General features: G+C 42.7%; 2 protein-coding genes across 2 annotated transcripts; one reads left to right on the top strand and one right to left on the bottom strand.

Annotated features, from left to right (window-relative positions):
- Positions 1-10,671: 10,671 nt before the first annotated feature.
- cxcf1b (chemokine CXCF1b) lies at positions 10,672-11,835 on the bottom strand. Its single transcript, NM_001281352.1, is given in 4 exon segments — positions 10,672-10,726; positions 11,068-11,151; positions 11,313-11,430; positions 11,763-11,835. Coding segments are annotated over 4 exon segments (330 nt in total).
- Positions 11,836-37,641: 25,806 nt separating this feature from the next.
- Positions 37,642-44,152, top strand: LOC110493549 (neuronal vesicle trafficking-associated protein 1). The gene is made up of 5 exons (XM_021567895.2): positions 37,642-37,821; positions 40,011-40,158; positions 40,611-40,730; positions 40,851-40,964; positions 42,693-44,152. The coding sequence occupies exons 2-5, from the start codon at positions 40,030-40,032 to the stop codon at positions 42,939-42,941; spliced, it is 612 nt and encodes a 203-aa protein (XP_021423570.1). The 5' UTR covers positions 37,642-37,821; positions 40,011-40,029; the 3' UTR covers positions 42,942-44,152.
- Positions 44,153-72,089: the final 27,937 nt, after the last annotated feature.

Consider the following 72,089-nt stretch of genomic DNA (forward strand, 5'->3'; position numbering starts at 1 on the left):
AGATGTCATTTATAACAATCGTTGCAGATTCATACTTGGGTGCCATTATAAGACACTAAATTGGATGTCACTCCCAAACTCCCAAATTAGTTGTATTAGTAGTTGTAGCAGTAGTTTGTGTTTTTATGCTGTTTATGTATGTTTTTTAGTATTTGTTTTACTGTTATTATTATTTCATTGTTATTATTATTAGACAGTAGTATTATTCTTGTTACTGTTAAGGTTTTCTTCCGGTGAAAGAGAGGAGGGCCAAAATGCAGCGTGGTTATTTGTAAACATCTTTAATAAAGACGAAAACACGAACAGTATACAAAAACAATAAACGGGAAAAACCGAAACAGCCCTATCTGGTGCAAACAAACACAGAGACAGGAACAAGACATCCAACATAGAATGCCCACTCAGATCACACCCGAATTAAACAAAACATAGAACATACAAAGCAAACTATGGTCAGGGTGTGACAGTTATGCATTCTTTTTAACACTTGAAAACGAGATCTCAAGAGATTTCATCCTGCAAAATGTCAAATAAATAAATACCATCATTGCACATCATACATTTGGTCAGAACATCACTGTAATCACTATGAGGTGTTCTGTCTTTAATTCTAGATTTACAGCAAGGCCTTTAAAAAAATATCCCTCACTGGAGCCATACAGCAGAGAGACAGAGACAGAGAGCAATTCATTGTGTTGATTAGATTACCAAACGTGGAACAGATAAAGTGTCTGATCGCTGATTGAGAGAAAACAGAACGTGGGCCGAGCCACTCCATCACATTACATTAATTGTGCTTTAGGTCCGCTAGCCCACGGCGCTACTAACACTCCTCTCTCCCCAGCATGCAATTTGTGTGTGATGTCTGAATGTCTGCTCACTGCTGCCTCACACACACACTCACACAGATGGAGACATACAGGGCACAACCACACACACACTCAGGCATACACACTCACTCACTCACTCCCTCTCACACACACACACACACACACACACACACACACACACACACACACACACACACACACACACACACACACACACACACACCATTACTACCATCACACTGCTGGTGGTGATTAGGGACTGGTATAGCTAGCGGCTTCAGAATGGGTGTTTCACAGCCCTCGTCTGCCGCAGTACTCGAGTCCAGAGGCCATAGCATTAATCAAATTCTCATTGCTGATAGCCATCTTGTAAAAGTCTGTTATATTGTAATTGCACGGCACAGTGGTAATGCTTGCCTACGTCCCAAATGGTACCCTATTTGTTATGTAGTGCCCTATTTTTGACCAGAGCCCTTTGTGCCCTGGTCAAAAGTAGTTCACTATGAAATGAATATGGTGCCATTTGGGACACATCCCTTGTTGCAGTTGTAAAGGAGTCAGGCCTCTTGTTCAGCTTCGCCAGCCTCCTGTTAACAACTTTGTTTGTGTTGAAGATATACTGCACTGTTTGTTCACCTGGCTCTGAATGCTTCTTATATTCACAGATGCTCTAAGCACAGAATCCTATTATAGGATACTGTACAGTAAATCAAATAATGCATTGATGTCAATAGGAGCTTGGAGTGAAATGGGGTTACACACACATATCTGAAGTTCGGCCACAAGCTATTGTATAGCACTCAGTTCATTCATTCAACTTCATCAAGCAGGCCACTATCCAAGCTCTGGCTTGTTTTTGTTCTAGAAGTTACTTACAGAGTCTTAAGTACTATAGTACAATACAAATAAGTTGTTTAGAAGACAGATGGTACGTGTATCTCTCCAACAATGCTTGGTACTTGTCCTGATACTACAGTCTGTACCAGTAGCTATAGGCAGCTCAGGGAGCCGCAGGTGGTAAATTGGGCACAGAGGGGCTCCAAACCAATTATGGGTTTGGTTTACTTGTCAGTCAACAAGTGTTGCTATATTTAGTCTGTCTGTTGCTTACCAGCAACTCAGTGAGATTCATTTAGAGGGCAGGGCTGCAATGCTGTCAGGTAGCCAATCGATATTTTCCCTTTGAGATTGGCTTTGATTGTTTTTTGAAGTCTCTTTTGTGAAGTAAATGTGTAAACTCTCTAAGTTAAGATCTAACAGTTGAGTATAATAATAGAATATAGCTATCTGGTTGACTGTCTGCCCTACATGAGCTACAGTAGTCCCTGAATTCCAACCAAAAGTTTCACTTTAAAAGGGACAGTTTCTATTCTGGTGCTTCCTAGAGTCTTCTCCTTCTTGATCTCTCACTCCTCTCCTCCTCCTCGCTCATTAAATGCTTTTCTCTCTCGCAGGTTCCTACCTATTAACTCTGGAGCTGGCCTCTAACTTCAGTTCATCTCTCTCTTCTACTCTGTTCTCATTCCCTTAGCACTCCATTTCTGATCTCTCTCTTCCTACTCTCTTCTCTATGTCCCTCATTCACCAGAGGTTCCTCTCCTTCTCCGCTCTGGTTGAAATCAGTGGATGCTTCTCAGAGGAGGAAGAGGAGGACCATCTTCTTCAGTGAATTTCAATCAAATAAAAATAGTGAAACATAAAAATAAAAAAATAGATACTATACTAAATATATTCACATGCTACCAAATAATTGATTAAAACACACTGTTTTGCAATTAATTAATTAATTCCAAATTAGGAGAAGAGAGAGAGCTAGCTATATTTCGTAGTATGTATATTTTCACTTTCACTTTCTTAGCTAGCATCGAATGCAGCTAGCTAGTTTAGCCTACTCAAACAGAGAGGGATGCTATGTTAGCTAGCAGGCTATGGCTATCCAACACTGGAACTCTTCCAAGTCAAGGTAAGCTTTTGGTTTTATTAATTTATTGCCACCAGGGCCTGCCGGTGTATCTGCTAAACTGCTTGCTGCTGACTGTACACTGCACTGCAGGATTGTAGAGAGTTTACTAACGTGTTAGTTCTCATATCTATATTGACTATGACTTGACAATGATGTAGGCTGTGTGTAGCGGTTAGCAGTCATGATATGAAGGTTTGGCTTGGAAAGGTTTTTTTGCCTAGTCACAGACAGCTGGTGTGTTGTGCAGTTAAGTCCACAAGCGAAGGGGAAAGGTGAGAGGAGGAGAGCCTGTAGATAGATGTGAGAAGGAATTATATATACAACGAGCTGTTTGTATGTGACTGCTATGAAAGTGAACTGTGTTGGCTAGTGATCAGGGGTGTATTCATTGCGCCGATTCTGCTGAAAACAACTTCTTAAACGGAAGAAAACAGAATGAAACAGGGATAAACATACCTGATTTTGTCCAATAGAAACTGTTGTTCGCAAATGTTGGACTAATGATTACACTCTAGATCAGCTAGATGCAGGCAAAAGTGTGCAATGCAGTATTGAATGTGTCACTGTCTGTCACCTTGATTACTCAAAATTATCTCGACCTGTGCACCTATGTTGTACATTTTTATTCATAGGCTAGGTTGTAGCAACCTCATGATGGATACAGGGAAAATGTTAGCACCATGTAGTACCCTAAACCTATTGATGTTACATTGAGCTGGATGAATGGAATATGAGTGACAGTCATCCAATGTGCTGTAATAGAAATAAGGCCATGTTCATGAAAAAACTATCATCCTCCCTCATCTTAAACGGCTCCAACCACCACTGGTTGAAATGCCTGGGGTCATATTGACTCGGTTACCACAGTTCACCATTGAAACTGAACATAGTTGGCTTTTTTGGCTCTTGCAATGTAATAGTTGTGCCACTGTCCTCTTCCTTGCTCATCAGAGCGCCGAGCTCTACAAGTGTTTAGATGTCCCTCAGGCAATCTAAGTGGTCTGCCTTGTGCTGTTGCACATCACATTTGGCATGTGGAACTGGAAGATTTCAGCGTTATCTTGAAAATGTTGATCAGATATTGTATAAATTATCGTCTCCTGCCTTGCTGTTCTGCCAAAATCAGACGTCAATATCTGAACTTTCACAGCGTTATCGGTGCTCGTTATTGGTAGCCAAAAAAAGTTAAAGCCTCCCTGCTTTAACTTTTGGAAACCTTTAATTTACAATTCACATAATATTTGATTTTCTATGAATATTCCATTGTTGGATTAAGTGATCTCTAGCTCCATCTATCTTTCCCTTAGTAGGCAAAGAGTGGGGAACCACCTTCAATATGATACTCTGAGATTTTTAACATACAGTATGAAGCTGTCAGTGATGACGGAATAGGACATACAATCTAATGATCTCATACAAATAGAATGTTCTTCAAAGACTTCATGCCGCATCAGGAATGAGCAACATCCTGTTGTTTAGAAGTCATGCTCAAAGTGATCCGGCCAACAGCAATTGCCCAAACCGATTGAGATGAACCAAGTGTTGAAGAAGTTTGCTTCTAGGAGACACAAAAGACTCCGAGCCTCTTACTCCTTATGATGCCACGCTACACTGACTAACCTGACACAGACGCTAGCTGAACACACCCTCTCAACTCCAGCACCCCATCAGACGGTCTCCAGTGAGACAATTACCAAGTTTTCGGTCAAATTTGTCTCTTGTCCAAAAGTAGCACGTCAAGCGCAGGTAAAGGGGACGGTAATGGGCGACGTAGTCGCGCCTATTATCGCACGGTGAGTTGCTAAATAACTAACCACCTGATGCAAGATGACACTTTTCGGATAAGTAACAAATAGGGGCAAGCCCCCTCTTCAGAGCCTCTTCTTCCATCCATGACCCTTTCAATAAACTGTTTAAAGTGCCGAGGGGGTTATTTCCAACAATTGCGGTCCTGCTCCCATTTTGGACCAGAGTGGAGAAAAGGTTAATGAATTCAATACTGCTGTAAGCCCTGTATCCTCCTTAACAGTGGGCACAACAGGAGTCAGTGGGTACAGGAGATTGTTCCAGAATGCTGATAAGGAGGACTAGTAGAGCAGAGTGTATATGCTGCCACCTGTAGGTTTAGATTTGTAACTACAACCGTCTACTTTATTTCCAAGAAACAAGCAAAACAACTAAGCAACGTCTGTGTTCGGTTTAATGTATTGGTTTAGGTTCGACCCACTAGCTGATTGCTTGTTCCCTTGTTGCGACGTGGGAATTAAACTTCCTGATTGATTCTAACTACTGCGCCACATGGAAATGTGGATGTACCTACTGCAACTACCGTTGGGGCTATGGGGCTGAATACATTTCAATATGATGTTTGGCTCATTCCTTGCGATGTGTCTCTCAGCCGAATGTTCCAGTGACTTTGTGATAATTGAATGGCACAGTGCAATCCCAGCTCTATGGCCATATGAAGAGGATTAGCATACAAGCAAAGTGTGAATATACTACAGTGTTGTGTGGTGAGATCACATCACACTCCATTCTCAGCCTCCTGTAATCTTGTCAGTGAGCAGCATATGCAGATTTGCAACCAGCCTTATCCTCTGTGAGAGAGAAAGTGTGTGTGCATGTGTGTGTCAGTGTGTGTGTGTCCATGTTTGTGTGTCTATAAGCTCCTGACACTGCAACTCAACACTTGACAGACATATACGTTCAGTAGTCAAAGACCTGAACCGGTGTCCAGAAACGATCCCCTAGACAGGCTTTTGTATTTCTGTTTTCCGTGTGCTTGTCTCTCACTCTCTCCTGCAAATGACAACCCTACCATTCACTCTGGATGTCAATGTTAGCTACATCAGGTGGAAGGAAATCCCATTTGTGTGATATCTGAATCAAAGATCCATCACCACGATGAATAAAACGATAATTCAAATACATTTCTGTCCAAACCAGTTAGAGTAAAGTCCTGTTTTGACGTATTTTCCTCAAATCAACTATTCAAGCCTAACAAAGGTGAAGTATCAGGGGACATTTCATATCATGCCATGTTCACATCATTCACCTCGATTCATCTACATTTCACATAGAGTTCAGTGTTGGGATTGATGGGGCAACAGCTTGATTTATTTAAGATGGAGTTTCCCTGTGGTGTGTGCTGCCTTCCACGTTACCTCCTGGTGGGTCTTCTGTTCTGTCTATGCAAGTCACTCTGTGATGTGTTCTCTCTCCCTGCCTGTATAGTAACCTCTCTCTGCACTGAAAATGACATCTGCATCTCTGCATCTGGGGAGCGGTGGGCCTTGGGCAGGCAGGCAGGCCCACTAGACAATGAGAGAGAGTAGCTGGGTGCGTGTGTCATTCTTTATTTATGGGTTGAGGCTGGGTGATTGACAAGACGGGACATGAGAGGCTTTCCTCCTAACCCCAAAGCCTCAGTCATATACCCATAGCGACACATAAAACACGGAGATGCATAAAACACACGGACACGCACACACACACACACACACACACACACACACACACACACACACACACACACACACACACACACACACACACACACACACACACACACACACACACACAGACAGACAGACAGACAGACAGACAGACAGACAGACAGACAGACATACGCACTCTTTGAAGAGAACCCATAGCCAACATAGTCAAAGCAGGGCTTCTCTAGAGTCGCTTGGCACAGTTGTTTATTTGTTTGTGTGTCGTTCCGTTCTTCACAGCGTTCTCTCTTGACTATTTTCATATAATTGATGCCCACTCTCTTCACGGCCTGTAGAGCAACAAAGAGAACTCATGAAAGCCATGTTATAGCAGTAGCCGTATGAATATTGCATGGGGATAACGTGTTAGGAGCAATTTACCCTCTTCCCTTTGTCTGACAGCTACATCAACAAGCGATTGGGCATGCTCCACATGTATAAATAAAATATTGGGTTGCCATTTATTTAAAAAAAAATATTATTACTTTTAAAAACATTGTTTTTTTTAACAGTATGGGTTTGTTGGATTCCAACAGAAGCCGGGCAGTGGCAGCTCTCACTCAACTTTTATTCTAACAGCCACCGCTGTTCTCCTGTACGGGAGAGTATTACACTGTGGGAGACAGCCCAGTCCTTTTTTAAAAGCTATATATAAGCTTTAAAGCAGGCGGGAACAACACATATCATAGAAATAAAATATTTCTCTCAGGATTTGTGCCTTTGCCGCAGAATGTAAAAAAAATGAAACACACCCATCAGTGGGAGGCTTCTGCAAAAGTGCCAGACAAATTATTAGTAGCAATTTTTCTGAACCATGAAACGCCACCCATTGAAAATCCTACTGCTTTGTTGACAACATGCAGATGATAAATTGATGATGTATTTGTTGATCTAGTTTCTTAAGGAAAGGTTCTCTTATTCGGAGGTTCTGCTGTTCTGACAGCTAGAGTGAGGAACATCAGGCAACAAATGAAACAGCATGCAACCAGATTTGATGTCTTTCTAACATCAAGGAGAGTGTTTTCCACTTACCTAACCATATTGAACCTTCGTCTACTGAACCTCAGGTGGAGATGATCAATGATCTATCAATGATCATTTTAGTAAACATCCATTTCCATCTTGTGTTCCAAATAGTATGCTGACAGCAGTTCATAAAGGTCGGATCCCAAATGGCATCCTATTCCCTACATAGTGCTTACCTTTGACCAGAGCCCAATGGGCCCTGGTCAAAACTAGCTCACTAAATAGGAAATAGGGTGCCATTTGGGATCCAGCAATGCAACATTAGCCTCGTCTTCTCCCAACAACCTTACTGAGATATTGTCCATATCTGTCTTAACAGATGATTTAATTCCAGGAGATACTGTATATACTGCAGGGTATGCCACAGGCAGATATGACTAAGCACCCCTTCATCTGCTATGTTTCTAGGCTTTGTTTTTGGTTTATGATCTCATGCGGCAGGTTTTATTATAGGGTGTGTGTGTGTGTGTGTGTGTGTGTGTGTGTGTGTGTGTGTGTGTGTGTGTGTGTGTGTGTGTGTGTGTGTGTGTGTGTGTGTGTGTGTGCTCACAGCCTCAGGACTCTGGTCTGGGAATAAGAAGGTTTATGGAGGATCTATTCTCTCCCACACTCCTTGGCTCTCGCTGACCACCACCAGCCCTTTGATTTCCCCAGAGTGTGAAGGCCAGTTCTGATATCCTCCAGCAAAGTTTATCTCCACAGCAAAGTAATGGTCAAAACGCAGGACGTGCTGCCTTGGAGCTCATCACGCTGGAGAAACATCGTACGTCCCAAATGGCACCCTATTCCTTTTTATAATGCACTACCTTTGACGAGAGTCCTGGTCAAAAGAAGTGCACCATATAGTGAATAGGGTGCCATTTAGGACGCATCCATGGTGGTTCTAAAAGGGAAGAAACTAGGCCGCTGCAGCAAATCAGTATAGCAGTAAGTGTTTCAGAAACATTTCTATATTCAAGACCTCCTAGAGCCTTTTGTTGTTTTCAATGACACATTTAGAAAGCGACATTATCTTGATTTATTGATAAAGCTACATTATCTTGATTTATTTAGAAAGCTACATTATCTTGATTTATTTAGAAGGTAAATATTGGCATCAATCATTTTCTAGTATTATCATTGACTACTTGGTAACACTTGACATTAAGTTGCTCTTATACCTGTGTAGTTGACTATTAGGTAACACTTTACATTAAGTTTATTAAGTTGATCTTATACGTTTACATTAAGTTGATCTTATACGTTTACATTCAGTTGATCTTATACGTTTATATTAAGTTGATTTTATACCTTTACATTCAGTTGATCTTATACGTTTATATTAAGTTGATTTTATACCTTTACATTCAGTTGATCTTATACGTTTATATTAAGTTGATTTTATACCTTTACATTCAGTTGATCTTATACGTTTATATTAAGTTGATCTTATACCTTTACATTCAGTTGATCTTATACGTTTATATTAAGTTGATTTTATACCTTTACATTCAGTTGATCTTATACGTTTATATTAAGTTGATTTTATACCTTTACATTCAGTTGATCTTATACGTTTATATTAAGTTGATTTTATACCTTTACATTGTTGATCTTATACGTTTATATTAAGTTGATTTTATACCTTTACATTCAGTTGATCTTATACGTTTATATTAAGTTGATTTTATACCTTTACATTCAGTTGATCTTATACGTTTATATTAAGTTGATTTTATACCTTTACATTCAGTTGATCTTATACGTTTATATTAAGTTGATTTTATACCTTTACATTCAGTTGATCTTATACGTTTATATTAAGTTGATTTTATACCTTTACATTCAGTTGATCTTATACGTTTATATTAAGTTGATTTTATACCTTTACATTCAGTTGATCTTATACGTTTATATTAAGTTGATTTTATACCTTTACATTCAGTTGATCTTATACGTTTATATTAAGTTGATTTTATACCTTTACATTCAGTTGATCTTATACGTTTATATTAAGTTGATTTTATACCTTTACATTCAGTTGATCTTATACGTTTATATTAAGTTGATTTTATACCTTTACATTCAGTTGATCTTATACGTTTATATTAAGTTGATTTTATACCTTTACATTCAGTTGATCTTATACGTTTATATTAAGTTGATTTTATACCTTTACATTCAGTTGATCTTATACGTTTATATTAAGTTGATTTTATACCTTTACATTCAGTTGATCTTATACGTTTATATTAAGTTGATTTTATACCTTTACATTCAGTTGATCTTATACGTTTATATTAAGTTGATTTTATACCTTTACATTCAGTTGATCTTATACGTTTATATTAAGTTGATCTTATACTTTTATATTAAGTTGATTTTATACCTTTATATTACGTTGCTTTATGTTTGTGTAGTAACGCTGTAATTACAGAAGTCAATGATTATCTGGGTTTAGGTACTAAGGTCCTCCAGTAGATGGTGCACATTGACAGTATTGTAATAGCTGGAAATCAACATTTTTATGATCATGAACATTTATTTTGACGTTTATTTCACATTTCTTTTGCGTCAATAAATCCAGATTATGTAGGATTATTACAAGTGACTGTAATATGTCTAACCCTAGAGTGATCAGTTCATGTATTCCAGTAGTTTAGAAACGTCACGTGTGTCGAGGTTCACCCCAGGTCGCTATGGCATCAGTACATTTTTCTCCTGACCTGGAAGTCCAGCCTTTGTTTCTCAGCCAACCCCTGCAGCTGTTGAGACCAGCTGTGTTTAAAATCATGATCACGGGTCTTATTGCAGTGTTGCCATACATGGGACCCTCTCTCTCTCTCCAGAGTGTATCATACTCTGTAACCAAAATGTTAAAAGAGCTGTTCCCATGGCTCTCTCTATAGACCATGAGTATTGGGTCCTATGCATTAATTGTGACAGTAATAATGTTTGTGTTACCCCATATTGCATTATAGGACTTGGTATAAGCGTTCATAACAAATGGAGTGTTATGATTAAGAGAACGTTGAATCTTTAGGTTGTATCAAAAACATTTTTATTTCAGTTGTATCAAAATCATATTCATCAGTTCATTAATATACACATATTTAAATAACAAATAGAAAAATAAATAAAGAGTTTTAACTTATGATATCATCAAATGTCTCACAATTAGTGTTGTATACTTGTATACAGTGCTGTACCACAAAATCACGAAGGAAATAGAAAATCCCCCTCTCTCTCCCGCTCTCTCTCTTTCTCTAAAGTGCAGTGTCAGCCCTCAACATTCTTCTTGTGTGTGTTTGGTCACATGACTTCAGGGAAAATCCAGCCGTTGGGTTTTCCATGCCCCTTCTCCCCTCCTCCGTTACGTTCACTCTGCTTTTCTCTTAAGACACCTCTTCTTTTGCTTGTCGTCCTTGTTTATTCTATTTGGAAGGAGGGAGAAGAGTGTTATTCTCAGAAAGGACTAATGTTACATGGATTATATTAAGTCAAGTGCTATAGGATGTTTCTAAAGTATGTGCTAAGGTCTTTTGCTTTTGCACGCTTTAGCCTCATGTCTGCTACTTAGTGGTGTGATAAAACTATAATTACAGTAAAGTTTATAATTACAGTAACTTAGCTTCTTTTTTTTACCATTAGATCTATATGTCATTAGATTGTGATAAATGTTGATCTATAAGTTATTACATTGTCATAACTGCAGTATAGTTCTGCCAAGGATTTAGTATGGTGGTGAGGAGTCTGATGATTTGATCTATCTTACCTGTTCCAGCAGTTGACGAAAAACATGGCCTTTCTTCCAACGGGGTTCAGGCACCGTCTGGCTCCATCTTCCGCCAGTGTAACACTGAAAACAACAAACCACACATACACACAATTAATGCTTGTGTCACACAACTGATACAAGGCTGATGGAGGCGATTGTCATGTCATAAGTAAATGTCAGAAAGAAACAAGCAAAAAAAGAGAGAGAAACCACTTTCTGCTTAAATTAATGCAGTTACTTACATGATTTCAGTAGTGTCGCAGTAATGGGTCTTTTCAATGATTTCAAAGTCATCAATGATTTCCTGAGTGTGCATAATGGTTCCTGGGCATTTGCATCTGGCACCTGGAACGTGTTGAGCTGTAATGAGAGTTATAAACATCAATTAACATGGTCAAACATTTTAATGGAAAAGTTGTTTTATGACAAATATGTCTTCAAATTGGATTTTGGATAAGAATTCACATGAATGCATTTTTTGCACAATGCTTGTTCTGAGAAGAAACTGTACATAACTGCAATTTCTATAGTATTCTACACTCATGTTATGCTATACGACAGCCACTATATGTATAGTAGCCTAGTCACTGCAAAATCCCTAGTCAGTCAGGTAACTAGTAAAAGCATGCACACTGCACTGTACATTCCATATATTGTAGCTGACATTGCTAGAAATGACTTTGAAATCTTACCTCCGTTGAGCTGTATACAAACTCCCAGCAAAACCACCAGGAAAAGACTGCAGGCTTTTGGTGTGAAGGCCATCGTGAATATAAGTAGCGAGAGATGGAGAGGTGAGGAGTCAAGAGGCAGTAAGATCCACTTGAAGTGAAAGTGAAAAGTGAAGAACTATTGGGATCCATTGTCCTTTTTATAAACTGCCGGCAAAGGGTTTTCCCAAATCCCATGTTCTTTCCCGGCAAACGTTCAAGAAACAGCTCTCACTGGAATTTCCCAGCTCACTAGGGTAGAAATGAAGGAATGTTGGACTACAGAGTGGAGGGTGGAAGGGGCGGAGGGAAGCTAGGAGTCTGCCGATAAAAAGTTGGCCGCGAGAATCTTAACTCCTAACTTCCTAACTGTGACTGTGGGAAAGTGAACGCCAGGGTGAGTCAGCGTTGCAAGTCACGGTGATTCATGTTTAAGTGGCCTGTCTGCAAACCTGTTATTTTAAATAATGTAGATTAAGCCGTCTCGGATTCATTAGTTGGACAGATCCGAAGTCTCCTTCCAATTACCTTCTCCTTCTGAAAACTGCTCTTTATGACATCACAGATCTGGGGGTCAAACGAGAGATGGTGCTTCAGAAGAGGGTCTCGTATTAAGACAAACTTCACCCCAAACTTTCTTGGATAGAAATAACAAAAGCTAATAGGAAAAGTGAAAACAAAAGTGTATAAACTGCGAAGAATGTTGATGGTTCTTCTCCTTCTCCACCAGCATGCCCAGGTCAGATATGCTGTCTGGGGCAATTAGCAACAGCAACAGCTGCAGGAACATCATGATGACACGATAGCCAGTCATCTCTATTCTGTGAACCCCCAACCTAAATCTACCATGTCATACTGATCATGCTAGTCAACACTAGAACATGTCTATAGACCGACACCTGTTTTACCAGAAGTTAATGATTATCATGGTGATGAATGATGACTGGGCCTAACACCCAGGATGTGTCTGGTGTTTTCAGTCATGTGTGTTGTGTCTTGTCAGAGGTTCGTTTTCGGGCTTATGTCCCCAATGTCTTTTATTTTTCATTTGTTTATTTGACCTTTATTTAACTAGGCAAGTCAGTTAAGAACAAATTCTTATTTACAATGACGGCCTACCAAAAGGCAAAAGGCCTCCTGCGGGGACGGGGGTTGGGATGAAAAATAAATATATAAATAAATGAAATATATGACAAAACGCACATCACGACAAGAGAGACAACACGACTAAGACAACAACATAGCAAGACAGCAACACATGACAACAAAGCATGGTAGCAACACAACATGACCACAACATGGTAGCAACACAACATGGTAGCAGCACAAAACATGGTATAAACATTATTGGGTACAGACGACAGCACAAAGGGCAAGAAGGTAGAGACAACAATACATCGCGCAAAGAAGCCACAACTGAAAAAATGGAAGCCGGTTGAGATACTAAATGTCTCCTATTCTGTGGCGTGATATGTCAGGTTTTAATTGATGCTAAAACATGTTTTTTTCATGATAAATAACTAGGTAGATACACCTATGTTTTTAAATGTAATTACACTACATATGATTACATCTGCAAATGTTTTAAAAGCTGGTTTATGCATTATGTAGTTGTATGCAGTGGAGGCTGCTAAAGGGAGTTCGGCTCATAATAATGGCTGGAACAGAGCGAATAGAATGGCATCAAACACATGGAAACCATGTGTTTGATGTATTTGATACCATTCTACTTATTTCGCTCAAGCCATTACCAAGAGCCCGTCCTCATTAAGGTGCCACCAACATCCTGTGGTTGTATGATATTTGACCAATTCTGCTCAAATGAATTAACACAGTGGGACTATGCTCAACAAGTTGAGAGGTAATGACCTGATTTGACTTTTTGGTTCATACACAATTTATTATATGACCAATACTGTACTCTGACTACCACTTCCAATTATGTGAGCCACTGCTAATGAGCCATGTCCAAGATAACCCAAGATCATGACTAACACACATTTGGGGGGTTATCGCAAATACTGTTGCTCTTTCTCATAAAGTGTCATTTCATGGTAATGTCCACTGAAAACATTGTTACTTAACGTCTTAAAATGAGTGTGGTATTTCTTCGGAACAGGACCTAATGACGTTTCAGTAGAATATGTACTGTATAATTCATCTATATTCTGGGTATTGGAAACATTAACATTGATTTACATTTCAGTGAAAATGTATCACCGGAAAGAGCAGGCCTCCCTGTTCCCTCCCTTCATCTTGTTATGATAGAGGGATGGACCTAGGCCAAGGCAACGTTATTGCTAATGCGCTGTAGCGCCAGCTGTCTTGGCTCACCACACGCTTGCGACATTTAGAAGAAACAGAAACTTAAGGAGCCTAACGGACCAGAACCAGAGCACACAGGAGTGCTTAACAAAGAAAATAGATACCATAAAGAAGAGAGAAATGTCTGTTCTTGAAGACAGAGAGAAAATAATTGCCTTGATTGTGAGTGACAGAGTCAATGGCGGTGAAAACAATGTTTTTGAATACCATGTTGTTTTAATTGTGTCGGTCACACAAAGATATTTACAGACAATCATGTACAGTATGTACAGCTTCTATTTACAAAGAGTTCCTTACAAAAAGATTATCATTGCGAGGGTATCCAGAGATATAAAGCAGCTAAAGTGTAAATTCATTGGGCTGCCCCCTCCTTTGTAAGGTGTCTTCTTCTACGGTGTCCATATTAGGACACCCTTCAACTCTGGTCATGCCTGGAGGGACTCAGTCCATACAGTAGATCACATTGGAGAGTTAAGACAACATTCACAAATCATTCCTGACTACCTCGACCTCCAATCCCACGCTGGGTTAATCCAGTAATGTAATCCAGACTATGCTTCCTGTTCACCAAAGAGTTCCGCAAAGCGGAACTTTTCCGCAGCACCGTCACAAACAGAAGCCTAGGACTTTCTTAGTCACGTCAACCCCGGAAAACTGGGCCTGCGCAAACAACCAATCCAGGGGGTCTCGGCCTGAACATACCTGGGTTACACAGTCCAAAGGATGGGCGACCATCAGTGACACATCCAATAGACCACTGGGGATCCAAGGAGCATATGCCATGGATTTGTTATAGGGCGCCAATGGGGCTACAGTGGAAGCATCTTCTGACGGGATGGGTGGCCAAGCAGGTCATCCATTGTCTGTGCTCCCGGAGTGGGCCGTGGAGGGGGTATGGAGCAGTCTGGGAGAGTTTCTTGATGGAGTCCACATACTTCTCCATAGTGGGGTACTCGTCTTCCCCATCCTCCAGAACTCCTTCCTGCAGCTCAGTGATGGTGGGCAGCAGCTCGACGGAGGAAAGCAGCCATCTGGGCTTCATCCTGTAAAAACAGCCTGGAAATACATTGACATTTTTTAAATATTTTTGATATATAAACTAAGGAGATGTGTTTCCTGTTGATACAGTGCCTTGCGAAAGTATTCACCCCCTTGGCATTTTTCCTATTTTGTTGCCTTATAACCTGGAATTAAAATAGATTATTTTTTTGTCATACCAAAATCTTTAAATCATACCCCAGACTCTCAATTGGATTGAGGTCTGGGCTTTGACTAGGCCATTCCAAGACATTTAAATGTTTCCCCTTAAACCACTCGAGTGTTGCTTTAGCAGTATGCTTAGGGTCATTATCCTGCTGGAAGGTGAACCTCCGTCCCAGTCTCAAATCTCTGGAAGACTGAAACAGGTTTCCCTCAAGAATGTCCCTGTATTTAGCGCCATTTATCATTACTTAAATTCTGAATAGTTTCCCAGTCCCTGTCGATGAAAAACATCCCCACAGCATGATGCTGCCACCATCATGCTTCACTGTGGGGATGGTGTTCTCGGGGTGATGAGAAAAGTTGGGTTTGTGCCAGACATAGCGTTTACCTTGATGGCCAAAAAGCACAATTTTAGCCTCATTTGACCAGAGTACCTTCTTCTATGTGTTTGGGGAGTCTCCCATATGCCTTTTGGTGAACACCAAACGTGTTTGCTTATTTTTTTCTTTAAGCAATGGCTTTTTTCTGGCCACTCTTCTGTAAAGCCCAACTCTGTGGAGTGTACAGCTTAAAGTGGTTCTATGGACAGATACTCGAATCTCCGCTGTGGAGCTTTGCAGCTGCTTCAGGGTTATCTTTAGTCTCTTTGTTGCCTCTCTGATTAATGCCCTCCTTGCCTGGTCTGTGAGTTTTGGTGGCCGGCCTTTTCTTGGCAGGTTTGTTGTGGTGCCATATTCTTTCAATTTTTTAAAATAATGGATTTAATGGTGCTCCGTGGGATGATGAAAGTTTCAGATATTTTTTTATAACCCAACCCTGATCTGTACTTCTCCACAACTTTGTCCCTGACCTGTTTGGAGAGCTCCTTGGTCTTCATGGTGCACCTTGTTTGGTGGTGCCCCTTGCTTAGTGATGTAGCAGACTCTTTTGCCTTTCAGAACATGTGTATATATACTGAGATCATGTGACAGATCATGTGACACTTAGATTGCACACAGGTGGACTTCATTTAATTAATTATGTGACTTCTGAAGGTAATTGGTTGCACCAGATCTTATTTAGGGGCTTCATAGCAAAGGAGGCAAATACATATACATGCACCACTTTTCCGTTCTATATTTTTTTGAATTTTTTAAAACAAGTTCTCTTTTCCTTTCACTTCACCAATTTGTACTATTTTGTGTATGTCCATTACATGAAATCGAAATAAAAATCCATTTAAATTATAGGTTGTAATGCAACAAAATAGGGAAAACGCCAAAGGGGGTGAATACTTTTGGAATGCACTGCACATTAGCTATGATTTGATTTCTATGCTCTATTTGAATAGACACTGTATAGTACAAATCCACTGTAAGAATATTGCTCATTATCTTATGGATCATGTAGAAAATACCTTATCCTTTAGAATAGCATTACATCATAAAATAGCAAACAATCATACAGGGTTGAAAGATAATGTGAAATATATATTTTTTAAAGATACTTTTATCCTTACAATGAGTTTTAACCCTCAGCCTGCCACCACCATCACCACCCCCACACTATATTAGAATTGTCTTACCTCGATTGTCTAGACTGTATCCCTCTCTTGTTGGTATTCCACGGTGTGTCGCAATCTCTCTCTCTCTGTGTCCTGTATGCCACAGTCTCTCAGTGATATGGCTAACAGAGTGGTAACTGACAGGTCTGAGGTCTGTAGTGCTATACTGGGATCAGGGAATCAGGTGGGGCTTTTATATCTCATTATCCCAGGCTAGACCATTGGGAATAAGTATAGCACTGGGCATGGAAGTGCTATCGTTTACTCTAACTTGGCTCAGAGTGTGTCTGTGTGTGTAAAGAGGTGAATGACAGGTGGGTCTTTGGCTAGGTGTTATATTGATATGTGAGGGTATAACACATGGGGCATAACCATACATTACTTTATTGTAGAAAAACTATACTTTATGTAGTTGACATAATTTAATGCCATAGTTCCTACAACAAATATATAACATACAGTTTCTCTGTTACATTTGAGTTCACCTGTTAGTATTTTCTCTCAACCTGGCCAGCATCCCGGAGTCGCCTCTTCACTGTTGACGTTGAGACTGGTGTTTTGTGGGTACTATGTAATGAAGCTGCCAGTTGAGGACTTGTGAGGTGTCTGTTTCTCAAACTGGACACTCTAATGTACTTGTCCTCTTGCTCAGTTGTGCACCGGAGCCTCCCACTTCTCTTTCTATTCTGGTTAGGGCCAGTTTGTGCTGATCTGTGAAGGGAGCGTTGTACGAGATCTTCAGTTACTTGGCAATTACTCGCATGAAATAGCCTTCATTTCACAGAACAAGAATAGACTGACGAGTTTCAGAAGAAAGTTTTTTGTTTCTGGCCATTTTGAGCCTGTAATCAAACCCACAAATGCTGATGCTCCAGATACTCAACTAGTCTAAAGGCCAGCTTTATTGCTTCTTTAATCAGCTGGGCTAACATAATTGCAAAAGGGTTTTCTAATGATCAATTAGCCTTTTAAAATGATTAACTTGGATTAGCTAACACAACGTGCCATTGGAACACAGGAGTGATGGTTGATGATAATAAGCCTCTGTACGCCCATGTAGATATTCCACAAAAAAATCTGCCATGTCCAGCTACAATAGTCATTTCCAACATTAACGTCTACACTGTATTTCTGATAAATTTGATGTTAATTTAATGGACACATTTTTTTTGCTTTTTTTTCAAAAACAAGGACATTTCTAAGTAACCCCAAACTTTTAAACAGTAGTGTACGTCACAAACAATTGACATATGAAGGAAAACTTCCCTTATGACTTCTCGTAAACAGCAAACTACTGCTGATTCTGTATGTATAAAATACTTTAAGGGCAACATTTGGGGTGAAAAGTTTGGGTCTGCCAAACTGCACTTTGAATGGTGTCTCTTGAGAAGACAAAGCATGAAAACATGACATACTCCATGTTAAGATGAAGTCAGGGTGACATCATTCATCATTTCATTAATAATTGTTCTAATCATTTTAGCTTCCTTTGCTGTAGAGTGAGTCCAGACACAATATCTAAGTTAATCAGCGGCCAGATGAAAGAAGAAGCAATCGCTGAAATCATCGTTGACACCAGTCTCTACCTTTAATGTTGAAGCAAATGGAGTTTAATTGGTTCACTGCATTCCTTTTAACCTCCAAAGAGGCAGCTACACACAATTACACACACACACACACACACACACACACACACACACACACACACACACACACACACACACACACAGCTCTCAATACTAACCTTTCTTTGGTAGTGTTGAACTACTCCACTCGCCCCATATTGAGCTGAGTAGACCCGGTGATGATGGTGAGTTGAAATATGCAGAGAGTGCTGCGGTCACACTACAATGGAAGGCCAGGCTCCTGCTTTTCCAACAAACCTTGACTCAGGCAACTGTCTGACTTCAAGTAACACTTTCAGATCCAACTGTTCAAAACTGGCTCAGAAGGTGGTGAATAGCATACTTGTTTTAGGGTGGAATTACAGTATTTCAATGTTGTTTTACTGTATATTGCTCAAATCCTCCTCGGGTGAGTTGGTCACTGTTACTTGATAACAGATTTATCCATTTTAGGAGACTTTGTGATAGAGGAGCCAATGTGCGATTCGATGAAGTTTTAACGATGTATCACTTTTTCAATTTTTTTCAGGCTTAGGTTTTGTTAATAGACAGTAGAAACAGACCCAGGAGTGAAGGCTCTGTTTCTCATCCTGCCTGATCAGCGTGTATTGTATTATCCCATCTCCTAGTGCTCTATTTATAGCCTTCAAGGTCAAAGGGCAGCTTTACTGAGTATACTGCAGTAGGTCCCCATGTGAAAATAACCTATCTGCAATATGTGCTGTTTGGTAACATTTCACACTTTAGTAACACTTTGCTATAATCGGTGTAGTAACACTGTAATTACTCTTGTAACGTTTACATTTTAGTTACTTAGCAGACGCTCTTATCCAGAGCGACTTACAATTAGTGCATTCATTATAAGATAGCTGGGTGAGACAATCCCATATCACAGTCGTAGCAAGTTCATGTTCCCTCAATAAGTACGGAATTCATTTAAGATACTCTTTGAAAGAGGTAGGATTTCTAACATTTTCGGAAGATGGGTAGGAACTTTGCTGTCCTATCTACAAGGGGAAGCTGATTCCACCATTGGGGTGCCAGGACAGAGAAAATATTTGACTGGGCTGATTGAGAGCTGACGGGGTGGAATGACCAAGAGACCAGATGGGGCAGAACGGAGTGCTCAGGTTGGGGTGTAGGGTTTAACACATAACACATTGTAATAACATTATAACGTTATTGTAATAACGTAATAACAGTTTCTACATGCATCCAATCCGGACCTCAGAAATCTCCCTGCTACCATATGACCCCAGGGAGATATCTGGGGTGAGATCCCTTAAACCCACTTACATATTTGTATAATATTTTAACTCCGTAAAAGTGAGAGCTCAGTGGCTTTCAACATGGCACCGTCATAGGATGCCGCATATTCAACAAGTCAGATCGTCAAAGTTCTGTCCTGCTAGAGCTGCCCCGGACAACTGTTAGTGATGTTATTTTGAAGTGGAAACATCTAGGAGCAACAACAGATCAGCAGTGAAGTGGTAGGCCACATAACCTCTCAGAACGGGTCCGCCGAGTGCTGAAGAGCGTAGCGCTTAAGAGCATTAGTGAGGTCGGGCACTGACTTTGGGGCGATCAGGCCTGGCTCGCAGATGCCGTTCCAATTCATCCCAAAGGTGTTCGATGGAGTTGAGGTCAGGGCTCTGTGCAGGCCAGTCAAGTTCTTCCACACCGATCTAGACAAACCATTACCGTATGGATCTCGCTTTGTGCACAGGGGCATTGTCATGCTTAAACAGGAAAGGGCCTTCCCCAAACTGTTGCCACAAAGTTGGAAGCACAGAATTGTCTAGAATACCATGTAGCGTTAAGATTTCCCTTCACTGGAACTAAGGAGCCCAACCATGAAAAACAGCCCCAGACCATTATTCCTCCTCCACCAAACTTTACAGTTGGCACTATGCATTCGGGCAGATAGAGTTCTTCTAGCATACACCGAACCCAATTTTCCACTGCTCCAGAGTCCAATGGCGGCGAGATTTACACCACTCCAGCCGACGCTTGGCATTGCGCATACTGATCTTAGGCTTGTGTGCTGCTCGGCCATAGAAACCCATTTCATGAAGCTCCCGACGAACAGTTATTGTGCTGACGTTGCTTCCAGAGGCAGTTTGGAACTCGGTAGTGAGTGTTGCAACCAAGGACAGACAATTTCAGCACTTGGCGGTCTCGTTTTGTGAGCTTGTGTGGCCTACCGCTTCACAGCTGTTGCTCCTAGACCTTTCCACTTCACAATAACAGCACTTACAGTTGACCGGGGAAGATCTAGCAGGACAGAAATTTGACAAACTGACTTGAACGGAAAATCACTGAGCTCTTCAATAAGACCAATCTCCTGCCAATGGTTGTCTATGGAGTTTGCATGGTTGTGTGTTCAATTTTATACATCTGTCAGCAACGGGTGTGGCTGAAATAGCCGAATCCACTAATTTGGAATGGTGTCCACATACTTTTGTATATATAGTGTATCTGAGCATACATTTACACCATATTCAGTAGTGGGTTACAAGGCACTGAAAAGCAAACGTTGTCATATTTAATCCAAAGCATTTCTCTGTTATTTCTGTTTAAAAAATGCAGCATAGCAATTCCAGAGCTCCAATCACACCTGTTTTCTGTAAAGATGCAAATATAAAACAATCTTTGCAACAAAAAAAAAAGGTTTTTACAGAAAATAAAAGTTACACACCCTCTATCCCCCTGCCAGCCCTGTTTATCATGGACAATGGATGCGATGGTTGGGTCAGCAGCGGCACCGGTCCCTCGCAATCCATACCCAACGTGGTGGTAGTGTTGGTCTCTGGTCCACTTCAAACTGTAAATGCATTAATCAAAATTGTGTCGATATTGCAAGAACATATTGTCATTTCACATAACTATACACAAGGAAATGGAGCTACTCTACCTGCTTCATTCATGATGAGAAAACTAACTGGGAAAAGCTAGCTAAGTTAGTTAGCTAACTATCTTATAGTAATACAAAATACGCCCAAAAGTTTCAAAACGTTAGCTGTCAGCTTGAGGCTTGATAGAGGGTAAAACAAACTGAAAGGGAGGAAAATTTGTATTCCTTAGCTAGCTAGGTTACCAGTTAGCTTTCACCCCCTATAGCTTGCTGGCTAGCCCTAATGGCTGCTGGCCAAATTAGCTAACGTTCTTGATTCTAGGTAACGTTACTAAGATAAATAAAAGATCTCAAATTAGCTACTCACTTTAGCATTGACTTCTTTGAAGTAACAATATTTTCTACACAGCTTCTCACTTCTTTGTTTCTCCAGTTGTCAGTTTGACCACATACCGTTTACAAACTCATTTGTGGCGCCCAAATGTCAAAAATGACCGTTGGAACTCCACAGCAGAAAATAAGTGATTTTTGGTGCTAGGCTACCAATTACAGGGCTTTTAGCTTGCAGTTTGCAAGTGCCCATGCAGATGGAATACAAAAAAGTTATCTAGTGTCTGAAACAATTATATGGATTTAATATTTGTCCAATTATTGACAATGTCCTAAAAACTCAAATAAGCATCAGAAATTGCTGTTATTTAGCATATCAAAAAGCATCAGTCAAGAGCATATGCATTGTATGTTCTGAGAAAGTATACTGTGTAGACCTACTGTCAGTACTTGCCATCATATAGAGAAAATAAGATGTCCACATAGGCCTATCTCAGGATATCTAATGAGTCAATATCAGGCCATCCCATGTACAGTATGATATCTGGAGGGAATCCCAAAATGATTTGTGCATGAAAGAAGAATAAGGATTTCATATTTGACAAATTATTGCGCATGTGCTGAAATCTCAAAAATCTTCCTTATTTTCAGCATATCGAAAAGCAGATCAAGATCCAGATATTGACCTAGCATATCTGGAATCAATACAGATTATTATCTTGAATATGCTAAGAAAACACAGAAACGCGATGTGTATATTGTCAGTATTTGTACAACATGAAGAGAGAAAATAGGATGTCACATATCTCCGGATATTGAATGTGTCCATACTCGGCCATAGGAAATGTCCATGTGGGATGTTCAGAGTAATCCCAATATGATATATGTCTAAAAGACACATCTGGGTTCAGTATTTGTCAGGATATGGTGCAAATCCACAAAACTCTAAATATATATGCATTGGAAATGGTCTGTATTCTCTAGAATATGAACAACGTGTCATGGAAAGATATTCCTTCATTTGGACCCTTTTCGCCCAGTGCCCGTCTTGCTCCCTGTCTACCTCCTGTTTACTTCCCTGGTTTGAAGCTGTTACGGGAACAAGAGCAGTATGATTCAGCATTGCTTGACTTTGCACAATCAAGGGACCAGACTGATTCCTGCTAGCACATAACATTCTGATAACCATATGTTTCCTAGAGCGTGGTGAGAGCATTGTTATCACATGGTTATTCTACATACAACCTTCACACAACTTTCTGGGAACGGTGCAGGATGGTTGCTTGGCTTTGGAACATTTCCAGCACATTTAAGGAACTTGACAACAACAACACATTTTTTGGGGGGTATTTCATTACTTTAACAGGACGTTTTCTAAAAGTTCAAACATGGTCACATTTTATTTACATTTTGATCATGTTCTAGGTATGTGCTGGTTGTTAAAATACGTGTATCTTTGGAAGAGATGTTTGAAAAGGGTATTTGGTTTTTAAATGATATTGTAAATTGGAATGATATAGTTATGTATTTCATGGAGTTATGAGAATTGCATGGGAAGGTCTGCTCAATCCAAGATCCAAGAAAAATGGAGGAGGCAGGTGGCAGCGGGAGGAGGTAGGGAACTAGTCTGTCTGCCCAATATAAAGGATCATAACTGGCAGAGGAATAAAAATAGCATGAATAGGAAAGTATACCAGTTTCATTTGAGGACCAGGATGTTGACAGCTGTGCCATTCAGATCGAAAAAAATTGGGAAGAGATTTTTGATGTACCGATTCCATGGTACAGGGTGTATGAGTTTATATATAAAACAACACAAGATTCGTGCTTTTCAGCTAAAAGGATTGTACAGAATTCTTGCCACCAACAAAATGTTGAATGTTTGGGGCATACAATCATCGCAGCTCTGCAGATTATGTTGTGAGCATACAGAATAAATTAAACTCTAATCAAATCAAATGTATTTATATCGCCCTTCGTACATCAGCTGATATCTCAAAGTGCTGTACAGAAACCCAGCCTAAAACCCCAAACAGCAAGCAATGCAGGTGTAGAAGCGCAGTGGCTAGGAAAACCTCCCTAGAAAGGCCAAAACCTAGGAAGAAACCTAGAGAGGAACCAGGCTATGAGGGGTGGCCAGTCCTCTTCTGGCTGTGCAGGGTGGAGATTATAACAGAACATGGCCAAGATGTTCAAATGTTCATAAATGACCAGCATGGTCAAATAATAATAATCACAGGCAGAACAGTTGAAACTGGAGCAGCAGCACGGCCAGGTGGACTGGGGACAGCAAATCATGCCAGGTAGTCCTGAAGCATGGTCCTAGGGTTCAGGTCCTCCGAGAGAGAGAAAAAAAGAGAGAAAGAGAGAATTAGAGAGAGCATACTTAAATTCACACAGGACACCGGATAAGACAGGAGAAGTACTCCAGATAATACAAACTGACCCTAGCCCCCCGACACATAAACTACTGCAGCATAAATACTGTAGGCTGAGACAGGAGGGGTCAGGTGACACTGTGGCCCCATCCGATGATACCCCCGGACAGGGCCAAACAGGAAGGATATAGCCCCACACACTTTGCCAAAGCACAGCCCCCACACCACTAGAGTGATATCTTCAACCACCAACTTACCATCCTGAGACAAGGCCGAGAATAGCCCACAAAGATCTCCGCCACGGCACAACCCAAGGGGGGGGGGGCCAACCCAGACAGGAAGATCACATCAGTGACTCAACCCACTCAAGTGACGCACCCCTCCTAGGGATGGCATGAAAGAGCACCAGTAAGCCAGTGACTCGGCACCTGTAATAGGGTTAGAGGCAGAGAATCCCTGTGGAAAGAGGGGAACCGGCCAGGCAGAGACAGCAAGGGCGGGTCGTTGCTCCAGAGCCTTTCCGTTTACCTTCACACTCCTGGGCCAGACTACACTCAGTCATATGACCCACTGAAGAGATGAGTCTTCAGTAAAGACTTAAAGGTTGAGACCGAGTTTGCGTCTCTCACATGGGTAGGCAGACCATTCCATAAAAATTGAGCCCTATAGGAGAAAGCCCTGCCTCCAGCTGTTTGCTTAGAAATTCTAGGGACAATTAGGAGGCCTGCGTCTTGTGACCATAGCGTACATGTAGGTATGTACGGCAGGACCAAATCAGAGAGATAGGTAGGAGCAAGCCCATGTAATGTTTTGTAGGTTAGCAGTAAAACCTTGAAAATCAGCCCTTGCCTTGACAGGAAGCCAGTGTAGGGAGGCTAGCACTGGAGTAATATGGTCTTTTTTTTGGTTCTAGTCAGGATTCTAGCACCCATATTTAGCACTAACTGAAGTTTATTTAGTGCTTTATCCGGGTAGCCAGAAAGTAGAGCATTGCAGTAGTCTAACCTAGAAGTAACAAAAGCATGGATTCATTTTTCTGCATCATTTTTGGACAGAAAGTTTCTGATTTTTGCAATGTTACGTAGATGGAAAAAAGCTGTCCTTGAAACAGTCTTGATATGTTCGCCAAAAGAGAGATCAGGGTCCAAAGTAACGCCGAGGTCCTTCACAGTTTTATTTGAGACGACTGTACAACCATTAAGATTAATTGTCAGATTCAACAGAAGATATCTTTGTTTCTCAAGACCTAGAACAAGCATCTCTGTTTTGTCTGAGTTTAAAAGTAGAAAGTTTGCAGCCATCCACTTCCTTATGTCTGAAACACAAGCTTCTAGCGAGGGCAATTTTGGGGCTTCACCATGTTTCATTGAAATGTACAGCTGTGTGTCAACCGCATAGCAGTGAAAGTTAACATTATGTTTTCGAATGACATCCCCAAGAGGTAAAATATATAGTGAAAACAATAGTGGTCCTAAAACAGAACCTTGAGGAACACTGAAATTTACAGTTGATTTGTCAGAGCACAAACCATTCACAGAGACAAACTGATATCTTTCCGACAGATAAGATCTAAACCAGGCCAGAACTTGTCCATGTAGACCAATTTGGGTTTCCAATCTCTCCAAAAGAATGTGGTGATCGATGGTATCAAAAGCAGCACTAAGGTCTAGGAGCACGAAGACAGATGCAAAGCCTCGGTCTGATGCCATTAAAAGGTAATTTACCACCTTCACAAGTGCAGTCTTAGCGCTACGATTGGGTCTAAAAACAGACTGAAACATTTTGTATACATTGTAGAATTCCGAAGAGGGTGGCCAGCAGAGATAGGTGGGATGGGCTGGGGGAAGCTGAGGGTTGGAATGTGGAATTGGAGACAAGTGCGAGTGGAGTTGCTAGGAGGGGGATATGACGGTCCAAGATAAAAGTAAAAAAATAAGGTCTAAATTAAACAAAAAGTAAGCTTGAATGACACAGGGGAAATGTTGTTACAGATATGTTTTATGTTTATTTCACCTTTTGTCACGTTCTGACCTTAGTTCTTTTGTTATATCTTTGTTTTAGTATGGTCAGGGTGTGAGTTGGGTGGGTTGTCTATGTTCGTTTTTCTATGTTGTGTTTTGCGTTTGGCCTGGTATGGTTCTCAATCAGAGGCAGGTGTCGTTAGTTGTCTCTGATTGAGAATCATACTTAGATAGCCTTTTCCCACCTGTGTTTCGTGGGTGATTATTTTCTGCTTTGTGTATGTCACCTTTCAGAACTGTTTTGTTTCTTTTCTCCTTTGTTATTTTGTTTAGTGTTCTCGGTTTAATAAATATATGATGAACACTTACCACGCTGCGCTTTGGTCCTCACCTCATTCCAACGACGAACGTCACACCTTTATTTAACCAGGTAGGCCAGTTGTGAACAAGTCCTCATTTACAACTTGCGAACTGGTCAAGATAAGGCAAAGCAGTGCGACACAAACAACACAGAGTTACACATGGGATAAACAAATGTACAGTCAATAACACAATAGAAAAGTCTATATACAGTGTGTACAATTGTAGTAAGATTAGGGAGGTAAGGCAATAAATAGGCCATAGTGGCAAAATAATGACTATTTAGCAAATAAACACTGGAGTAATAGATGTGCAGAAGATGAATGTGCAAGTAGAGATACTGGGGTGCAAAGGAGCAAAAAAGAAAAAACAATATGGGGATGAGGTAGTTGGGTGGGCTATTTACAGATGGGCTCTTAAACGCCAAATGCTCTTAAACGCTAGTAAAACTAAATGCATGCTCTTCAACCGCTCTGACATCTGATGCTTAAAGTTAGTGAGGGAGATATTAGACTCCAGCTTCAGTGATTTTTGCAGCAGAGAACTGGAAGGAAAGGCGGCCGAAGGAGGAGTTGGCATTGGGGATGACCAGTGAAATATACCTGCTGGAGTGCGTGCTACGGGTGGGTGCAGCTCTGGTGACCAGTGAGCTGAGATAAGGTGGGGCTTTACCTAGCAAGGACTTATAGATGACCTGGGTCCAGTGGGTTTGGCAACGAATATGAAGCGAGCGCCAGCCTACAAGAGCATACAGGTCGCAGTGGTGGGTAGTATATGGGGCTTTGGTGACAAAAACGGATGGCACTGTGATAGACTGCATCCAATTTGCTGAGTAGAGTGTTGGAGGTTATTTTGTAAATTACATCGCCGAAGTCAAGGATCGGTAGGATAGTCAGTTTTACGAGGGTATGTTTAGCAGCATGAGTGAAGGATGCTTTGTTGCGAGATAGGATGCCGATTCTAGACTTAATTTTGGATTAGAGATGCTTAATGTGAGTCTGGAAGGAGAGTTTACAGTCTTCCCAGACATCTAGGTATGTGTGGTTGTCCACTTATTCTAAGTCAGAACCGTCCAGAGTAGTGATGCTAGACGGCCGGGCGGGTGCGGGCAGCTAATCCTGTTTGCCTGAGGCTGATGCCACCCAGGTGTTTGTACACATGCATATACACACAATTTCATTCAAACACACACACATGGGCACATACACAGACACACACACACATACACACATGTACATAGTGCCATACATGCACTCAAGCATATGTTCATTTGACCTTGTTGTTATGATTTTTGTTGTCCTTGATGTCTTTTGTTTTTTTGCTTTGTAGATTCCTGTTTTCCTTTGTCTTTCTCTTTTGTTCATTTTGTTGGTTGTTGGTGCATTATTGGGGGATGGGGCACGGGGGCTTGGGGGGTGACAATCTTGGGGGTGGGGAATGGAATTATTTTATTGCATTTTTTTCAAACAGTCCAGAGAACATTAAGAAACAACGTTCTTCTGTGGGAATTTCAGTAATTCAGCATAAAGTTTCCTACAGGTTTCAAGTCATGTTATCAAATTGTTCCGAGAACATTAAGAAAACTTTCCATAAAAACCACATGAAAACATTGGTAAGAATGTTATTTAAAAACATATACATTCCGTTCTCAGCATCAACAAAACTCGCATCAACAAAATTGGCCACACCTGATGTTACGGTGCGTGAATGAGGACCCAAAAGCGAATTAACTTAAACAGAGCTTCTTTAATTACCAAACATAGGTAGGCTCAGACGGACCGGCAGATTCCGACAGGACAAGACAAGGTTACAGCAAACATGACGACAGTCTGGTTCAGGCATGAAACACAACAAACAAGAATCCGACAAGGACAGGAGCAGAAACAGAGAGAGATATAGGGACCTAATCAGAGGGAAAAAGGGAACAGGTGGGAAAAGGGGTGACGAGGTGGTTGGGAGGAGACAAGGCACAGCTGGGGGAAAGAGGGGGAGAAAAGGTAACCTAACAACGACCAGCAGAGGGAGACAGGGTGAAGGGAAAGGACAGAGACAAGACACAACATGACAGTACATGACAGTACCCCCCCACTCACCGAGCGCCTCCTGGCGCACTCGAGGAGGAAACCTGGCGGCAACGGAGGAAATCCTCGATCAGCGCACGGTCCAGCACGTCCCGAGAGGGAACCCAACTCCTCTCCTCAGGACCGTACCCCTCCCAATCTACGAGGTACTGGTGACCACGGCCCCGAGGACGCATGTCCAAAATTCTACGGACCCTGTAGATGGGTGCGCCCTCGACAAGGATGGGGGAGGGGGGGGAAGACGAGCGGGGGCGCGAAGGACGGGCTTGATGCAGGAGACATGGAAGACCGGGTGGACGCGACGAAGGTATCGCGGAAGAAGAAGTCGAACTGCGACAGGATTAATGACCCGAGAAATACGGAACGGACCAATGAACCGCGGGGTCAACTTGCGAGAAGCCGTCTTAAGGGGAAGGTTCTGAGTGGAGAGCCAAACTCTCTGACCGCGACAATATCTAGGACTCTTAGTTCTACGCTTATTAGCAGCCCTCACAGTCTGCGTCCTATAACGGCAAAGTGCAGACCTGACCCTCTTCCAGGTGCGCTCGCAACGTTGGACAAAAGCCTGAGCGGAGGGGACGCTGGACTCGGCGAACTGAGATGAGAACAGCGGAGGCTGGTACCCGAGGCTACTCTGAAAAGGAGATAGCCCGGTCGCAGACGAAGGAAGCGAGTTGTGGGCGTATTCTGCCCAGGGGAGCTGTTCTGACCAAGACGCAGGGTTGCGAAAAGAAAGACTGCGTAAGATGCGACCAATAGTCTGATTGGCCCGTTCTGCTTGACCGTTAGACTGGGGGTGAAAGCCGGAAGAGAGACTGACGGAAGCCCCAATCAAACGGCAAAACTCCCTCCAAAATTGAGACGTGAATTGCGGACCTCTGTCCGAAACGACGTCTGACGGAAGGCCATGAATTCTGAAAACATTCTCGATGATGATTTGTGCCGTCTCTTTAGCAGAAGGAAGCTTAGCAAGGGGAATGAAATGAGCCGCCTTAGAGAACCTATCGACAACCGTAAGAATAACAGTCTTCCCCGCTGACGAAGGCAGTCCGGTGACAAAATCTAAGGCGATGTGAGACCACGGTCGAGAGGGAATAGGAAGCGGCCTGAGACGGCCGGCAGGAGGAGAGTTACCGGACTTAGTCTGCGCGCAGACCGAACAAGCAGCCACGAAACGACGCGTGTCATGCTCCCGGGTGGGCCACCAAAAACGCTGGCGAATGGAAGCAAGCGTACCCCGAACGCCAGGGTGGCCGGCTAACTTGGCAGAGTGAGCCCACTGAAGAACGGCCAGACGAGTAGGAACGGGAACGAAAAGAAGGTTCCTAGGACAAGCGCGCGGCGACGGAGTGTGAGTGAGCGCTTGCTTTACCTGCCTCTCAATTCCCCAGACAGTCAACCCGACAACACGCCCCTCAGGGAGAATCCCCTCGGGGTCAGTGGAGGCTACTGAAGAACTGAAGAGACGAGACAAAGCATCAGGCTTGGTGTTCTTAGAGCCCGGACGATAAGAAATCACGAACTCGAAACGAGCGAAAAACAGCGCCCAACGCGCCTGACGCGCATTAAGTCGTTTGGCAGAACGGATGTACTCAAGGTTCCTATGGTCAGTCCAAACGACAAAAGGAACGGTCGCCCCCTCCAACCACTGTCGCCATTCGCCTAGGGCTAACCGGATGGCGAGCAGTTCGCGGTTACCCACATCATAGTTACGTTCCGACGGCGACAGGCGATGAGAAAAATACGCGCATGGGTGGACCTTGTCGTCAGAGAGGGAGCGCTGAGAAAGAATGGCTCCCACGCCCACCTCTGACGCGTCAACCTCGACAACGAACTGTCTAGAGACGTCAGGTGTAACAAGGATAGGAGCGGATGTAAAACGATTCTTGAGGAGATCAAAAGCTCCCTGGGCGGAAACGGACCACTTAAAGCACGTCTTGACAGAAGTAAGGGCTGTGAGAGGAGCTGCCACCTGACCGAAATTACGGATGAAACGACGATAGAAGTTCGCGAAGCCGAGAAAGCGCTGCAGCTCGACGCGTGACTTAGGGACGGGCCAATCAATGACAGCTTGGACCTTAGCGGGATCCATCTTAATGCCTTCAGCGGAAATAACAGAACCGAGAAATGTGACGGAGGAGGCATGAAAAGTGCACTTCTCAGCCTTCACAAAAAGACAATTCTCTAAAAGGCGCTGGAGGACACGTCGAACGTGCTGAACATGAACATGAACATGAATCTGGAGTGACGGTGAAAAAAATCAGGATATCGTCAAGGTAAACGAAAACAAAGATGTTCAGCATGTCTCTCAGGACATCATTGACTAATGCCTGAAAGACAGCTGGAGCGTTAGCGAGGCCGAAAGGAAGAACCCGGTATTCAAAGTGCCCTAACGGAGTGTTAAACGCCGTCTTCCACTCGTCCCCCTCCCTGATGCGCACGAGATGGTAAGCGTTACGAAGGTCCAACTTAGTGAAAAACCTGGCTCCCTGCAGGATCTCGAAGGCTGAAGACATAAGAGGAAGCGGATAACGATGTCATTCAGCCCTCGATAATCTATGCAGGGGCGCAGAGACCCGTCCTTCTTCTTGACAAAAAAAAACCCCGCTCCGGCGGGAGAGGAGGAGGGGACTATGGTACCGGCGTCAAGAGCTACAGACAAATAATCTTCGAGAGCCTTACGTTCGGGAGCCGACAGAGAGTATAGTCTACCCCGGGGGGGGGTGGTTCCCGGAAGGAGATCAATACTACAATCATACGACCGGTGTGGAGGAAGAGAGGTGGCCCTGGACCGACTGAACACCGTGCGCAGATCGTGATATTCCTCCGGCACCCCTGTCAAATCACCAGGCTCCTCCTGTGAAGAAGAGACAGAGGAAACAGGAGGGATAGCAGACATTAAACATTTCACATGACAAGAGACGTTCCAGGAGAGGATAGAATTACTAGACCAATTAATGGAAGGATTATGACAAACTAGCCAGGGATGGCCCAAAACAACAGGTGTAAAAGGTGAACGAAAAATTAAAAAAGAAATGGTTTCACTATGATTACCAGAAACAGTGAGGGTTAAAGGTAGCGTCTCACGCTGAATCCTGGGGAGAGGACTACCATCCAGGGCGAACAAGGCCGTGGGCTCCTTTAACTGTCTGAGAGGAATGTCATGTTCCCGAGCCCAGGTCTCGTCCATAAAACAGCCCTCCGCCCCAGAGTCTATTAAGGCACTGCAGGAAGCTGACGAACCGGTCCAGCGTAGATGGACCGACAAGGTAGTGCAGGATCTTGAAGGAGAGACAGGAGTAGTAGCGCTCACCAGTAGCCCTCCGCTTACTGATGAGCTCTGGCCTTTTACTGGACATGAAGTGACAAAATGACCAGCGGAACCGCAATAGAGACAGAGGCGGTTGGTGATTCTCCGTTCCCTCTCCTTAGTCGAGATGCGGATACCTCCCAGCTGCATGGGCTCAGCACCCGAGCCGGCAGAGGAAGATGGTAGTGATGCGGAGAGGGGGGCAACGGAGAACGCGAGCTCCTTTCCACGAGCTCGGTGACGAAGATCAACCCGTCGCTCAATGTGAATAGCGAGTTCAATCAAGGAATCCACGCTGGAAGGAACCTCCCGGGAGAGAATCTCATCCTTTACCTCTGCGCGGAGACCCTCCAGAAAACGAGCGAGCAAAGCCGGCTCGTTCCAGCCACTGGAGGCAGCAAGAGTGCGAAACTCAATAGAGTAGTCTGTTATGGATCGATTACCTTGACATAGGGAAGACAGGGCCCTGGAAGCCTCCTCCCCAAAAACAGATCGATCAAAAACCCGTATCATCTCCTCCTTAAAGTCCTGATACTGGTTAGTACACTCAGCCCTTGCCTCCCAGATTGCCGTGCCCCACTCACGAGCCCGTCCAATAAGGAGAGATATGACGTAGGCGACACGAGCAGTGCTCCTGGAGAAAGTGTAGGGCTGGAGAGAAAACACAATATCACACTGGGTGAGGAACGAGCGGCATTCAGTGGGCTCCCCAGAGTAACACGGCGGGTTATTGATTCTGGGCTCCGGAGATTCGAAAGCCCTGGAAGTGGCCGGTGGATCGAGGCGGAGATGGTGAACCTGTTCTGTGAGGTTGGAGACTTGGGTGGCCAGGGTCTCAACGGCATGTCGAGCAGCAGACAATTCCTGCTCGTGTCTGCCTAGCATCGCTCCCTGGATCCCGACGGCTGAGTGGAGAGGATCCGAAGTCGCTGGGTCCATTCTTGGTCGGATTCTTCTGTTACGGTGCGTGAATGAGGACCCAAAAGCGAATTAACTTAAACAGAGCTTCTTTAATTACCAAACATAGGTAGGCTCAGACGGACCGGCAGATTCCGACAGGACAAGACAAGGTTACAGCAAACATGACGACAGTCTGGTTCAGGCATGAAACACAACAAACAAGAATCCGACAAGGACAGGAGCAGAAACAGAGAGAGATATAGGGACCTAATCAGAGGGAAAAAGGGAACAGGTGGGAAAAGGGGTGACGAGGTGGTTAGGAGGAGACAAGGCACAGCTGGGGGAAAGAGGGGGAGAAAAGGTAACCTAACAACGACCAGCAGAGGGAGACAGGGTGAAGGGAAAGGACAGAGACAAGACACAACATGACAGTACATGACACCTGATCTTAATGAATTCTGCTTCCCTTTGAAATGGGGTCTATTTGAATATACTAAAATGCTTCGTATAAGTTTTAAAAAAACATGGCATGCTAGCTCCATCCTGGAAGATACTGTAATAGGTTAGAATTTCACTGATGCTGTGCCACAATAAATTGCATGATTAATGCCTAAGCAAATTCATTTCCATGTGTCAAATATGTGCTTAGAGTTCAAAACAGTTAACCTAAGCTAGCAGTCTTATTGAAACATGTTCTCAGAACGTTAATAAAACCTCCCATGAAAACTTTCAGGGAACTGTAGTAAAACGTTCTCAGAACCTCCCTACAACTTAAAAATGAATGTTCCCAGAATAGGCTAAATGTTCACTTCTGTTCTCAAAACATTTAAAAAAACATTTCGTTTTCCCTGGTCAGGTCATGTGGTCATTTAGTCAATATAAACAGAGCATTCGGAAAGTATTCAGACCTTTTGACTTGTTCCACAATTTATTGCTTTACAGCCTTATTCGAAAATGCATTAAATTGATTTTTCTCCTTATCAATCAACACACAATACCCCATGATGACAAAACTAAAATAGGTTTTTAGACATTTTTGCAAATGTATGTAAAAAAAACGGAAATATCACATTTATATAAGTATTCACACACTTTACTCAGTACTTTGTTGAAGCACCTTTGGCAGCGATTACATCCTTGAGTCTTCTTGGGTATGACGCTGCAAGCTTGGCACCCCTGTATTTTGAGCGTTTCTCCCATTCTTGTCTGCAATGTTACAGTTCACCCTTCAATTGACCTTTAATTGCAAATCCTTCAACACCTCCATTGTAACAGCTTATGACAGATCCCTCACTGACTAACAGTGCTGATGGGCTCCTGGTGATCTAGACAGATTAATGAATTAAAATACAGGCTGTGGCCTTAATCTAAATTCATCAAAATGACTCTGTCCCATTGAACACACTCTTAATCTAACCTCAGAGATCAATTGTAACATGCTGCACTGAAGTCAAGGACCACAGGTGTTTTTATTAATCATATAATGTGCTATCCTCTCGAATCAAAAGTATTTTAAACGCAAAAATGAATTAATAAACCAGTCTAGCAAAATGCAATAATTTCAGGTACGTGACAGATGCTAAATGACCATGCTACTTATTCTTGTTTACAGTAGCCTAGCTAGTTACATTAGATGTCCTGTTTATGTTATCCAATCAATCTCCTTGCGGCATAGGGTGACGGTGACACGTTGGTAACCGCTCTCTAAGCAAGGTTATACTTAACATGTGTACCAGCAATAGCATCCTATTTTAAAGGCCCATTTCCTCATCACCAGGTCAGGAAGAGTGACTCCTGATGGCTTATAATAGGATAACAGGCTAGGTGTTGGTCACACGGGTAATAGCCAGGCAGGATAACACAGTCTAAAGTGAAATGATCTAATAGCCCAGAGGGAGGAGGGAGGGTGGTGCTCAGAGTTCCTCCTGACTTCCGCTTGTAGTCGAGAGAAACAGTCGCCGGTAAGAAGCCTAATCCTATAAACCTGGTCCCTGTACTAGACAGTATGTACTGATGCCAGCCAAGTCATCATGCTGTGTCCGTGATTAAACCGAGTCATGTTGAAGGCCTATCTATAGTCAGGTGGCAGGTGAATAGGACACACACAGATCTGAGACCAGTTCGGCTTCCTAATAAACCGGCTCATACAGGGCATAACATTTGTTTGACCTTATCATCATGATCTATTGAATAGTTCATCACCATGTTATGCCTTATTTCTAACCAAGTTGGTGAACATACAGAACTGAGCTGAAGCGTGGCTCTATTGACTGTCACTGTGCTGCCATCTGTTGGTAACCAGGATAATACTGTGAATTGTGCGTAGAGAGTCCGTAGATAAGTTCGAGAGTTAGTCATGTTTCATGGTCATTTCAATGCAGTCAAATCGGGAGATGAATTGAGATTCCAGTGCAAGATTAGAAAGGGGCTTTTTAATTGCCATTTTTGCATTGTAATTTCTATTTCCATGCTGAAGCGAAGTGAATATACATGAAAATACAGCAACAGTGTTTCCAAGACTTGGTTGGTAAATAACAAACATCAGGGAAGCTCTTAGAGTTCATAAAACAGACCGCATTCACATAAGTGCATTCTTACCTAGCATGTTCAAATTGCTTAGTGAGCTATACACCTTGTAATAATGGTACGCTATACTAGGAACAGTAACTGGTGCAGTTCTGTAATAGTATTAAAGGGATTTGAACGGATTCGTCACTAGGTGGCAGTGTTGTTATTAATTTCGCATTAAACAGTGATTTCGGGCCATTCAGTTACCACAACCAAGAAGAAAGCCAGGCTGGTCGGTCACCCGTGATACAAGTCAGTACTCAACACCTATCCATCAGAAAGCATGACTTGATTCAAAATAAACACTGCATGTCTAAGAATGCTAAATACGTTACACAAATAAAATCCTTTTGACATCATTATGTGACGTGACCGTTGAATAATCACTAACACTAATCACTTAACAGGTAACACTAATCCGGGTTACATTTTTGAATGTATTATAAAAACGATATAACCGGATATACACAAGCTTACGGAGTCCTCGGCCATCTTATGCTGTATCACTTTTGTAAAGACTCCATTAATGCATATGTTATTCTAATAGATGAATCTCTTACATTTGTCATGTTTCTTATTGCAATGCTAAAGACATTATGTATTCTATTGATACAATGTAAACCTCCATAGAATGTATAGAATTCACCACTCCACTTCGATGCTATATTTTCCCACCAGTACTTCACTGGTGACACTCTCCGCCTGTGCTTCATGTGTAGTTCTTAACGCAGAACACCCTTCTATACACACACACAAACTGAATCTCATTCACTCTCGCGTTCTCTCTCACACAAACACACACACGCACTCTCCCCTCTCCCTTCTAACTCTAAAGACCATAACCTAATTGATTCTCATTTTCATTATGTTCTCCCAGGGTCTCTCTCTCTCTCTCCATCTCCCAGCGAACAACAAAACCAGAGGAGACAGAACAGAACAGTCTGCCTCTCACACTGTGAGGATGACACGACCCTCCCCCTAAAGAGGAAGAAATAGAGGGTCTGCTTTGAAGTCCCACCCCCGCAAAGCAAAGGTCAAAATAATAAATGTAGGTCCAATTGAAGGGTATGCGGGGGGGGGGGACAAAAGGCTCCAAAAGGGGGGCGAATGGTATATTTTGGTCGGGCAGTCCCTCACAGTGTACTAAAGGCATGATGAATTCATAGAATCAGGCATAACCAAAGACGGAGTAGCAGGGGTCCTCGGGGAGAGAATAGGATTTTTTTAACCGGGCAGACAGGCCTGGCTCCTGCATCCTACTCTTTTTGTAGGCCATCAGTCTTTCTTTCGTCCCCTCTTTCTTTCTTTCTTTCTCTCGCTCTCTGTCTGTTTCTCCTTTGCTCGCTTAACCTCTCAGAGACACACTCTCTCTCTCACACACACACACATTCTCTCTCACACACACATAAAACTCACACTATTTCTGATACACACACTCATTCTCCCTCACTCTCTCTCTTACACACAAACACAACAGACACTCTCTCTCTCTCACACACACACACGCACTCTGATACACACATATTCTCTCTCACTCTATCTTACAAACACACACGCAGCAGATACTCTCTCTCACATGCACAAACACACAACAGACACTCTTTCACACACACACACACACACACACATATTCTCTCTCTAATACACACACATTCTCGCTCACTCTCTCTCTTACACACACACACGCGCGCACACACACACACAGCGTGTTTTCACTTTTTCACTTGTTTGGCTTCTGCATCACCTCTTCACCTCTATTGAAAGGCATAATTAGAGGCACTGATGAATCACAGAGCCATCCCATAGACAGGCCCCATCAGCTGCAGCAGCTGCTGCATGTCACATTGTGGCCATTGTGGTTCACAACAAGTCACTTTCATTTATGTCAGTCTTTGAGGAACTAGGGACTATGTCATTTAAATATGAGCAACTTTTGTGCAGGTAGTGTTTGGTTGGATTAAAAAAGCATATTCATTTTCATTTTCATTAAAACAATTTTGCCAATGGTTGAACTGTTGAATGATACAGATGAATGGTTTTATTTAATCTGTAGGCCTAGTAATTGGTTTTCAACAAATATTGCATGACAAATCTATATGAATATCACAAACTGATTTCGGGTATATCACACCAATTCGGTCTCAAAGTCAATATATACAATCATTTGTAGTTATTAAATGTACACAGAACATTTTGTGGAATTCAATATAGTAGGCTAATACATTTTTTTCCCAGGTGAGAAGTAAATAAACTTCGCCAACATGTGTAAAACTGTTGATCTGACTGTGTGTGGCATACAGTAGGCATATAGACAAGGCTATGTGGGGACACTACTGCCTGACCTTTACAGTAACATATCAGAGTTCACGTGTAAAATATTCATTCCCATTGCTTTGTTATTCCCAACATCTCCAAGACACATTTAATATGAGGCGCATCATCGAGGCTCCAATTTCCTCTGGAGGATGCAACCAGTACCGAATTACATGCGCAATCCTGCCGTGAATCAGACATCACCACGGTAACCGAACGGTATTCACCATTCTCTGCTTTACCCGTAAACATCCGCGACGCAACCCTACCGATCGTCATCCTCGTACGCAGTAAGTCATTTTTCTCCCTTTGTTATAGCCTATGTGGAATGTATTGTCATCGTTTGTGTGGGCAATTTTATTGATAAGGCTTTATGTCTGCTTGCACTTACGTGAATAAACCCGTAGCCTACGGTATCCTATAGTCTACATTGCAAATGACATGATTCGATTGTCACAAACAACAACAACAAAAAATTGCCTGATGTGAAAACAGCATTGGTTGCTTATGTCTTTGTGTCTATTTGAGTATTAATAATGGCTGTATATTTCAAGCATATTGATACGGTTGAGAGCCCCCTCGATATTAATCCAATGCGCGAAAGGAGCAAGCTAAAATTCACAACGGTCTAAACAATTTCAAAGATGACATTGTCATTTCCGACAATTATATCGGTGTTCAAATTAGCTTTCATAACGAGTTCTTGAATGCCAATTTCTTCTTGAATTCTTGAATGTCAATCCATTGCCCTTGTAGCCTATGCAAAGAGCATCTCGAGCAGTCTGTGCCATGACATGAGGTTATAGGTTATGTATGGTTCTTACCGAAACGTATGTTACCACATGACGTGTGATGTGACATGAGTTTCAGCCGTCATGGTCATGCCATTTCTCTGTCTTGTTTGTTTTCGGGATGTTTGCTAACTGGCCGTTAGCTGTGCTGATCAGTAGAATCTCTGTTGCAGCAAACACGCTCTTTTCAATGCAGCAAGTTGAGATCAGATGCCTGATTAGTGAACCATGAAGAAAAAAGTTAACAGGCCTAGATACTAATAGTTTATAGAATCATTCATTTTTTATTATTTGTAAGACTATGTTTTATCTTGTGTTATGTGGTTCTAGCATTTATAAAGCATTAATACACATCACCTCCTTATTGTACTTCCCAATCAAAATATTCAGAGAATATTGACCAAAAATATGAATCGAAAAGATTAAGGAAACTATACTGTTTTTATGGTTATAATGCCATCCACATTCATCCAAACCTTGTTTCATTCCTTCGCTGATGGAAGAACAGATTTGACAGCTGGCTCTCAGCTCTTTCTGCATTGATATAGCATCAATCAGTCATCTGAATCACCATGGCACCCACACCTCCCTCCTACAGTAGCCTGCAATCTACAGTCTGAAGATGGTGGGCTGTAGTTTTGTACAGACAACCACATTAGCCATTATAGCCACCCACTCACTCCACAGTGCAACAATAGCTAGGCTAATGGAGCCTGGAGGAAGTGTTTGTGTGTGTGTGTGTGTGTGTGTGTGTGTGTGTGTGTGTGTGTGTGTGTGTTCGTGCGTGTGTGCGTGAGACAGAGAGAGATAGCTAGAGAGAGAGAGAGAGAGAGAGAGAGTTTGTGTGTAAGTTTTCGTGCTCGTCTGTGTTCCTGCCTATACCTGTCTGTATGATTGAACCTGCGAGGAACTGATCTTTGCCCCCTTGTTAGTATCATCATTATGAGTCATTCTCACAGCGGTACAGGATGGCGAGCTACGGAGAAGGTGGTGCCGCATTTCACACGGCGTCAACGAGCTCAGTGGCTTCTCACCTTGTGTTCCACATTCAGATGGTGCTCTGATCGAGGAGGCACAGTTAGACCAACACACACATAGGAAGGATATGAAGCAAACACACAGCGTGTGTTCCTGTGTGTAGCCCACGCAACATCTTTACATGACTCACCTTGGAATTACAGCCAGTACGAACATAATAAACTAATAAACATAATAAACGAATGAAAGAGATACTGTAGGCCTACTTGTGGGAATAGACATAATGACGATGACACCTAGTTTGACACAAACCTCCTAGATAGTGCAGGGCAAAGACAGTCAGAGGCATATCATGGCATCCATTTAAATAAAGCTCTCGCCATCATCATCACCACCACCATCATTTTAACATCATCATCAATTTCAGCCACACAAGGAAACAGGGAGCAACGAAGTGGAATAAAATCAAGTTGCATTACCAAGTACCTTACCCTCTGCACAGTAAAGCCAAACTGAGTTGCGTTAACAAATACCTTACCCTCTACACAGTAAAGCCAAACCGAGTTGCGTTACCCAGCATCTAATCGTTCAGAACTGTTTGTATTGCGATCCAAATCGTCCAGACAGACAGTCATTGAGAAGTAGTTCGAACCCAACAGAGCTGTGTTACTGAGCATCTGATCCTCTGCACGGCTTCTTTCCCCATTCAGATTGGTCAGGCAGGCAGACATGGTGAAGCTGGGCAGTAACCTGGCTGATAAGCTGGATAAAGAACAGTCTATGGACGATGGCTTTGATAACATCCCCCTCATCACCCCTCTGGAGGTGAACCAGCTGCAACAGCCATACTTAGACAAGGTAACAACGTGAGTGTGTGCGTGCTCGCGCGTGTGTGTGTGTGTGTGCGCGCGCGCACCCAGCAATTATTAGACATGTTCAGTACATCCTGTCTGTATATTACATTACACTGCATGTCTAGACACACATCAAGCCTACATCATTTCTGAGCCTGTCATTGGTCCCTGTACTGTGCCTTGACCCAGCCTCCCTGTTATCCTAATGATTCAGAGTGCTGTGGCATCACCCCACACTATCTCAGAGCCTCTTAGAATACATAGTAGATCACACGCACACACACACACACACACACACACACACACACACACACACACACACACACACACACACACACACACACACACACACACACACACACACACACCACTTACAGTTCTATTTAAGCAGCCCGGTTCCAACCCAGCGATCTGACTCGGAGTGCTCTGCTGTGCTATGCTGCTGTTCATCCTCAGGTAATCGTGAAGACCACAACAGAGTATCAGCTGCAGCAGAAGAAAAAGAAGAAGTTGTACGTGCCGGGAATCAAGAAGCTGAATATAAAACTGTACGACGAGGTATCAGAGAAGGTCAAGGTAAAGTCTTATCTAAGGGCTAGTAGTATGTTTACTGAAGTACTACTGGGAATGGTGATATTCATGGTCGTGTGTGTGTGTGTGTGTGTGTGTGTGTGTGTGTGTGTATGTGTGTTCCAGCTCACAGGGTTGATCCTCATCACCCTTGGGTTCCTGGCTTGTCTTCTCCTGCTGGTCATGTACAAGGCTCTGTGGTACAATCAACTTACCTGCCCAGAGGGCTTCGTTCTCAAGGTAGGCATCACTAACACACACACACACACACCTTCTATCCGAACAGCTTATGTCCCGATGGTAAGGTAGACTACTGAAAGCATCATCATCATAACATACACACATAAACACACACTGCCTCCTATCCCAGTCAGACAGTCCTAGAGGTTTTTATTTTAATTTAACCTTTAACTAGGCAAGTCAGTTAAGAACAAATTCGTATTTACAATGACGGCATGCACCGGCCAAACCCGGACGACTCTGCGGCAATTGTGCGCCGCCCTATTGTACTCCCAATCACGGGCGGTTGTGATACAGCCTGGAATCGAACCAGGGTGTCTGTCGTGACGCCTCAAGCACTGAGATGCAGTGCCTTAGACCGCTGCGCCACTCGGGGTTACATTCATTAAAACCACAGACAAGAAGCAGAGGTTGTTTCTCTAGCGTTCTCCCACAGAGACCAACAGAGGACTATTATTTAAGTTCTTATAATCGCCTTCACAAACATAATTCTCATCCAGTCCCAATGACTTACTAATACACCCTCTCCTATAGTCAATACTTACTGTACACCTCATCTAGTACTCATACTGTATTCTGTTGACAACATATTTTCCCACCAGAGACTTCTAAGGGATTCTCTCCCACTCTTTCTGTCTCTTCACTCTGGGAACATAAACTCATTATCTCCTTAGGACACCTCCCAGGCATCGTGTGCTCAGGCAACGCTCCACGCCTGTTACTCTCTACAAAGGCCCCCTGTCTTTTAAAGAGCGAGAGGCAGGCAAGGCTTTTTGGTCAGGCAGTAGATTGGGACGCCCGTGAATCAGAGAGGGGCCTTTCATTAAGGCTGAGCGTGACTAAACTGTGATTAAAGGCTGAAGACGAGAGGAGGGAGATGGGCGACGGGGCCTTCCCGGCAGAGGCTTTTGATGTTGACGGGTACAGTGTAGCTCGCAGCGTTTTTCCACAGCTAATGTGTTGTTGGAGACATGAAAAGGGGCAGGGAAATAGGAGAGTCAAACGGAGGGTGTCGTGGCGTTGTCTTCCGTTTAGCAGAGCGTAGGCAGCCAGGGTTGTTGTGAGAGGTCATTTCTCACAATACTGATGGAAGGTCAGGTAGTCTGTCAAGAAGCCTTGGATTTCCCTCAGGGGTTTGTTCAGTAGACCGATGCTACTCAATGGAAAAACGCTCGTAAGGAAAATTCACTTGAAGCTTCTCCTGTCAGAGCTTGGCAAATTGGTGGAGTACCTTTCTTTCCCTTCGACAGCTTACGCGTTCATTTATCTAAGGATGGCATCTCAGGTGTCATATCTAATGAGACGAAGCTGGCACATCTAAGTTGGAATATGAAAAATGATTTCCCTGAAAGAACCTTACTCATGCTCGCCCACGCTGTGGAATAAGACGTTGTATGACTCACTCGTAAATAAGTCGTTTCAGTGAAGGGTAAGGTAGTAAGTAACATGTGACTTGCCCTCATCATTTGCCGAGTCCTACCACAACCCATTATGATGACCAGAATCCCTGCTGTCCCTAACTGTAAATAGAGGCAACAGTATCATACGTCATCACTTTGCACACCCTCTTCACTGACGCTTCTGCCTCCCGGCTCCTGTCTCTTACAGGGTTGGGGGTCACTTTCCATTCACTCAATTCAGGAAGTGATTTAAAACTGATATTTTTTCACATCCTGAAGTAAATAATAAAATTGACACCAACCGTCCTCTCTTCTCTTCCCCACGCAGCACAAGCACTGCACCCCAGCAGCGGTCCTGGAGCCCTGGTACTACACAGAGCAGCAGCAGCAGGAGGACCCAGGCGTGCCCCCCCGCTCCAGCAGTCTCTACACCGCCCTGGGTCACCTCAACCAGGCCAAGAGGACCGCCGCCGGAGCCATCATCCCCGAGCTGCCCCCGTCACCATGGTTCCCCGTCATCAACGCCCTGAAGCAAGCCGAGAGGGCCAAAGAGGAGGCGAGTCGTTCGAAGGAGTGAGGGATGGAGGGATTTCCAGAGGGAAAGGGTTTAGGAAGGGGGCGATAAAGGTAGAAGGGTATATGGGGTTTCCAAAAGGAAGAGTTAGGAAGAGGGGATGGAGATGGAGATGGGGGAAAAGTGTTGTTTACTTGGGGGAGTTAACTATGAGGTATTCTGGGTAACGCTCCAAATGTCTGTTTAGGTGTCAGCGAACGTGACTCATTTGCAGTAAAGTTAATCTCTCTATGACGTTATCAGTGAGGACCACCGCCTTGTGTTATGTGCGTGCGTGCCTGTGCAAGCGAGAGAGAGAGAGAGAGAGAGAGAGAGGTGAGAGATGTGCGTGTGAGAAGCGTTGGAGAACTGAACATAACAAGATTCCCTGAAATGCTCACTAGATTGTCCTTATCAGACTAACATGTTTTCAGGTTTTTATTTTATTCTGAACTGAATGTAGAGTATTGTTAGTAATGTGGTCTGACAAGGTTTAGCGTTATTACATTTAGATCGAACTAGACATGTTTTTTGTCGATTTTTACATACACAGTTTGGGTATAAAATGTTTTGTTCTATTCAGGAAGCACAGAGCCCACATTAATTTAGAAACATGATTGTAAAAAACATATTTATCATGCCTTTTTTTCTCAATAGATTTTCCAGCAGCTGTGAACAATTTGTGTATGAGGATTTTGGTACAATTGGGTACGAGGAACCTGAATATTTTCAGGTGGAAGATAACCAAATGGATTGATGTCATTTCAATTCAGATGATTTTGAATGTAGTAGACTAGCAGGTGTACAAGTTGGATTCCTGTCTCATAATTAATATTTTAACATAACATTAACTACCTAGAGTATCCGTATCTTTGTGTTTTCTAGTATTTATTTAAAGACCTATTTATTATGAGCTTACTTTATTCCTTAAGCTATTTATTTGATTTTTTGGGGGGGGGGGGGGGGGGGGGGGGGTGAAAAGCTTGAAGGATAAAATTTTTTAAATTATTTATTTGGGGATTTTTAAAATAGTGAATAAAATGCAATGCGATTCATATCAAGTCATCATAATAACTGGCAGTATTTTCACCATGGATCAGATTGTGATACTGCCATTGTGTCACCATTCACCACCCAGCGTTAATAAACCTTGTTCTGTTCTGAGTGCCAAACGTTTATGTCAGACCCATCTGCTCTGATGTCATCAATAAAGCTTTCTCATTCATAATCTGGGACTTGTTGAATTGGCTTTTTTTTACTGATTGCATGTACTTTCAATGCACAATAGCAACGCTCTATTTTTTACGATCCAGTTTCAATATCTATTTACCTGGTATTGCCAAATAGTTTCTATGAGGTTTTTTTATTTTTATTAAGAAAACCAAGTAAAAGTACACCAAAAGGAGTCCGTTATTTTCACTGTTGATTATTCAGAGATGAGTGGCATGCACAGAATGCTAAACATGACTTGCTTCTTTTCTTCAAACCTCAGCTTAGCTATTCGGTACTGAGCCATATCCTCCTCTCTCTCTCTCTCTGTCTCTCTTTCTCTCTCTCTATCTATATCTGTCTCTCTTTCTGTCTCTCTCTCCATCTCGCTCTCTCTTTCTGTCTCTCTCTCTTGCTATCTCTCTGTCTCTCTCTCTCTCCCGCTCGTTCTCTCTCTCTCTCTCACTTTCTCTCTCTCTCTTTCTCCTATTTCTGTCAGGGACTCTGCTGTGAGGCTGTCTGCATCTCATTTACACTCACATATTTTCACACCATCGCATTAAGCCCGGAGACGTGTGTGGATTTATGTGTGTTTTGTGTGTGTGTGCGTGCTTGTGTGCACGTCTGTGTGTGTGTGTATGGGCAGGCTAATGTGTATGTGTGTGCATGTGTGTGTTTGCGGATGCCTATGTGTACATGCACCTACTGCATGTGTGTGTGTGTGTGCCCAGCCACGCTTATTAATGAAATTGACATTATGCCCAGTTTAGACTGTGATGGGAGTTTTTTCTCTCCCCCTCCGCATGCAGTTGCTGAGTGACAAACTTTGTCCGCTTGGCCTAGGGCATGGAACTACATAAAGTGTTAAAAAGTATTTATTAGGCCATTTCCAGACCCCATGCTTAGTCAAAGCATAGCATCTCATGCCAAGAAGGCTTGGATTTGGGGCCGGGGGAAAAGCAAATAAAATCTGCTGGGTAGTCACGTAAAGGCCTCCAGTCTCGTTTCCCTTGCTTTACAACATCAACAGATCTACACAGTAAAATAGCAGGTTGGCTTTTAATTTGTTCTGACTGTTTGGAGGCTCCGCATTCCCCAGTAGATTGCGAGGAGTCACTGCCAAAAGTCATTTAGGCTCATTTAGTGTATAACGTTCGCCATAATCAAATTCCTCTGGGGTTTTTCTGATGTCACAAATAACAAGAGGAGAATGTGAGAGAGAGGGGGACTTGGAGTGATGTAACTAATGTTCTCTCTCTCTCTTTTCATTGTTCTGTTTCATTTTTTATTTGTCTAGGTGATTACTCTCTCAGCGGCTGATAAGTAGGGAGGTGTAATTAAAGTATGTCAAAAAAAGTAGGAAAAAAGTGAGAAAATTGGAGAGAGGTAGAAGAGAAGAAAGACAGAGACCAAACAAGGATAAGAAAGGAGGGAGAGAGAGACAGAAGAGATATAAGAAAATAAGAGAGAGACAGTGGACAGGAGAGAGACAGTGGACAGGAGGGGAGAGAGACAGTGGAAAGGAGAGGGGAGAGAGACAGTGGAAATGAGAGGGGAGAGAGACAGTGGACAGGAGGAGAGAGAGAGAGAGACCGTGGAAATGAGAGGGGAGCGAGACAGTGGAAATGAGAGGGGAGCGAGACAGTGGACAGGAGAGGGGTGAGAGACAGTGGAAATGAGAGGGTAGAGAGACAGTGGACAGGAGGAGAGAGAGAGACAGTGGACAGGAGAGGGGAGAGAGACAGTGGACAGGAGAGGGGAGAGAGACAGTGGACAGGAGAGGGGAGAGAGACAGTGGAAAGGAGAGGGGAGCGAGACAGTGGAAAGGAGAGGGGAGAGAGACAGTGGAAAGGAGAGGGGAGAGAGACAGTGGAAAGGAGAGGGGAGAGAGACAGTGGACCGGAGAGGGGAGAGAAGGAGAGGGGAGAGAGACAGTGGAAAGGAGAGGGGAGAGAAACAGTGGACATGAGAGGGGAGAGAGACAGTGGAAAGGAGAGAGACAGTGGAAAGGAGAGGGGAGAGAGGCAGTGGACAGGAGAGGGGAGAGAGACAGTGGACAGAAGAGGGGAGAGAGGCAGTGGACAGGAGAGGGGAGAGAGACAGTGGACAGGCGAGAGACAGTGGAAAGGAGAGGGGAGAGAGACAGTGGAAAGGAGAGGGGAGAGAGGCAGTGGACAGGAGAGGGGAGAGAGACAGTGGAAAGAAGAGAGACAGTGGAAAGGAGAGAGACCGTGGAAATGAGAGGGGAGTGAGACAGTGGAAAGGAGAGGGGAGAGAGGCAGTGGACAGGAGAGGGGAGAGAGACAGTGGAAAGGAGAGGGGAGAGAGACAGTGGAAAGAAGAGGGGAGAGAGACAGTGGAAATGAGAGGGGAGAGAGACAGTGGAAATGAGAGGGGAGAGAGACAGTGGAAAGGAGAGGGGAGAGAGACAGTGGAAAGGAGAGGGGAGGAGAGAGAGACAGTGTACAGGAGAGAGACAGTGGAAAGGAAATGAGAGAGACAGTGGACAGGAGAGGAGAGAGAGACAGGGGACAGGAGAGGAGAGAGAGACAGGGGACAGGAGAGGAGAGAGACAGTGGACAGGAGAGGAGAAAGAGACAGGGGACAGGAGAGGAGAGAGAGACAGGGGACAGGAGAGGAGAGGGACAGGGGACAGGAGAGGAGAGAGACAGTGGAAAGGAGAGGGGAGAGAGACGGAACAGGAGAGGAGAGAGACAGGGGACAGGAGAGGAGAGAGACAGTGGAAAGGAGAGGGGAGAGAGACGGAACAGGAGAGGAGAGAGACAGTGGACAGGAGAGGGAAAGAAAGAGACAAAAAGAAAAATACCAAAACGAGGGAGAAGAGACAATAGGAAACAGAGAGGGAAGAAAAGACAGTAGGAAGGAGAGGAAGGAGAGACCGATGTAGGAAGGGTGGAATGGAGGGAGGAGAGCAGATGAGAGGCAACTCAGTCTCGAGGGGGGGGGGGGGGGGGGTCACCCTGTGTCTGTACGTGTTGTTGTGTGTCACAGTGGGTTCCCTCTACACTGGCGCCAGATGGGAATGTCTCCTTAACCAGAGTCAGTGCAACGACACATCCTCCACACACACACACACACACACACACACACCCTCCCCGTACCGACCTGGCTTTGATGATAGAAACACTATACATGCAGCATGATCACTGTGGCTTGGTCTTCTATGGCGGTATCAAGGGGACTTTATCATAACTTATCACAGTGGTTTATTTCCACAGTATTATTATTGAGTTGAAGAGCAATGAGATAAAGAGAAAATAAAGAGGGTACAATGACATACTGAGGAGGAGCAAACTTTTGTAATTAGGGATCTGAAATGAGTTAGGGCCTACGGGTCCTGGTCCACAGCAATAGGGGATAGGGTGCCATTTCATTCAGACATAGATTTAGTGTTACAGTGGGAGTTTAGGAGGTATATTGCCCCCTAGGGGTTGTATCCGGGGGTTGCGGAGAGGAATTCACTCAGGCAGAGTTCTGGTTGTCACTAGTTACCACAGCCACAAATTATATATTATATACTATATTTTAAAAACTCATGAAGTCAAAAACTAGCTTTTTGGACTTCATTTAAGGTTGGGGTTAGGCATGAGGTTAGCAATGTTGTTGGGGTTAAGGTCAGGGTTAGGTTTAAAATAAGATTTTAAGAAGAGAAAGGGTTGAAATAGGCGGGGTTTAGCCATTTGTGGTTGTGGTAACTAGAGATGACCCAGAGCTCTCTCGCTGCATTCTCTTCCCTGATACATTCAATTTGACCTAGAGTGACAGACAGTGTTCTTGGTACCCCTGCATTTCATCACAGACAGTTTTTGGGTATGCGAAAATAGAACGTTTTATAGTATGTGACATTTGGAAAATGTAGTATGCTTTAAAACGCCAGGATGTCATACTAATTTCGGCTTTTCATCTATTAGAATTCGCTGCATGCTGTTGCGGAAGAGAATTTGTGTTTGTGTTTGACAGCAGCTGATAATCATCTGATAATGAGATAAGGCTGCTGTCTCAAACTTAAAGAATGGCGGGAAACGACGCATTCATTTGACGCCTTCTCAGTATAGCTGAGTCTGGTATGGTGACACGTGTTCCTTACTGAGTACATTTTCACTAAACAGTAGGTTCTAAATAGTATGTAGCACAATAAGTATGTCATTTTTGTAAGTAGTAGGACAGATTTCAGACATGGCCAGAGACTTTGTGTGTTGTTTTAACATCTCCCTCTTTTTTACCTGGTTGTTTAGTCAGTGGCTACAATGAGAGAGAACGTTTCAGTCCTCTAACTCGCAGTCAGATCAACAAGATGGCTGCCCTTTAAAATGACTCAACAGCCATGAAATTACTCATTAGTCTGTTACCCTGCCGTGAGATACCCTAATGCCACGACGTCTAGCGTGTAAGCAATTATCTAGACCTACGGAGAGGTAGTTCGATAGGCCCAAAGCTGCGGCCCATACATGGCATCAAAGACAACAACAACAACAAAAACGCATTTGGCTTTTGTTCCGTTCCGTTTTGGAGTAGAAATATTATCATTAGTCATAGACCAAATCATTTTACGACATCCTGTGATTAGACTTTGGACTAATAGGCTAATGAGACAAATGGAGGTTGAATGGAGAGAAGTTGGTTCCTATTACCAATATGGCATCTCAGGGAGAAGCTGAGACACACACACACTCTTTCTTTCTCTCATACACATACACACAGGCTGGTTTGATTTAGGCTCTGTGGTCTCCACCCGCTCGGTGAAGCCACAGACTCTCTCTCTCTCAGACGAAAAAGAGAGAAAGAGAGAGAGAGAGAGAGAAACAGAGAGAGCGAGAGAGAGAGCGAGAGATTGAAAGAGAGAGAGCGAGAGATAGAAAGAGAGAGAGAGAGCGAGAGATAGAAAGAGAGAGAGAGAGAGAGAGAGAGAGAGAGAGAGAGAGAGCGAGAGAGAGAGAGAGAGACAGAGAAAGAGCAGAATGAACCCCCAGTTAGGTCAGCCTGACCATGGGCTGCCTGCCTGCGTCTGCAAAGCATCAAGCGCAAACCATCCAAATTGGCTTTAATCTGTGTTTTGCTTTGCCCATTATCAGCCTGCGGAGCTGCATGGCAAATGAGAATGAATGGGGCTTCAATGAGGTTTGGATAGTTTGGTTGAGGGGAAGGCCATGACATGATTCATGTTGATCTATTGATTCCCTGACCTGGCAAAGCTTTAGCGGTAATACGGGATAAATGACCGACTTACATCCCCGCAGACCTTTTACTCGCCGGTGAACAATAAAAAGTGGGATGCAGCAGAAATTAAGACTGTTATCAACCCTCCTCAGGTGAAGACAACCTCCACTGTAACAGATTATTCATAAACATATCTAATATTATATATGGAGCTCGGTAGGCTTTAAGAGATCCATAACCTCAAACAGAGCAACTGAATTGAATATACTGTGGCTCCGCAGGCTTTGTATATATATATATATATATATATCATCAAACATATGTCATATTTATTTTTAGACTATATCATCAAACTCAGCAAGCAAATATAACATAGCTTGATAGGCTATCGAGAACTATGGCATCAAGCAAACCCAACATATTTAATGGAGCTCTATAGGACCTCTGGAACTACACAATCAAACACAGCAAACATATTTAATATAGCAGGACAGCTCTAGGCTATAGATAAACAGAACAAACCATTTCAATGTAGCCCTGTAGACAGACAACGTCAACCACAGCAACCATATTTCATAGACGAAGAGCTATGTTACATATCTACCACATCAAACAGGGCATATTTAATGGAGCTCTCTAGTCTATCTAGATCTTTGACATCAAACCCCAGGTTTATGTTCAGGCTTTAAGTAGGCTTACTGTCCACATTAAAACAAGCTGTCTGATCTGATCTGTATAAACAAACACGGTCTCCAGTCAGGCAATACAATACTATTTACCCTTAATGAAAGTCATCTCTGAGGACCCCCGAGGACTTCGGAGGGATCCTAGGACTCTTTGAGTCGGCAGAGCACCCCTCCGTGAGCTGCGGGCCTTGCCCGGTAAGTCCCTGCTGCCAGACAGCCAGACAGACACCGTGGTGTGGGACTCCAGGAGGGGAACATGGAGGGGCCACGGAGGGGCCCGGCACTGCGTGTTTACCTGCCGAGCGGACCGGATCTGTATAATGGCAGAGAACCCTACCGGGATTAGGTTAGAACTGACGAGAAGAAGCTACGGCGCAGCGGTAGCATGGAATAACTCAGGACTCAGGAGTGCAAAGTCTGTGCCTTTTGCTTATTGGGGGAAAGTCGAATTTCACTGCTTGCCTCCCTCATCTATTCCATGGATGATGCTCACAGTAGATCGTAAGGAATTCTCCCATCATTTAGTGAAGATGATGAAAATATCACTATGGATTTGGATTGGTATTCCCAGGTTTCTGGTTTTGGTTATAAGATAATACGCTGGAATGCTGGAGTGGATTCTTAGAGTAACGACAGCCGTAAAATGTATAGTATCACATCAAATAAAAATCCTATAGATATTTATGGGTGTATTTGACGCTGGAAGCTATGGCAATAGAGGGGTGGTCATAAGAACTGCGCAGACCCCACGCACACCAACAAAATAAAGGACTGATTGTCCAATAGTGGCCTATCATTCTTGGTGACAAGTTTTCACCCCAAAACGAATTTGATGGTGGTCACAACGAGAGAGAGAGAGAGAGAGAGAGAGAGAGAGAGAGAGAGAGAGAGAGAGAGAGAGAGAGACTAAGTGAGGACAATTAAACATCTAAATGATGAACAACTGTCAACAAATATTGACGGTCACCAATAAAACTGTGCAGCGATCCCACTGGCCGTAAGTTCGGCTTTTCGGGGTTGAGAAAGGAAGCCAAGAATAAATTGTCTGTCCGTAGTCATTTAAATTCAACATTTAGCTGTGATTTATGTGTAGAAGGATAGTATTATGAGCAAACATTTTCCAAGTGCAACAGCTTGCAGCAATTTCCCATTATATGGGGAGAAAACCACTGAAACAAATATTTGACTGTGTTCCATAATGAAATGGATATATTTATACATTTATACAATTGACTCAAAGGCTTGTTACGAAGGCTGGCTTTAGCCGGTTTGAACCATGAACCTCAGTGTTCTCACAGTAAACATTTTTATAAACGCTACAGGGCTCGGAATGAAAGTTATTACAGCCAGTATATTCCCTCAGGGCCAAGAGAATCATTTGATCCGTATAGAGATTAAGTATTAAGACAAGGAGGATACTCTACAGTTTTGTTCTGTGTGTAAATGAACTGGAATGAGTGAAATGGACTATTTAATGAACAAATCAGTTTTCATCATACATAATGCAAAGCGAATTATTTGGTTGTTTGTTAGCTCGTTTTTCCATAGGGATGAGGTAACTGCTCTATAGTGTCTTGTTTTGTTTACTCTGTGTACTCACATACTAGCTCATCACAACTATAACATGCATCACACAGTGATTGCAATGTAAAATGGATTCATTGAAAATATAATATCCACATTGGGCCCACAATGATCAATTATTTTGTAAGGATAATCCCCTTGAGAGACGATCATGTCTATATTGTTTAATATTGTGTTAATATATATGCATATTGTGTAATACTTATAATGTGCTGAGAGGACCACCAGACAGTTAACAATCTGAACTGAGAGAGACAGTTAGCACATTGAACTGAGAGGATCAGCAGACAGTTAACATACTGAACTGAGAGGACCACCAGACAATAAGCACTCTGAACTGAGAGGACCACCAGACAGTTAACATACTGAACTGAGAGGACCACCAGACAGTTAACATACTGAACTGAGAGGACCACCAGACAATAAGCACACTGAACTAAGAAGACCACCAGACAGTTAACATACTGAACTGAGAGGACCACCAGACAGTTAACATACTGAACTAAGAAGACCACCAGACAGTTAACATACTGAACTAAGAAGACCACCAGACAGTTAGCACACTGAACTAAGAAGACCACCAGACAGTTAACATACTGAACTGAGAGGAGTACCAGACAGTTAACATACTGAACTGAGAGGACCACCAGACAGCTAACAATCGGAACTAAGAGGATCACCAGACAGTTAACACTCTGAACTGAGAAGACCACCAGACAGTTAACATACTGAACTGAGAGGAGTACCAGACAGTTAACATACTGAACTGAGAGGACCACCAGACAGCTAACAATCGGAACTAAGAGGATCACCAGACAGTTAACACTCTGAACTGAGAAGACCACCAGACAGTTAACACACTGAACTAAGAAGATCACCAGACAGTTAACAATCGGAACTAAGAGGACCACCAGACAGCTAACAATCGGAACTAAGAGGATCACCAGACAGTTAACATACTGAACTGAGAGAGACAGTTAGCACATTGAACTGAGAGGATCAGCAGACAGTTAACATACTGAACTGAGAGGACCACCAGACAATAAGCACTCTGAACTGAGAAGACCACCAGACAGTTAGCACTCTGAACTGAGAGGACCACCAGACAGTTAACATACTGAACTGAGAGGACCACCAGACAGTTAACACTCTGAACTGAGAGGACCACCAGACAGTTATTACTCTGAACTGAGAGGACCACCAGACAGTTAACATACTGAACTGAGAGGACCACCAGACAGTTAACATACTGAACTGAGAGGACCACCAGACAGTTAACACTCTGAACTGAGAGGACCACCAGACAGTTATTACTCTGAACTGAGAAGACCACCAGACAGTTAACACACTGAACTAAGAAGACCACCAGACAGTTAGCACTCTGAACTGAGAGGACCACCAGACAGTTAACATACTGAACTGAGAGGACCACCAGACAGTTAACACTCTGAACTGAGAGGACCACCAGACAGTTAACATACTGAACTGAGAGGAGTACCAGACAGTTAACATACTGAACTGAGAGGAGTACCAGACAGTTAACATACTGAACTGAGAGGAGTACCAGACAGTTAACATACTGAACTGAGAGGAGTACCAGACAGTTAACATACTGAACTGAGAGAGACAGTTAGCACATTGAACTGAGAGGACCACCAGACAGTTAACATACTGAACTGAGAGGACCACCAGACAATAAGCACTCTGAACTGAGAAGAACACCAGACAGTTAGCACTCTGAACTGAGAGGATCAGCAGACAGTTAACATACTGAACTGAGAGGACCACCAGACAGTTAACATACTGAACTGAGAAGACCACCAGACAGTTAGCACTCTGAACTGAGAGGACCACCAGACAGTTAACATACTGAACTGAGAGGACCACCAGACAGTTAACACTCTGAACTGAGAGGACCACCAGACAGTTAACATACTGAACTGAGAAGACCACCAGACAGTTAGCACTCTGAACTGAGAGGACCACCAGACAGTTAACATACTGAACTGAGAGGACCACCAGACAGTTAACACTCTGAACTGAGAAGACCACCAGACAGTTATTACTCTGAACTGAGAGGACCACCAGACAGTTAACATACTGAACTGAGAGGACCACCAGACAGTTAACATACTGAACTGAGAGAGACAGTTAACACACTGAACTAAGAGGACCACCAGACAGCTAACAATCGGAACTAAGAGGATCACCAGACAGTTAACATACTGAACTGAGAAGACCACCAGACAGTTATTACTCTGAACTGAGAGGACCACCAGACAGTTAACATACTGAACTGAGAGGACCACCAGACAGTTAACATACTGAACTGAGAGGACCACCAGACAATTAGCACTCTGAACTGAGAGAGACAGTTAACACACTGAACTAAGAGGACCACCAGACAGCTAACAATCGGAACTAAGAGGATCACCAGACAGTTAACATACTGAACTGAGAGGACCACCAGACAGCTAACAATCGGAACTAAGAGGATCACCAGACAGTTAACACACTGAACTAAGAGGACCACCAGACAGTTAACACTCTGAACTAAGAGGACCACCAGACAGTTAACACACTGAACTAAGAGGACCACCAGACAGCTAACAATCGGAACTAAGAGGATCACCAGACAGTTAACACACTGAACTAAGAAGACCACCAGACAGTTAACACTCTGAACTAAGAGGATCACCAGACAGTTAACACACTGAACTAAGAAGACCACCAGACAGTTAACACACTGAACTAAGAAGACCACCAGACAGCTAACATACTGAACTGAGAGGATCACCAGACAGTTAACACACTGAACTAAGAAGACCACCAGACAGTTAACATACTGAACTGAGAGGATCACCAGACAGTTAACATACTGAACTAAGAAGACCACCAGACAGTTAACATACTGAACTAAGAAGACCACCAGACAGTTAACATACTGAACTGAGAGGATCACCAGACAGTTAACATACTGAACTAAGAAGATCACCAGACAGTTAACACACTGAACTAAGAAGACCACCAGACAGTTAACAATCGGAACTAATAGGACCACCAGACAGCTAACAATCGGAACTAAGAGGATCACCAGACAGTTAACACACTGAACTAAGAAGATCACCAGACAGTTAACAATCGGAACTAAGAGGACCACCAGACAGCTAACAATCGGAACTAAGAGGATCACCAGACAGTTAACATACTGAACTGAGAGGATCACCAGACAGTTAACATACTGAACTGAGAGGATCACCAGACAGTTAACAATCGGAACTAAGAGGACCACCAGACAGCTAACAATCGGAACTAAGAGGACCACCAGACAGTTAACAATCGGAACTAAGAGGACCACCAGACAGCTAACAATCGGAACTAAGAGGATCACCAGACAGTTAACATACTGAACTGAGAGGATCACCAGACAGTTAACATACTGAACTAATAGGACCACCAGACAGCTAACAATCGGAACTAAGAGGATCACCAGACAGTTAACACACTGAACTAAGAAGACCACCAGACAGTTAACACACTGAACTAAGAGGATCACCAGACAGTTAACACACTGAACTAAGAAGACCACCAGACAGTTAACACACTGAACTAAGAAGACCACCAGACAGTTAACACACTGAACTAAGAAGACCACCAGACAGTTAACACACTGAACTAAGAAGACCACCAGACAGTTAACACACTGAACTAAGAAGACCACCAGACAGTTAACATACTGAACTAAGAAGATCACCAGACAGTTAACATACTGAACTAAGAAGACCACCAGACAGTTAACACACTGAACTAAGAGGACCACCAGACAATAAGCACTCTGAACTGAGAAGACCACCAGACAGTTAACACACTGAACTGAGAGGATCACCAGACAGTTAACACTCTGAACTGAGAAGACCACCAGACAGTTAACATACTGAACTGAGAGGACCACCAGACAGTTAACACACTGAACTAAGAGGATCACCAGACAGTTAACACACTGAACTAAGAAGATCACCAGACAGTTAACAATCGGAACTAAGAGGATCACCAGACAGTTAACACACTGAACTAAGAAGACCACCAGACAGTTAACATACTGAACTAAGAAGATCACCAGACAGTTAACATACTGAACTAAGAAGATCACCAGACAGTTAACACACTGAACTAAGAAGACCACCAGACAGTTAACATACTGAACTGAGAGGACCACCACAGTTAACACTCTGAACTAAGAGGACCACCAGACAATAAGCACTCTGAACTGAGAAGACCACCAGACAGTTAACACACTGAACTGAGAGGATCACCAGACAGTTAACACTCTGAACTGAGAAGACCACCAGACAGTTAACATACTGAACTGAGAGGACCACCAGACAGTTAACACACTGAACTAAGAGGATCACCAGACAGTTAACACACTGAACTAAGAAGATCACCAGACAGTTAACAATCGGAACTAAGAGGATCACCAGACAGTTAACACACTGAACTAAGAAGACCACCAGACAGTTAACATACTGAACTAAGAAGATCACCAGACAGTTAACATACTGAACTAAGAAGATCACCAGACAGTTAACACACTGAACTAAGAAGACCACCAGACAGTTAACATACTGAACTGAGAGGACCACCACAGTTAACACTCTGAACTGAGAGGACCACCAGACAGTTAGCACACTGAACTAAGAGGACCACCAGACAGTTAACACTCTGAACTGAGAGGACCACCAGACAGTTAGCACACTGAACTGAGAGAGACAGTTAACACATTGAACTGAGAGGACCACCAGACAGTTAGCACATTGAACTGAGAGGACTACCAGACAGTTAACACTCTGAACTGAGAGAGACAGTTAACACACTGAACTAAGAGGACCACTAGACAGTTAGCACATTGAACTGAGAGGACCACCAGACAGTTAACACTCTGAACTGAGAGAGACAGTTAACACATTGAACTGAGAGGACCACTAGACAGTTAGCACATTGAACTGAGAGGACCACCAGACTGTTAGCACACTGAACCCCTTCATTATCCTCAACTTGTGCAGCCGGCGGGACTGTTACCGCATGCAAGCACTTTAATTAATGTCACAGAAAAAAAATATTTTAATGATTTACAAATGGGGACTGTGCCCATACATACACACACACACACACACACACAATGTGCTATGCCATTCATTTACAGTCTGATTAAGACCTACTGGTATATGGAAACAAATACAGACAATTCTTAGACATCCAAATTAGAGGGGGTAGAGAGTGTCGCGGCTACAGATACATGTGTGTTACCCTGTGGTCTTCCTCCCCTCTTCCCCCCATCCACCTCCCTAATTTAGCCTTTTTTCTAATCGATGCCAAATGGCACTTTTTCCAGTGTTTTTCAGCGAGAGAGTGAGAGAGAGAGAGGGAGAGAGAGAGGAAGGAGGCCATTGTTTTTCAATGGGAGCCTTCCATTTTCTGTTTTTTTACAACCCACGTCACATTTTATCCCCCACAAACAAACTCATACAATTACTAGTGCTTTCATGTACCACAGACTGTGGGGAAAGGGGGCAATTGCTTATAATTAAGAGGTATTTGTTTGGGGGGGAACAGGGGTGGGGGGTCCTTACAATAAGTTATGGATGTGTACATACAGTATGACTTTGTGACAGATTATGAGCTCTAAAGTGAATGAGTCACAATAGAGTACATAATAAATCACACCATTTTTAAAATCTTTTTTAATGTATTTATTTAACTAGGCAAGTCAATTAAGAACCAATTCTTATTTACAATGACGGGCTACCCCGGCCAAATCCTCCCCTAACCCGAACGACGCTGGGCCAATTGTGCTCTGCCCTATGGGACTCCCAATCTAGGCTGGTTGTGTTACAGCCCGGGATCGAACCAGGGTCTATAGTGACGCCTCTAGCACTGCGATGCAGTGCCTTAGACCGCTGTGCCACTCAGGAGTACCACTAGACAAATGGGACAGAAATACAATTTGACATCTTAAATATTTAAAGGATTATGAGGACTTAAAATACCAAACAGTTTCATGCAATTCAAATTACTAGCAATGTGTATTCACTCTTAAAAAAAAAAAAAAAAGACTTTAGAAGGGAAATGCATTTTGACAATCTTAAGGGTATACCATTGTATTGTAAGGACCTTTTTTGACATTACGAGGATAAAAAAAGATTTTTCATCAATATACAGTATATATTCCAAGTTCATAATAATACTTCATCAAACCCTGGTCGACTGTTAAGGTGTTTGTGTGAGCGTCTGAACTGAACACCCTTTGCTGTACCTTTAATCTCTCATTTACACGTAATAACACAGTAAAATAATTCCACACTTAACCCAGCATATGCTAGTCATTATTAATTAGTGTATTTAGTTGCCTCCATTTAGGTAATAGCAAAGAAAGGAGAACAGTAAAAACACTTTTCGTTCAATACCCAAGGCCGTACAATTAAAATTTACTACGTGTTTGTTTTTCAATAGGTCTTTAGTTTTGGCTGATGCAATCTGTTGGCACGATGAAACCAGGGCACGAAGCTGATTTCATTTGACTGCAAGATAAACAAAAGCTTCGTGGACTTTCATTTGAAGAAGAAGAAAACATTCTCGGTTTGATTGCTGGATTCTTCGGGATGATCGGATGATCAGTTTCTTGAGCACATCTGCGTCCGCATATTTTTTTGCGAGGAAGTAAGTCACATAGGCGCGGTAATTGGGGATTACAGTCAAATTGAGACACTCTTTTTTTTGTCTGGAGAAAACGGATAAACTTATGATTTTCCCTTGTTATAGTTTTCATGATAATCTACCGGACCCCATTGACTCTCATGAATTAAATGTGATCTGACCAGGTAAAAAAATGTATGGCCCTACTTTACTTCTCTACAGTGCATTCACACTGTATTCAATACAATTCAATACAGGGCATTTCAATGGCTGAACAAATATGAACGCTGAATCTACCCCATCTCTCCTGCAGTCTCAGACTAGAACAGTGCTCCTATTGCTTCCATCTCTCTGCTCATCTGACATCATAAAAAGGGGTCAATTCTTCTCTCAACTCCTGGGCAGTGGAGACGTTTAGTCTGATGGATGAGGCCAATTCTCCATAGAGATCCTCACTGCAGACGAACACAATCAAATAAATGGAAAGAGGGAAGAAAAGAAAAAAGAAAGAAAAGAAAAGAGTGGGCCAGGAGGATTAACTTAATATGACCACTAGCTCATGTCAAGGAAGGGCGCTCTTTTGTTTTGTTCCTCCTGCTCTCTCTCTCTCCCCCTCTCTCTCTCTTTCCCTTTCTCCCTTCTCTCCCACCCTCTATCTCCCCTCTCCATCCTCCCTCCATCTCTCTCTCTCTCTCTTTCCCTCTCTCTTCCCCCCCCCCCCCCCCTCTTCTCCCCCCTCTCTCCATCCCTCCCTCCATTGTGTGTGTGGGTATATCAGCCACAGCTCCTGTCATTTGGCCTGACTCGGCAGAAAGCCGTCTGGGTCACAAAGTCAGCTGGCACCAGAGCTAATGGGGAAGGTTTGTTACGGGGGGCCCTCTCTTCTCAGCCCGGGCCGGGGCACAGCAGCCGACAATGGCCAGCGTCTCTGAAACCCGGGCCGCGTGATGACAGGTCGATCGGCGGGGGACAATGCGCTGTAATTTGTGAGGGCCTCGCCGGAGAGGTGGATGATGGGTAATTAAGAGGAAGACAGTGAGAGACACCACAGAGGCTCGGAGCGGATCGATGACAGGCGAGTCAGGTGATTGGCTGTTTGTGAGTTAGTAGGGGGGCCCTGGCATCTCCAGTTCGGCTCTTCTCTCTCTCCTCTCCCTGTCTGTCTCCCTCATCCCCGGCTAAAACAAGCCTGGCGGACAAGAGCAAACAAGGGCCTTTGAGTAGAGCTCAATGGTAGCTGGATGTTGGGGAGGTTCAGTTAGAGTGGTGGGGGTTGCTGTTTATGGGGGGGGGGACAGGGACAAGTACTGTAGCTGTGTGTTCCATAGCATATGAGGGGACTACCTGTATGAAGGCTTACCTGTACTGTCATTAGATGGTTAGGGGAGACCGGGATTGGTTGTCACACTTTTTTACTCTCGTGTGTATTTCTCAGCACCAATATATCTTACAAGACTATTTGCAATATTAGGTGAACGAACAAGGTCTTAGGTTTAAATGGTGACCTTTTAATCCTCATATCTCATTCCAACATGGAGTTATAAGCCATCAAACACACGCTGGGCACTTGTGACATCCATCCCCATCGCGAGGTTGGATTTCACACAGTATGTTGGTTGTCACAATGTTTTCTATTAGCTTATTCATTTTGGAACAGGAAATGAAACAATAACGTATACAGTCTTAGAAATAGCCTTTCTTTGATCGAACGATATTCCAAACAAAATTCAGCATTCTATGCCGTTCTTCTCGAACATATGACATTTGAAGTAAATTTGTTTGTGTATGCGGGTGTGTGACAGAAAGAAATGTGTGTGTGAGAGAGGCAACGAACCCAGGTAGCTCATAACATTCTGGAAACCAGATGATTCTTAGAGCTTGGAGAGAGTGTGATTGTCCTATGGTTATTTAGCATGACGTTTTCTACAGGTTTCCTCATAGTTCTATTTAAAGTCATGTTCTCAGAACGTTCAGAAAACATTAAGAAACAACGTTCTTCTGTGGGAATTTCCGTACTTCAGCATAACGTTTTCTGCAGGTTTCCTTACGGTTTAATTTAAAATAATGTTATCAGAACATTAAGAAAACGTTCCATAAAAACCACAATACATTTTTTTATTGGGGACAGGGGGACGATGAGGGGTAGATCAGCTTTAATATTGCAGATAGATTGTGGCTTCCATCAAAGGAATTATCTGCATTATTTCCAATCCCCATATATTTTTGGGTAAATATATATATATATATATATATATATATATATATATATATACACACACACACACACACATAATATATATATACAGTAGCAGTCAAGAGTTTGGACACTCATTCAAGGGCTATTCTTTATTTTTACTATTTTCTATGTTGTATAATAATAGTGAAGACATCAAAACTATAAAATAACACATATGGAATCATGTAGTAACCAAAAAAGTGTTAAACAAATCAAAATATATTTTATATTCTTCAAAGTAGCCACCCTATGCCTTGATGACAGCTTTGCACACTCTTGGCATTCTCTCAACCAGCTTCACCTGGAATGCTTTTCCAACCGTCTTGAAGGGGTTCCCACATATGCTGAGCACTTGTTGGCTGCTTTTCCTTCACTCTGCCATCCAACTCATCCCAAACCATCTCAATTGGGTTGAGGTCGGGTGATTGGGGAGGCCAGTTTATCTGATGCAGCACTCCATCGCTCTCTTTCTCGGTCAAATAGCCCTTACACAGCCTGGAGGTGTGTTGGGTCATTGTCCTGTTGAAAAACAAATGATAGTCCCACTAAGCTCAAACCAGATGGGATGGCGTATCGCTGCAGAATGCTATGGTAGCCATGCTGGTTAAGCCATGTGCCCAGCAAAACACCCCCACACCTCCTCCTCCATGCTTCACGGTGGGAACCACACATGTGGAGATCATCTGTTCACCTACTCTGCGTCTCACAAAGACACGGCGGTTGGAACCAGAAATCTTACATTTTGACTCATCAGACCAAAGGACAGATTTCCATCCGTCTAATGTCCATTGCTCGTGTTTCTTGGCCCAAGCAAGTCTCTTCTTCTTATTGCTATGCTTTATTAGTGGTTTCTTTGCAGCAATTCGACCATGATGGCCTGCTTTACGCTGTCTCCTCTGAACAGTTGATGTTGAGATGTGTATGTTACTTGAACTCTGTGAAGCATTTATTTGGGCTGCAATTTCTGAGGCTGGTAACTTGAATGAACCTATCCTCTGCAGCAGAGGTAACTCTGGATCTCCCTTCCTCATGAGAGCCAGTTTCATCATAGTGCTTGATGGTTTTTGCGACTGCACTTAAAGAAACTTTCAAAGTTCTTGACATTTTACGGATTGACTGACCTTAATGTCATAAAGTAATGATGAACTGTTGTTTCTCTTTGCTTATTTGAGCTGTTCTTCCCATAATATGGACTTGGTCTTTTACCAAATAGTGCTATCTTCTGTATACCATCCCTACCTTGTCACAACACAACTGATTGGCTCTAGTGCATTAAGAAGGAAAGAAATTGCACAAATTAACTTATAACAAGGCACACCTGTAATTGAACTGCATTCCAGGTGACTACCTCATGAAGTTGGTTGAGAAACTGCCAAGAGTGTGCAAAGCTGTCATCAAGGCATAGGGTGGCTACTTTGAAGAAACTCAAATCTAAAATGTATTTGATTTGTTTAACACTTTTTTGGTTACTACATTAATCCATATGTGTTATTTCATAGTGTTGATGTCTTCACTACAACGTAGAAAATAGTTTCAAGAATATATATAAAAAAACCTGGAATGAGTAGGTGTGTCCAAACTTTTAATTGGTACTTTATATTTTTAAATATATTTTATTTTTTATTTTCCCGTAAACCTGACATCCCTCCCCTAATTGAAGTAAACTAATAGACAACAACTCTTAGGCTTCTACTTCCAGCTTATGCATACTACACATGTTTTACAGACACAGACACATATTTTACAATAGTTATCATTTGTTTGTTTTTAGTTCCATCCTTCAGCTCTACTCAACCTCTCCCATCCATCTCTGAACACCATCCAGTTTTTATTTTTCAACTGCGCTGTGAAGTTTCACAAAAGTTCTGAACCTTTCTATTCTCATAGATTCTACGTATTGTAAATTAAAGGTAAAAATGTTTGCTAAGAGTATTATTGTATTATTGATCGATTATCTATGACGTTTTAAAATCACCCAGCAGTGCTATTTTCAGAGATATCCAGGTAAAGGTTGCAATTCTTCAGCCATTCCTGAACCTGCCACCAAAAACAAGCTACAGTGCATTCAGAAATTATTCAGACCCCTTGACTATTTACACATTTTGAAACATTACAGCCTTATTCTAAAATTGATTAAATTGTTTATTTCCTCATCAATCTACACACAATACCCAATAATGACAATTTTAAAAACAGAAATATAAGTATTCAGACCCTTTACTCAGTACTTTGTTAAAGCACCTTTGACAGCGATTACAGCCTCGAGTCTTCTTGGGTATGACGCTACAAGCCTGGCACACCTGCATTTGGGGAGTTTCTCCCATTCTTCTCTGCAGATCCTCTCAAGGTCTGTCAGTTTGGATGGGGTCTCACTGCACAGCTAATTTTCAGGTCTCTCCAGAGATGTTCGATCGGCTTCAACTCTGGGCTCTGGCTGGGCCACTCAAGGACATTCAGAGCCTTGTCCCGAAACCACTCCTGAGTTGTCTTGGCTGTGTGCTTAGGGTCATTGCCTTGTTGTAAGGTGAACCATTGTCCCAGTTTGAGATCCTGAGCGCCGTGGAGCAGGTTTTCATCAAGGATCGCTCTGTACTTTGCTTCGTTAATCTTTCCCTCGATCGTGACTAGTCTCCCAGTCCCTGCCACTGAAAAACATCCCCACAGCATGATGCTGTCACCTCCATGCTTCACCATAGGGATGGTGCCAGGTTTCCTCCAGATGTGACACTTGGCATTCAGGCCAAAGAGTTCACACTTGGTTTCATCAGACAAGATCATCTTGTTTCTCATGGTCTGAGGTGCATTTTGGCAAACTCCAAGCGGGCTGTCATGTGTCTTTTAGTGAGGAGTGTCTTCCATCTGGCCACCCTACCATAAAGGCCTCATTGGTGGAGTGCTGAAGAGATGGTTGTCCTTCTGGAAGGTTCTCCTATCTCCACAGAGGAACTCTAGAGCTCTGTCAGAGTGACCATCGGGTTCTTGGTCACCTCCCTGACCCAGGCCCTTCTCTCCCGATTTCTCAGTTTGGCTGGACTACCAGCTCTAGGAAGAGTCTTGGTGGTTCCAAACTTGTTCCATTAAAGAATGATGGAAGCCACTGTGTTCTTGGGGACCTTCAATGCCGCAGACATTTTTTTTTTGGTATCCTTCCCCAGATCTGTGCCTCGACACAATCCTGTGTCAGAGCTTCAACCTCATGGCTTGGTTTTAGCTCTGCCATGGACTGTCAACTGTGGGACCTTCTATATACAGGTGTGTGCCTTTCCAAATCATGCCCAATCAATTGAATTTACCACAGGTGGACTCCAATCAAGTTGTAAAAAAATCTCAAGGATGATCAATGGAAACAGGATGAACCTGAGCTCAATTTTGAGTCTCATAGCAAAGTGTCTGAATACTTATGTAAATAAAGTATTTCTGTTTTTTATTTTTAATACATTTGCAAGAATGGCAAAAAACTGTTTTCACTTTGTCATTATGGGGTATTGTCGAGGGAAAGATTAACGAAGCAAAGTACAGAGTGATCCTTGATGAAAACCTGCTCCACGGCGCTCAGGATCTCAAACTGGGACAAAGGTGCCCCTTCCAACAAGGCAATGACCCTAAGCACACAGCCAAGACAACTCAGGAGTGGTTTCGGGACAAGGCTCTTTTTTTAAATTTAAAATAAAAAAACATTTTCCAAATGCACTGTACATATGAACAATACCAAAACAAATGATCTAATGATTCTGTCTCTTCACAGCAAAATCTGCAGAGCTAGGATGGTTCTATTCCCCTTATATATATAACATTTTATTGATTGCAAGAATGTTGTATAATCATTTCAATTTAAAAAAAAACTGTTTTGAATCCAGCGTAGTTTTGCGTATCAGTTCATAAACCATGTGCCATAGAAGCGGTACATCAAAAATATCTTCCTAACTATTTTGCAATATGGCACAGCTGTACATTTTTTGGTCCTTAAATGAAACTGGCATACTTTTTTTATTTAGCACAATTTTCTTTAGCCAATATTGGTCTTTAATGCAAGGCCGACAAACAAGTTCCTTGATTTCTTCACCTTCCACTTGCCTCTTACATATTTGCGGTAATGCTGCAATTAGTAACATTCAAAGAACGTTTTAAGAAACATATACATTCTGTTCTCAGCGTCAACAAAATTCTCTATATCCTCTATCTTGCTAAGTGTGTTCAGGTGTGTTGGCCATGCCAATTCATTGGCCACACCCTATTTTAAGAGATAAAAATTAACCACTTTGTGTGAGTTAAAAGAACGTGGCATGCTAGCGCTATCCTGGTGGACTAATTCCATGGATAAACAACAGAAGACCATAGGTTTGAATCTCACTGACACATGCCACAATAAAAAATAAATGTGTTTGCATGGTTAATGCCTAAATTAATTTCCAGGTGTATTTTCTGTGTTTGGAATTCATAACAGTTAAGCTAGCAGTGTTATTAACAGCCTTAGTGAAACATGTTCTCAGAAAGCTATCTAATTGCCTTCAAATAATCATTTCCGTTCTTCGAACATTCATGAAAGCTCCCAAATAAGCTTTCAGGGAACCATAGTAAAACATTCAAAACCTCCCAGCAACCTAAAATTGTAAGTTTCCAGAGCTTTACATTTTACCGGACAGGAAAATTATGACTTTGTTCCCAGAACCAATGGAAAACCAAAAACAAACGTTCCTACAACCTCCATGGAACCAAATGTGCTAGCTGGGAAGGGAACTCTTTATAGCACAATCACAAAAGAGCTTGGGATTTATTGTATACTGTCAGTGGCAATTTTATAATGGAGTTGGTAGAGACAACCAACCCCACATTCCATGTGACCCTGCGTGGCTCAGTTGGTAGAGCATGGCGCTTGCAGGGTTGTGGCTTCGATTCCCACGCGGAACCAGTACAAAAAAAGCATGAACATGTATGAACTCACTACTGTAAGTCACTCTGGATAATAATGTCTGGTAAATGACTAAAATGTCAAATATATGTGACAACCGGCCCAAAGCTAATTAAGATACTAGTTACCACATGACTTTGGAACTCAGAAATAGGTTTGAAATATAGCTATTATTTTTCTCTTTTTGACAAACATAATTCTTCATGGATACTCCCATAATCCCCCCAAAATTATACTTTCACGTATGAAAAACACATGTTTTGTCATGCCGACATAAATTGACCAGGTGGATGAGTTATTTCAAAGAATTCACGTTTTAACCTTATATATATATATATATCTTATGAGAGCCTAAGCTGTTGTGGAAATGCATATTCAATCTTAACCTTTTTAGTTTTCTTGTTTTTACCCACAAATCAGTTGTGTGCGACATTTCGTGTGAGGGCCTACCTACGCTGTCATGAAATCAAAGCAAATGTTACTTGTCACATGTGCCGAATACAACAGGTGAAGATCTTACTGTGAAATGCTTTTACTCACAAGCCCTTGACCAACAATGCAGTTAAGAAAAATAAGTGTTACGTAAAAAAATATATAGATAAGTCATTTATTTTTATTTTTTACAAATAATAGAAAAATAACAAATAATTAAAGAGCAGCAGTAAAATAACAGTAGCGAGGCTATCTACAGGGGGTACCGGTACAGAGTCAATGTGTTGAGGCACCGGTTAGTCGAGGTAATTGAGGTAATATGTACATGTAGGTAAAGTGACTATGCATAGATAATAAACAGCGTAAAATGGGGGAGGTGGGGGGGGGATGCAAATAGTCCGGGTAGCCATTTGATTAGCTGTTCAGGAGTCTTATGGCTTCGGGTAGAGGCTGTTAAGAAGTCTTTTGGACCTACACTTGGCACTACTCTGGTACTGCTTGACATGCGGTAGCAGAGAGAACAGTCTATGACTAGGGTGGCTGGAGTCTGACAATTTGTAGGGCCTTCCTCTGACACCGCCTGATATTGAGGTCCTGGGTGGCAGGAAGCTTGGCCGGAAGCTGGGCAGTACGCACTACCCTCTGTATAGTGCGTTACGGTCGGAGGTCGAGCAGTTGCCATACCAGGCAGTGACGCAACGAGTCAGGATGCTCTCGAGCAGCTGTAGAACTTTTTGAGGATCTGAGGACCCTTTTCCGTCTCGTGAGGGGGAATAGGCTTTGTCGTGCCCTCTTCACGACTATCTTGATGTATTTGGATCATGATAGTTTGTTGACACCAAGGAACTTAAAGCTCTCAACCATCTCCACTACAGCCCCGTCGATGAGAATGGGTCCTCCTTTTCCTGTAATCCACAATCATCTCCTTTGTCTTGATCACATTGAGGGAGAGGTTGTTTTTTGTGTGTTTTTTTACCTTTATTTAACTAGGCAAGTCAGTTAAGAACAAATTCTTATTTTCAATGACGGCCTAGGAACAGTGGGTTAACTGCCTGTTCAGGGGCAGAACGACAGATTTGTACCTTGTCAGCTCGGGGGTTTGAACTTGCAACCTTCCGGTTACTAGTCCAACGCTCTAACCACTAGGCTACGGCACCACATGGCCAGGTCTCTGACCTCCTCCCTATAGACTGTCTCATCATTGTCGGTGTTCAGGCCTACCACTCTTGTGTCGTCGGTAAACTTAATGATGGTGTTGGAGTTGTTCCTGGCCATGCAGTCATGGGTGAACAGGGAGTACACGAGGGGACTGAGCATGCATCCCTAAGGGGCCCCCGTGTTGAGGATCAGCGTGGCAGATGTGTTGTTACCTACCCTTACCACCTGTGGGCGACCCGTCAGGAAGTCTAGGATCCAGTTTGTAGAGCGAGGTGTTTAGTCCCAGGGTCATTAGGTGCATAAGGTGCATATTTTAAGGACTTCCATTTTTAAGGCCCAGTGCAGTCAATAATGTGATTTTGCCCTTTGCTAAGTACCATTTTAATTTAAAACAATCACAGAAAGTAGATAAAAATTGCTGCATTGGACTAGTAGCCCTGTACACTTGTACCCATATACAGGCTAAAAATAGCATATTTGGTCACTGATAAGTGCCTACATTGGAAAGTGGTGGCTGTAAAGTAATACGCTGTAAATGACGTCAGAGCTCAGGCTCTGCGCTTCACAGCGCTGTATGGCAACTTTTGCGTATTTGTTGTTGTTTGAGTTATAGGGAAATGCTGTAAATTAAGAAGACCTGATGTATTTTGAAAGATGAGACGTATACAGTATCTACATTTGTGATCGCTATGTTTGATGTACAGTTACAAGATGACATGGCGTCATATCCTGGATTGTTCTGAGCAGAATGAGCCTGTTTGTCTATTGTGAAGGCAGTTTTCCTCGGGAACACGCACCTGAATGCAGACATGATTCCTTTTCTATGCTCACCAAAACTGATTTTCTGAATTGCCCTGTGAAAGCCTAACACTGTAATATTGTATTATATAACTTAGATAGTCATGTTGACAATAGAACAACCTTTCAAATGATGAACACCTGACCCAGATTGCGATGTATACCTTTTTGGGGGATTGCGTAAACAACAACAGTAATGGTGTGATGGCGGTGATGCAGTACTGTGTTCTGTAGCTACAGTAGGAGAGCAAAAAAAAGCACCTTATAGTTGACGACTCTTCTTTGAGTCATAAAAGTGCATTGAAATTGCTTAGGAACTGTGCACACTTTGGAGAGGGGTGTGGCCACATGGAGACTCCAGTTAGTCCTCTCGCTCAAACCCTTTACATTTTTTTCCCCTCTTATGTCGCACCTAACCCACACTTTCCAGGAATATTCTTATCACCTTACTGAATGTATTCAGAGTATTTTCAGATTTCGTTATCTACAAATGCGGCCAGAAAGTACAGTACATGTAAAATGCATATAAAATCAACAGGGTAACATTTGGATTCAATCTTGTGTCAGGTGAAATGTTGTGTGCTCACCTTTGGTCTTATAATTGTCCCATAATATCCAAACTGTTCCCTTTCAATTGTTACCATGGTTATGCATATGCTTTTTCTTCTGTGAGAAAATTTCAATTTAGCCCAATCCATATAGGTCCAACTCCCACGAGTGTAAAGGGTTAAAGTACTTGGGAAAAAATGCTTGAAAACCTTTGCGTTTAAATTTATCAGTCTCCTCATTAGTATATGGTACCAAACCACAGAACGTGGAATACACAAGGTTTGGCCTCCAGCTACAGTACATTCCTATGGAACTTCAAACCTATAGCTTTATCAGACTGCCTCGAGCTAAGAGCAGGACATCTTTCCCTTACATCTCCCTGACAGTCTCTAAATCAAAACTCCCAGCTCCTGGGCCCATTAAATAACCTCGCTGGAGTCGCTGACTAATTGATAACGTTACAATCTGAAACATTTTCAGAGGAGGGCCTTAATTGAAAACATTGGGGAGGAAGACAGGATTATGTCTGAGGAGACTGACGTGAGAGAGAGAGGGAAAGGAGGAGGGCGGAGGAGGTGGGGGGAGGTAGCCTTCGTCTTTGGAGTCTTTGATCTCTGTACTTGTCTGCCATGCTGTTTTCCTTCAAGGCTTCCTGGTTTGTTTCAGTAGACACCGGGCCCAGGCCCCACTCTGGGGGAATCGGATCGCTAATGGATCACTATAGGGAGGCCTATTCTTTACGGCCAGCCTAAGTGTTATCATCTGGGGTTAAAGACACTGACTGCAGAGCAGAGGAGAGAGCTGCTGGCTGGGCTGGAGTTTTTCTGATGGAGTGGAAAGCGGAGAGAGGAGATAACCTTCTCTTGGGGATTACAGTAGAAGGGCCTTTGGGGTGTGTTGTGTGTGAAGGGGTGTGTGTGTGTGTGTGCGCGCTGTGTTTGAAAATGGTCTTGATCTTTCTGCGTGGCGTCCTACATGGGGAAAAACACTCTGGAGTCTGACGTTCCCAACCAGAATCTGCCATTCCATTGGAAACCATTTATCAGTCAGTAGCACAAGAGAGAGTCAGGGAGTCAGGCGACAATAGATTCCAGAGGTTAAGGGTGACCTTGGCCCTTTGCCTTAAAGAGTTAAAGGGGTTTATCTATCCACAGGACCTGTCATTGCCTGACTGGCTGAAATGAGTAGCAGTCCATCAGATAAGCTGCCGAGGAAGAAAGAAACATGTCTCTTAAAACGATCATTATCTGACTGTGTTTTTCTGTTTAACGAGTGCACAGAAGGCGTGATTGACAAGCAGGAGGCTCTTTAATTGGATGTGACATATTCCATCATTAAGTTAATTGCCAGCTGGTTTTGATTATTTAGAAGAGTCAATCTCACCTGAAAATTTAATGCAATCATTTCATTTGACAAATGTCTTCTTTTTCTCACATATGAGTGGCAGTTAAAATCATCACTGTTAAGAGGGCAATGAATGAATACACACTCCCACCACTTAGCCTATAACCAAAGAGACTCTACTACTGTTTCTATAGTTAAGCAATATGACATATTTAGATATTTGTTTCCTTGCCTTTAAACAAGTCCAACGTGTGGATACATCACTCAAACTGCTTTCAAGGTAAGCAAACAAATATAAAAAACAGAATTTGACTGAAGTGTTTCTAACAAGTAATCAATCAGAAAGTGAGTAATTTGGTCAGAGACGACTCCAATGCCTGTGGTACATACAGGAATATATCACTTAAAGGGGGAACCTGTCGTAAAATAGCCAATAACATGTGTTTCAAATTGCCCGTTGGTAAAAGATTGGTTTACTAGAGGTGGCTAGTTATCGGCCCGGTGGCATTTCACACACACACACACACACACACACACACAGCGATCCCCCCAACACCCACACACTTCCCTGTGTTGATAAAACACCAGGGAATTCTAAGTCAATTAGTTTGCCACACCAAAATTCCTGCAGACAGGCTGGCCAATTAAATCTCTAAATTCCCAGTCATGGTTTACGGCTCTTCCTGTTGACTTCCTGGTTAGGGTTAGCTGTAGTTATTTCCAGATCACAGCACCTCTACACTGTGTGATGGTAAAAGGATATTTTATATTTTGAGACTGGCATGATGATGATTGGTTGGATTGGATTAGAACAAATCTACACTGTTCATTGAGACGAATGTAGAAAATATGCAATGGGCAGGGAAACATTCATAATATATATATATATATATATATTGCAATAAATGTTTGTGTAAGCATAACATTTGATTTCAGGTTGGTATCATTTTTTTCATCACTGTTCAGTATGCTTAAGCCACTGACCTATGTATCATCCTGTTTGTTGGTTTCAACTCTATAACTACGACCACGAATTCCGCTTTGCCGAAACAAAGTTGCTTGGTTTCTTTATATTCATTTTCTTTGCTCTTGAGTGAAAATCCCTCAGGGGGAAGAAATGTGTTCATTGTTTTAAATCGCCAGCTTTTATTATGAGCTCTTTTGTTCTCGGTCGGAGTTGCAAATTGTTGTTTTGCTGTGAAGTTACGCAAACGGAGCATAACAATAACCACCACTCCACAATGGAGATTCAACTTGAGAGGGAGTGAGCTGAGAGCTCTGCAGATCAGTTGTTCAGAACAACACACCTGATGTGTGCGTGTGAATGTAATGTGTGTGTGTGTGTGTGTGTATCTTACAATTTGATGACTACACTCTTAGAAAAAAAGGTGCTATCTTCTTCGGTTGTCCCCATAGTAAAACCCTGTGAGAACCCGTTTTGGTTTTTGGTTCCATGGAACCCAAAAGAGTTCTACCTGGAACCAAAACGGTTTTACCTGGAAACAAAAAGGGTTCTCCTATGGGGGCAGTCGAAAATCCCTTTTGGAACTCTTTTGTCTAAGAGTGTACAGGAATCTCTAAATCTGCAATCTTTTAGACATTCAGAAACAAATTCAGATTCAAAAGTGGATGATTATGATGATCAAAGACCATAAGATCTGTGTTTCTTCTTTTACATGCCTTTTTAGAATATTCAATATTCCACATTTCAAAGGTACAGTAGTAGTACTATAGAAGGAAACTTTGTCCCATGACTAAACTGTTGCACGCAATACTTTTTAATGATATCTGACCTTCACCGAAATATGGTCTTGATCTAACATCACAAAGACGTTAAAAGGACATTACAGTATGTGGTTTATTTTGATGTTTAACCTCTTATATATCCTCTTCTAAGTTTGTGTGATCCAGACATTGCTTGTGGTGCTTGTTAAACCGTTGTGGATAACAAACAAAACGTCCCCGCGATGATGAACACAGAGGGACTGGGGAGCACTACCACTCAGCCTACCACAGCACTCTCTTTGTCTCCTCGGGGGCGGGTTACTTTACAAAGCTGAATTTCCCCATGACTGAAGTATAAGTTAACTAAACATTTTTTTGATCCCGCTGAATTTGTGGCTGTGTGCAATCCCTTTAACGAGCTCCATCTCTGACCTTGGTTGTATGTTACCCGAGATGTCATGTCTTGTAACTCACTGAAATACTTTAATGTCCAGATGATTTAACATTAAAGGGGAAGGATCGAGAAGAGGGCTCACTGCCAGGGAGCTAATAATACTGCCTCAAAAATGAATTGTAAACGCTAAATACATCCTACAGATCAGTAGAGAACATCCAGTGCAACTTCATTATATTACAGCAACTTAGACTGTCCATGGTTTTAGACCTAAAAA

Source organism: Oncorhynchus mykiss, chromosome 17 (genome assembly GCF_013265735.2).
Source record: "Oncorhynchus mykiss isolate Arlee chromosome 17, USDA_OmykA_1.1, whole genome shotgun sequence".
Classification (NCBI taxonomy): domain Eukaryota; kingdom Metazoa; phylum Chordata; class Actinopteri; order Salmoniformes; family Salmonidae; genus Oncorhynchus; species Oncorhynchus mykiss.

Bases quoted from the DNA above. Each gene is read 5' to 3' on its own strand.
- LOC110493549 (XM_021567895.2), top strand. From the start codon at position 40,030: ATGGTGAAGCTGGGCAGTAACCTGGCTGATAAGCTGGATAAAGAACAG. The intron at 40,731-40,850 runs GTAAAGTCTTAT...TGTGTGTTCCAG, and splicing joins AGGTATCAGAGAAGGTCAAG to CTCACAGGGTTGATCCTCAT. The intron at 40,965-42,692 runs GTAGGCATCACT...TTCCCCACGCAG, and splicing joins CAGAGGGCTTCGTTCTCAAG to CACAAGCACTGCACCCCAGC.